The 72,089-nt window shown below is 43.4% G+C and overlaps 1 protein-coding gene across 2 annotated transcripts; it reads left to right on the top strand.

The window, feature by feature from the left end:
• The first annotated feature begins 18,565 nt into the window (after positions 1–18,565).
• EIF4G1 (eukaryotic translation initiation factor 4 gamma 1) lies at positions 18,566–64,718 on the top strand. Of its 2 annotated transcripts, XM_075268442.1 has the most exons (32): positions 18,566–18,630; positions 37,831–37,927; positions 38,416–38,502; positions 39,918–39,938; positions 41,191–41,361; positions 41,489–41,585; positions 42,709–42,815; positions 44,624–44,716; positions 45,153–45,222; positions 46,959–47,819; positions 48,942–49,030; positions 49,906–50,086; positions 50,424–50,557; positions 50,632–50,751; positions 50,845–51,018; positions 51,684–51,881; positions 52,745–52,891; positions 53,035–53,271; positions 54,393–54,497; positions 55,525–55,779; positions 56,140–56,239; positions 56,331–56,433; positions 57,560–57,807; positions 58,575–58,702; positions 58,795–58,967; positions 59,178–59,303; positions 59,417–59,498; positions 59,585–59,683; positions 59,804–59,938; positions 60,609–60,690; positions 60,766–60,906; positions 63,316–64,718. In XM_075268442.1, exons 2-32 carry the CDS (start codon positions 37,865–37,867, stop codon positions 63,504–63,506), a joined length of 4,818 nt encoding a protein of 1,605 aa, XP_075124543.1. In that variant the 5' UTR covers positions 18,566–18,630; positions 37,831–37,864; the 3' UTR covers positions 63,507–64,718. The 2 variants fall into 2 exon arrangements, with proteins under 2 accessions (XP_075124543.1, XP_075124544.1); XM_075268443.1 differs by lacking the exon at positions 39,918–39,938.
• The last annotated feature ends 7,371 nt before the right edge of the window (positions 64,719–72,089 follow it).

The raw sequence follows: 72,089 nt of genomic DNA, 5'->3' as shown, positions 1-72,089 counted from the left end.
GACGTCATCGCGCTCCACCTGAGGCCTAATCACAGGCCCCAGCAGTGACGTCTGGGGAGCAGGACCTCAGTCACAAGGCAGAAGAGGAGTGAGGATACCCAGGAGAGGTGAGGTAAGGTGAGTGCAATTGTTTGTTATTTTTAAAGGGATTCTACCATTAAAAAACTTTTTTTTCTAGGCAACACGTCGGAATAGCCTTTAGAAAGGCTATTCGTCTCCTACCTTTGGAAGTGATCTCCGCCGCGCCGTTCGTTCGAAATACCGGTTTGTACCGGTATGCTAATTAGTTCTCTTGCAGCGATGGGGGCAGGCCCCAGCGCAGGAGATGCGATGGGGGCGTCCCCATTGCTGCTCGAAAACCGACTCCAGCGCCGCCTCTTCTTCTGCATCTGCCCGTTCCTTCTTTGGCTTGACGTCGGACGCCTGCGCAGTACGCTTTGTTCGGCGAAGTTCGCCGAACGTACTGCGTATGCCTGCAGCCATAGTGCCGACACCGCAATTTCACGCATGTGCAGTACGTTCGGCGAACTTCGCCGAACAAAGCGTATTGCGCAGGCGTCCAACGTCAAGCCGAAGAAGGAAAGGGTGGATGCAGAAGACGACAGAGGCGGCGCTGGAGTCGGTTTTCGAGCAGCAATGGGGATTCCCCCATCGCATCTCCTGCGCTGGGGCCCGCCCCCATCGCTGCAAGAGAACTAATTAGCATACCGGTACAAACCGGTATTTCGAACGAACGGCGCGGCGGAGAGCACTTTCAAAGGTGGGAGACGACTAGCCTTTCTAAAGGCTATTCCGACATGTTACTTAGTAAAAAAAGTTTTTTAATGGTAGAATCCCTTTAAGCACTTCTCCTGGACCTCTGATTATTATACTCTGGGGTCTGAGGTGACCCAAGAGTATAATAATAGCACTAGCTCTAGGGTGGGAGGGCCATTGTGTAGTATACAATACTGTGTGAGGGCCACCGTAGAGCATATATCACTGTGTGGGCATGGCCACTGTATAGCATATAATTCTGTGTAGTGGCACGGGTGCAGCATATATTACTGTATGCGGGCACTGTGCAATATATAATAGTGTGTGGGCCACTACAGAGGATATAATACTGTGTGGGGGCCAATGAGGAGAGGCACTATAAACAGTATCAGGCCCTGTACACATGATGGAATCTGGCACTGATTTTGCACCTTAATCAGCAGCAGATTCCTTCCTAATTCTGCCTCTTATTGAAACTAATTGCAGTAGGAAGATGGAAAAAAAGAGTCCTGCTGGATCTTGCCATAGATTCTGCAGCTGATTTGGAGGCAGTGGCTTGAGGCTCTTTACTGGTTAGACTCATTTGTTTGGTCCTAATCAGTGGTGGAAAGTAGCAACAGGATGCTGATGTTCTGTACCGAGAGCCAGGGGCAGATAATAAAAAAGTATCTGGGACAGATGTCTGCCTCAAATTCCTCTTTACTTTCCGATGTCTGAACAGGTTGTATCTACTTATATGGAATGGACTGTATTACAGTCTACTCCAGTAGGTCTCCCTCAGGAAAAAAACACCCAACTTCAATAGTCTTTTTCTGCATGGTGCAAGAGTTACTCCAAAAGGAGCCCACTGAGGCAGTGTCGTCCAAAGGCCCACACAAACCTGGAGCTGGCCCTGGCAATAACCTTAAATCAAAAAATGGATGGAAACAAATTGTTGGAGCATTCTAAAGTGGCCAGCAATGTCTTCCGGATCTAAATCCCATTGAACACCTGTGGAGAGATATTAAAGGGGATCTATCATTGGGAAAAGTCATTTTTAACTAAGCATATCCTTGCATAGCCTTTAGGAAGGCTATTTCACACATACCGTTTGCATGTAAATCGCCTCAGTAGTTTTTGAATGAGACCGTTTTTACTCATGTGCTAATTAGGCTCCAGAGAGCACAGGAAGTTCTCAGTAATCACGCCTCTCTCTTTCTGCTGTGTGCTGTGTATGGGGGCGTTCACACTACCGTCGGTGTCCGACAGGTAGTGTCCGCTATTAATGTAATAGTACAAATAGTGCAAATAGTACAGAGAAAACTAAAAAAAGAGGCCTGAGTGCATTGAGACTCTACAGCGGCTGGATAGTGGCTACCAAGGGGGAAGAAAAAAAAGGAGTGAAAAGTGGGAGAGTAATAGAAGGTATTCCAGAGCAGCATATTTTTCGGTGAGTGCTGTCATTCTTTCGAAGTGTGTAGATGAGGTCTTCCATCTGGCGAATGTGTAGAATCTCCTATAACCAGTCCACTAGAGTTGAGGGGGAAGGTAGATTTCTAGAAACAGACCTTGCCGCTATCAGCTTAAAGCCAACCAGTTAGCCTATGTGTTGTTGGATCTTGTGATCGAAAATGTATAGAAGAATGGGGTCTGGTTCATCCTCCAATGCAACACCAGCCACATTCTTAACCCTACGAGCTTCGCGCCAGAAGGGGCAGAAGAAGGACAAGTCCGAGCAACACTATCATTCAGCACAGACTGCTGGAAAGATTTTGTGAAAGAACAATGTGACATAGTATCTTATAGTTAATTTCTTGTGTCCTGCAAGAGACCGAAAAAAACCCCAAAGGCAGAGAGCCACGCGTCTGGCAGAAAGGTAGACCCAATCTCTCTTTCCAAGCCGGCCGCAAAAGAAGGCAATGAATCATCTGAATCAGCAAAGGAGGGCACAGATGAGAAAGATAGGGTATAGTGGCATAGAAGAGCCAACACAAAGGCATTCAAAGGGAAGGAGCAGTCTATGGAGGTTGCTGTGTAAAACCAACTTTGCCGCTGTCTACTCGGGTAAATTTATATGAAGTGTGGACTCTACAATCAACCATTTTCCACTTACTGCAGAATTTTGATGTCACTATTATGTCCAGAGGATTCATCTGAATGGGACATGGTGGAGGAGCTGACAATGTTACAACTTCCAGCATCTCTTTCTGTACTGTGCGAGGAAGAGGGGTCATCACATTCCATCTCAATCTTCGTCAAATAAAAGTGTTCAACCAAAATTGAATCTGGCGACATTTGGATGGACAGTTCTGAAGCTTGGTTGTGTAGCAACTACCTTCCTGATCAAGCTCACTATTTTTCTGAGGGAAACCTCTCACCCAAGACTTCGACAAAGTGAGAGATCACTTTTTTCCACTTCTCTTTAGAAATGCCTTTTGTGAAGGCTGTTGTGTTTTAGGAAAAACCTAGCTCTTGTGGGCAGAAGGATCAACTTTTCTACGTCAACCACAAACCTGGTATTCCATTATAGATGAAGAATCTGGTCTCTCTAACCTACTAGGACTCTTACATCTGGATGAAACACCAGGATGTTGTTTAACTACATTATGCAGGTTACCCCTTATAACTTTACATGAGTTATTAGCACCTTTATCACCAACTAGAAGATATATGGGGCATTTGTTAGACCAAACACCATCACATTGGAATAGTTGTCCCCTCCATCTGAACTGAAGCAAATTTCTGTCTTTGGGTGTAATGGAAATAGCGTGAAAGGCATCCTTTAGGTCCCCTTTATGAGAGACATGTCTGTCTCTAGAAGGATTCTGGAATCCCTTCTAAGTGAAACTTTTTGGAATTAAGAAATGTTTCAAAGTCCTGATATTTAGCACTGGTGATACAGAGTCTTTTGACCTTTTTACAGGAAATATCTAGCTTATTTACCCCTTCTTTCCATCTTTTAATGGGGAAATCTTCCCCTGAGCCAGTGCTAAAACCAGGTTTGACATGCTGGCATCACATAATGCGGTACCCTCTTTTGAAAGGGAAAACATAATAGAGGAAGAGCAAGGCCCAGCTTCATCATATTTATGACCCAACATGCTGATGTCCTCCTAATGTTTTAAAACTAATTCAGGAAGGGGAAGGTCTCTTTTTCGGAACTGGCAAGATTTTTTTTTGCGGAGGAGGACCTGGATCCTCTGCTTGGTCAGAAAGGTCTTCTGAAATGTCCTTGGAAATACCAAGCGGGCCCCTGGACTTATGCAACCCTAAGAACAAGATGGCTTCTTATTTCTGCAAAGGACGTGCAAGTCCTATATCTGCCCTTGATCTCTTTAATATACTCTGAACCAAACAAATTGTTTGTCTCTAAATTAGGGTATTCATTGGATTTTGGAGTTAAATATGCCATCCCTGCCACAGTAAGCCAGCGAGCTCTGAAGTTGTTTGTAACATAATTAAATGCCTGGCCAACTGTCCTCCTAGCTGCCTTAAGGAGGACCTTTCGCCACCACCAATACAAGTTCTTAGCATCTGTTAATAAGGAAAATGTTTCCTTGAGAAAGTAGCCTAGAGTTCCGAAACGTTGTAATCTGTCATCATTATTAGTTAGCCACTAAAAAGGTATCAACTAGAGTTGAGCGAGTACTGTTCGGATCAGCGATCCGAACAGCACGCACGCATTGAAATGAATGGAAGCACCTGGTGCTTCCGGTTTGACGGCAGCCGGCCGCTTAACCCGCCGCGTGCCGGCTGCGTGCATTGATTTCAATGCGTGCGTGCTGTTCGGATCGGCTGACCTGAACAGTTCTCGCTCAACTCTAGTATCAACTACTGAAGACTATAAAGTTTTTTGGTTTTTTATATTTCCATCTGTTAATAGGCTCTGTAGTGTGAGAAGTGCAGTGTTAGGCAGGGGTGTGTAATTCAGCGCTCCAATCAGATGAGTTGCATACAATGATGAAGCAGAGAGACATCTGCTCCCTGCTTCTCCATTCATCCCCTCTCTTCTCCTGGAGCTGCAGGTGGGATGTGATGACGTCACTTACATCACTCCTGCACCTCCCTGAAGACTCCGGACCAGAACAGCAGGGGAACCAAAAGAGTTGAGTATTAAGTTGGTTTTTTTTATGTTTGGTAGGAGAGGATCATAATATTGTAGAGGCAGCTAGAGGGGGACATTAAACTGAAGGCAACTGGAGGAGGAAATTAAATTGTGGGGCAGTTGGAAGAGGACAATAAACTGTGGGTGCACTTGGAGGGGGGCATTATGCATTACGCCTCTGGAAGAAAAGCCACTCCTAGGAGGACTTCCTCAGGTATAAAGAGGCAGTACTCACATTCAAGAACGCACTCACCTCTGCAAAGAACCACACTCATAGCCCCCCTATCCTGCAACCCCAAACAGCTATTCACTACCTTCAACTCCCTTCTCCGTCCTCCTGTGCCCCCTCCAACGACACTTATCTCAGTTGATGACTTTGCCTCTTATTTTAAAAGTAAAATTGACACCATCAGAGACAGTCTCACCCTATACCCACGGCAACCTCTCTACCCAACTGCTCGGTGCTCTTCATCTTTAACCTGTTTCTCCACCGTCACTGATGAAAAGCTCTCCACCCTAATCTCTAAATCCCACCATACCTCCTGTGCGCTTGACCTGATCCAGTTACCTCTCATCCCCAAACTCACTGAAGTCATTACTCCTGTCCTAACCCATTTCTTCAACCTATCCCTAACCAATGGATCCTTCCCTTCTGCCTTCAAACATGCCACCGTCACAACTATACTTAAGAAACCGTCGCTCGACCCATCCTCTCCAGCCAACTATCGCCCCATCTCACAGCTCCCGTACACTTCAAAACTGCTTGAGCAACACGTCCACTCCAAACTATCCTCCTATATCTCGTCCAACTTACTCTTTGACAAACTACTGTCAGGCTTCAGATCCCGTCACTCCACTGAAACTGCCCTAACCAAAGTCACTAATGACCTTCTAACTGCCAAAGCCAATCGTCACTATTCTATCCACCTCCTCTGCCTTTGACACAGTCGACCACTCCCTCTTAATAGAAACAATCTCATCCTTTGGCATCTCAGAGCTGGCCCTATCCTGGATCTCCTCATGCCTCACCAACTGCACATTCAGTGGCTCCCACTCACTCAACACACCCTCTCTCCGTAGGTGTCCCCCAAGGCTCCATCTACACCCTCGGCCTTGGTGAACTCATAGAATCTCATGATTTTCAATACCACTGCTATGCTGATGATACTAAAATATATCTCCCTGGACCAGACATTACCTCACTGTTGGTCAGAGTTCCAAAGTGTCTAGCAGCTGTTAACCTCCTTTCTCTCCTTCCACTTTCTCAAACTCAACATGGAGAAATAGGAGTTCATCATCTTCACCATATATCTCTTACCAAATCTCCTGCTACCTGCCCACAAGCAACCTGCGATCCTCCAAAGACCTCCTACTCCGCTCTTATCTGCTCTTCACACAACCGTCTCTATACCTGCCCACAAGCAACCTGCGATCCTCCAAAGACCTCCTACTCCACTCTTCACACAACCGTCTCTAAGATTTCTCTCGTGCATCCCCATATGCTGGAACTCGTTAGCAAGACACATAAGACTGACCCCCACAATCACAAGCTTCAAGAAGGCCCTGAAGACTCCCCTATTCCGGAAGGCCTACAAGCACCAGTAACACTATTGCCACATCGGGGGGCGTGGCTAGCCGGCAAGGAGAGGAGACGTGTCTGCCAGAGCTCCTGGCTTCTCACGTTTAATCTCCTCGGCATCGGTGGTTTTTCCTGCCCGAATCCTCTCACCAGCACTTGGGGCTTCACCCTAGATCTCAGCGGACTGATTTGGGGTGCTATCTTTATTGTCTACTGGCCGGACGGATCCCTCGCTATCTGAGGCCTACCTATCGGGAAGCTCCGCCATCTTGCTTGAAGGGCCTGTCTCCTCCCTGTGGTCGGCTGCGGCTGGTATCCGGACCGGTCGCTTTTCTCCCTGGTGGGGTGAGTGGAGATTCCCTGATCCCCGTGTACTGCCTCCGGTGCGCTGCTCCGGTCTCCTGTCGGGTGGACGTGGAAGTGCAGCCTGCGGCCTGCTGCTGCACATACGGCGGCAGCCATCTTGTGAAAGGGCATGCGACGCCGCTTCTCCTCCTGCCCGACCTACCTGCTGCGTTGCCTGCCAGTGTCCTGCCGGAGAAGCTCTGCTGCCTGTGCCTCTGTGGTCTCTGGAGCTTGCTGCACATTCTCCTGTTGCCTGGAGCTGCTGTCTTCCATCTCTGCATTGGCAGTAAATGATCATCTGTCCCACCTAGAGCCTGTGTCTTCCTCTGGAGACTGCCATTTACTATACTCCTCTGCTCCTCTGACAATTTTTCCTGGCAGTGACTTCACTGATACTGATTGGGGAATTTAGGTGAGTGCTGAGCCCCTACACCACCATCAGGGGGGGCTCCTCACCTTTCTCCCGGACTGGACTTTGCATATTACCTGGCTTGCACCCTGCCTTTTTGGTTGAGCCCTTTGTGGGTGCCGAGCCCCTACTCCAACATCAGGGGGGGCTCCTCACACTGGGCTCCCATGGAACTGTAATTGCCTGTGTGTCTCCACTGCGGGACACTTCCTACACCATGCTTGATTAAACCGTCAACAGTGTCACCTCTGGCGGCTCTCAGCTGATTGTTGGGCTTCCTGCCGTACGGCCCCCATGGTCCTGCCGGAATTTGCTGCTGTCTGACCTGCTGCGCTGCTCCGTAAATTTTGTACCTGTCGCATTGATCTGCTCTCCTGTCCTATCATCCTAAGTTGCGTCCCTGACCTTTCCTGCTTTTGCTATTATGCCTCGAAAGAAACCATCCTCCTCCAAAACCCCCAGGAAGCTTTCTGACTTTTTTCGAGCAACATGTCGCACTCTTTGTCTTCCTCACCGTCAGGTTCCCGCTCCCCAGCGAAGTCGCCTCCACGGTCTGAATTGGTAGGCTCTTTACCTGAAGAAGGCTCTCTTTCAGCTGAGCGTCCTCCCCTGCTGGTCGATGGTGATAAGAGAAGTTTTGTTGTGTCCCCTCAGGGTTTCTCCAAATGGTAAGGAGCCGTTGTGTAAACGAGTCGCTGATGCCCTACCTGCCTCTGATACTCCCTGTATCTGTCTCCCTGGCCTCCCCTATCACCTTGCTTGAGGTTACGGAAGCTATAACCTCGCTGAAACCACTAAAGTCTCCTGGTCCTGACGGTTTTTCAGGGATCTATTACAAGAAATTTGCGGATATTTTATCCCCTCATCTCTTGGCAGTGTTTAGAAAGGCGGCGGAGGAACAATGTTTCCCAGAGGAAATGTTGTCCGCTACCATTGTGACCCTCCCGAAGCCTGGCAAATCTCCCACTGTTCCGGCTAATTTTAGACCCATTTCACTTCTTAATATTGATGTCAAACTGTATGCTAAAATTCTTGCTGAGCGATTACTCCATCTTCTCCCCCAGCTGATTAAACCTGACCAGGTGGGATTTGTGTTTGGTAGGCAGGCCCCGGATGGCACATGGAGGTTCATAGACCTCATCCAGAAAGCTGAAAAAGATGGTGCACCTTCTTTGCTTTTGGCTCTGGATGCCGAAAAGGCTTTCGATAGGGTCCACTGGAATTACCTTGATAGTCTCTTGGATAAGTTTTGTATGGGCCCTGTCTTTAAGTCTGCTATTTTGGCTCTTTACTCCCGGCCGTCGGCTCGTGTGCTGTCTTCGGGCTTTTTGTCTGAGTCTTTTCGGATCTCGAATGGAACCCGTCAGGGCTGCCCTCTATCTCCCATTATTGGGGCGTGGCTTGGCCATGGAGGAGTGAGGACGTGTGTTGCCTCTGCTCCGTCCCTGGCCCTCGGTGAAAAGCCGTCTTTCTGCTGACCTACACGGATTTCACTTACCTGGAGATGGGGAAGAACCGAAGGCCTTCCCAGCGGTCCTCTTCTACCCCTCCTGGACCCTCGACCCTTGCCCGCTTCCTCCGGGTGCCGCGCGGTGAAGAGTCTTCTTCCTCGGCCGAATCCAAAATGGCGCCCGTCACTGCAGCTGCTCCACACGGACGGCCCTCCGCATCGCCGACTCGCTCACCGGGTGCCTCTAATGCTGCTGGCGGCCGCTCCCCTGCCTCCTGTGCTGACATGGTCGCCTCGCCTCTGCCTGAGTCCAGCTCTCCGGTGCTTCTTCCCAGCGGCTCTACCCTCCTCTCCCCTGGAGTGTCTATTGTGGGTCAGGTAGGCCGTGTCTCTCCCCTACCCTCCCTCCTGCCTACACAAGGATCGGACAGCTCCTGGCCGTCTCTGCCGCCCTCTCCTACAGCTCCCCTGCCATCCCCCTCTCTGGAGCCTATGACAGTCGTCCCTGGGGCTCAGGCTTGGGGAGAAGTCAGGCCTGCTTGGCTTTCTGCTGGATCCTCCCCCCCGCATTTGGACCCTGCTTCCCTACTGGGCCCCGCTGCTGTGTCCCTGGACCCTGGGCCGGTACCCCTGCCTCATATGGCTCCTGATTGTGCACCTGTTAAGGACTGTGGACTATCCCCCCTGTTGGCTGAGCCTAGGGGTTCTGGCCCCTCTTCTGTTGCTCCCTCCCAGCCTCTCCAGGGTCAAGATATTCCTGGTGCCTCCGTGCCGGTCCCTCCTGGTTTGTCCTCTGCTGTGGTGGATTGTGGGCCCCGTTTTTGTATTGCTAATGACTTTGCTGGCGCTTCCTCTGCCTCCATTGCTGATACCCTTATTGAGCTACGCCGCCTTAGTACCCACTTGGCGGCAGTCCCCACTAAGTCGGATATGGAGGACTATGTGGTGCGTTTGGAGCAGTCTTACAAGTCGGAACTCTCCGCTGTCCGGTCTTCTGTGCAACAACTGGAAACTAAAGTGGATTCCCTTGAGGCGGCCTCTACCTCCCACGTTTCTCAGCTTTCCACTCATGAGGCGACCATTGCTTCTCACACTCGACAGCTGCGGTTCCTATCCGATATGCTGGATGATCTGGAGAACCGGAACCGGCGTAATAACATTCGAGTGCGGGGCCTTCCTGAATCCGTTGAGCCGCAGCACCTGGATGCTACCCTGCGCACCATCTTCAATTCCATTCTGGGGGCCCCCCCGGATTCACCCATTGAACTTGACCACGCACACCGCTCTTTGGGTGCGCGCCCTCCTGATGACAATAGGCCTCGAGATGTCATTTGCAGGGTCCACCGCTATCAGCTGAAGGAGGCAATCATGCGCAAAATACGGGAAGCCCCGAAGGTTCTGTTTCAGGACACTGAGATTCAGCTACTTCCGGACCTGTCTCGCCTCACTCTTGCTAAGCGGAGGGCGCTGAAGCCCCTCTTGGAAGTCCTCAACCAGCATCAAGTGCCGTATACCTGGGGCTTCCCTTTCCGTCTGCAGGTTCGCCATGGCGGCCGTGTCATTTCCATGTCTCATCCGGATGAACTCTACCATTTTGCTTCTGCTTTGGGCCTGCCGTCGGTTCCTGCTCTTTCTTGGCCTCCGTTTCCGGGTGATCTTCTGTCGGCTCCTTCTGCTCGTCCTCAACGGCGCCCTGGAAGGCGTCGTAAGATCCGCTCCCCGGAGGGGGCGGACCTGTCCCTGGCTGCTTCTGGCACCCCCGCCTGATTGCTGCAGTGTTCGCTGTCATTCCTGTTTACCTGTAGTGGACTCTCCCCCTTCTATTTTTTTTTTTTTGGGACATTTTTGGGAGGGTTCCGGGATGTGTTTCGCTTCTGGTTCCTACCCTCTCTGAGGTTTGGTTGTTTTTGTTTGGTCCGCCTGCATTTTTCTTTCCTTTTTGCTAGAATGCCCTGGGCGGCGTTGTGCGGACCCCTGATGTGATATTTTGTTGGTCAGCATTTTATTTCGTGTTAGATTGTTCATGGTATTGGTGTTTTCGCCTGGGGGCCCGGGATGGGGTGCCGGCTTCTTTATTTGGAAAAGCCCGTTTCCCACCGGGGTCTCCACGCTTTCTGTTTGCGTGGTCTTTGGCAACTCTTTTCTTTGCCGTTTCCCCACCCTTTTTATTGTGTGGAGTTCTTCCCTCCACCCCACTTAGTTGGTCTTGTTTGTCTATCTCTCGTTTATTTTCCTTCTCCTTTCTCTTTTCTCATTTGTTTCCCTTGCTTGTTCTTCGTTTGTCCCTTTGTTGTCTCGTTCTTTTTGTTCCTCTTCTTTTTTTTTCCTTGGCCATGTCCTCTGTTAACTTTTGTACCCTCAATGCTAGGGGTCTCAATGTCCCCCAAAAGCGTAATCAAATTTTGTATCAGTTGCATAAACAGCGCTCATATGTCCTTGTTTTGCAGGAAACCCATTTTAAGAAGGACCACGTCCCGGATATCCGCAGCCGTTACTTCCCTAAGTGGTTCCACAGTGTCAGCCCAGTTGCTAAGTCCAAGGGTGTCTCGATTGCTATCCACCGTTCACTGCAGCATGAGGTTCTGGACACCTGTATCGACCCCGAGGGTAGGTTCCTCTTCTTGAAATTGCGCACTGGTGGTACGATTCTCACCGTGGCGGGTTGCTACCTTCCAAATCAGGGTCAGTTGGCGTATTGTAGGTCCCTTATCCGCAGATTGGCAGACTTTAGTGAGGGGGTCGTGGTTTTGGGTGGTGATTTTAATTTTGTCCTGGACCCTCAGGTTGACTCCTCCCCCCCGCGCCCTTCCCACGCTCCCTCGCAATTGCGCCGCTTGCTGTCGGCTCTTCATAACTCCCAATTGGTCGATGTTTGGCGCATTCTAAATCCTCAGGGTCGAGATTATACTTATTTCTCCCCGGCTCATAACTCGCATAGTCGCATTGACTTTTTCCTGACTAGTCATCATGCCCTTTCATGGTCCCCGGTAGTTCGTATTGATTCGGTTCTTTGGTCGGACCATGCCCTGGTCCATTTGTCCCTGGACATTCCTGGCCTGTCACGGCGCCCCTCTAACTGGCGCTTGAACGAGGGCCTTTTGAAAGACATCCCCTGTAAGGAGGCTGTCGGGGAGACCATTCGGAATTTTTGGCTAGACCATGCTCTTGATCCCACTTCTCTCCCTATGTAATGGGAGGCTATGAAGTGCGTGGTGAGGGGGGTTCTCATCCAACACGGCGCTCGTCTTAAGAGAGAGCGAGCCGCTGGGGTTACCGCCCTTTTAGACCGTATTCATGGCCTGGAGCTGTCTCACAAACAGTCTAGCTCCCGTTCAACCTTTACGGAGCTTCTTAATGCGAGGGAGGAACTTCGCGCCCTCTTGGACGGGAAATATCTGCGCTTTAGGGACCGCGTTAAGAAACACTACTATGAGTTTGCTGATAAATGTGGTCGCTCGCTGGCTCGTCGTCTTCATCCGCGAGATTCCCCTGCGTATGTTCCGCGCCTGCGTACTGGGTCGGGTGGTCTTGTTCATAACCCCACTGATATTGCTGCGGAGTTCCGCTCGTTTTACTCAAACTTGTATGATATTCACGGTCATTACGCGGATTTGGACCCGTCGGTGCTTAGAGACAAGATCCGACAGTATGTAGCCGACACTGCTCTTCCCTCTCTTTCTAGCTCTGACGCGGAAGCCCTTGAGTCGCCATTTACGTTAGAAGACGTCGCCGCGGTAATCCAGTCTACACCCGCGGGTAAAGCGCCGGGTCCGGACGGGTTCTCTGCTCGCTTTTATAAATGTTTCAGTTCCCTCCTTTCCCCGGATCTGGCGCGGGTGTTTAATAGTGTGGGGGATTCGTCTCCGTTCTCTGCGCAATCCCTGTCTGCCCTGATCACTGTGCTTCCTAAGCCTGGTAAGGACCCTGTATGCCCGGGGAGTTACCGGCCTATTTCCTTAATCAATATTGATGTGAAATTATATGCGAAATTGTTGGCGAATCGCCTCTCTTCCTTCATGCCTGCTTTGGTTCATAGTGATCAGGTCGGCTTTATCCCGGGTCGGGAAGCGCGTGATAACGTTTGCAAAACTGTTCTGGCCATCTCTATAGCCCGCTCCTCCAAGGTTCCTCTTTGTTTGCTCTCAATCGATGCCGAGAAGGCGTTTGATCGCATTCATTGGGGTTTTCTTCGGGAGACCCTTGCTCAGATCGGGGTTGGCTCCGGTTTCCTGGGCAAAATTTTAGCTCTTTACGGGAATGCGTCGGCGCGTGTCCGGGTGAACGGAGTGATCTTGGATTTTTTTCCGGTCCGCAATGGTACCCGCCAAGGTTGCCCCCTCTCGCCTTTGCCTTGGTGATGGAGCATTTGGCGGTGGCGTTGCGTCGTTGCCCCGATGTCCACGGTATACAGTTGGGTTCCCGTATGGTCAAGGCGGCGCTATATGCGGATGATCTTCTGCTGTATGTCTCTGAACCACGGGTTACGTTTCCGGCTGTCTTACGTGAATTCTCTCGCTTTGGTGCCCTTAGCAATTTTAAGGTCAATTTATCTAAGAGCGAGGCTCTTAATGTCTCACTTCCCCCTTCTGAGGCTGAGTTCCTGTCTCGGTCTTTTCCGTTTCGGTGGCAACCCTCTTCCTTCAAATACTTGGGGATCCGTATTTCTCCTGATCCTGCTTCCCTGTTCAAACTTAATTATCTCCCGCTTTTGGATACTATTACCTCTGATCTACGTTCCTATGGAGCTCGTCTCCCCTCTTGGTTTAGTCGCATTCATGCCCTTAAGATGGATATCCTCCCTCAGTTCCTGTACCTATTCCAGGCCTTGCCCATCCCTCTTCCCCGCGCTTTTTTAGCCAGGGTTCAGTCGTTGTTCGGGAAGTTTGTGTGGGGTTCCTCTCGGAGCAGACTGGGGTTCAGTACTCTTGTCCGGCGTAAATATAGGGGTGGCGTTGGTCTCCCGGATGTGCGCCTTTACTATCGTGCCTCGGTTTTGCTTCGCCTGTTCGATTGGCAGTTCCGTCGCCATGATAAGCAGTGGGTTTCCATCGAATTTGATCTGATTTCATCTTCACTTTCCTCTTGGCCATGGATCCCTCCGCACTTTCGTCCTAAATCCCCTGGCCTCTACGTTCTCCCTTTGCATTTTCTGAAAGTATGGAATCTGGTCTGTTCTTCTGGCCGCTTGGCCCGTGTCCCGGGCCCTTTAACTCCCCTCTTCGACAACCCTATGTTCCCTCCTGGTTGCTCGGTTGACCGGTTCCTTTGCTGGGACCAAGCGAATTCTACTTGTCTTCAGGAGGTGGCGGGTGATTCTCCGCTCCTTCCGTTCGCCCAGCTGTGTAGTTCTCACCCTGACCTGCGCCTCTCGTGGTTGGAGTACGCCCAACTCCAGTCCTTTCTGAAGCAGTTTTCGCTCACTCCTCGCCTCTCTTCTCCTCCATTAGCCCTTGAATCCTATGTCGGGCGTCAGTCCTCCCCCTCTCGTGCCCTTTCGCTTCTGTATGATGTTCTCCTCTCGGATGTCACTGCGGAACTCCCTCCCTACGTCGCCGCTTGGAACGCCGACCTTCCTGTGGGTTTGTCATCTGCGGATTGGGACCGGTCCTTTTTGCTTTCTCACAAGCTGGCCCACCCTTGTAGTGCTCAGGAGAGGAATTATAAGATTCTGTCCCGGTGGTATAGGTGTCCAGTGCTTCTCCATAGGATTTTTTCCGCTGTTCCGGACTTGTGTTGGCGCTGTGGCTCCGCTAGGGGTACTATGTTGCACATATGGTGGGAATGTGACGTTCTGCGCCCCTTTTGGGACGCGGTGTTTTCTTTGTATTCCAGGGTCAGTGGGCGCTCGGTGACTGTCTCTCCCCAGCTGGCACTCCTGTCGGTTATCCCTGGTAAGCTGTCGGAGATTAAGAAGGACCTCCTGGGGCACTTTCTTGTGGCCGCCAGGACCGTCATCCCCAGACACTGGCGCAGCCCTACCCCTCCTTCCTTGATTGAGTTCCTCCAGGAGTTCCTTCTTATTCAGCGGATGGAGACCTTGGTGGCGGAAGATTCCCCTGACTATTCCAAGTTTGAACTTCGTTGGCGTCCCTGGGTTATGTTCCAGGAGTCGTCTGCCTTCTCTTCTGCCTTTGCTTGAGTGTGACATGGCCGTCTGTTTTCTTCTTTTCTTCTTTTGCTTCCGTTGTGGTTCTTTTAGTCTTCGTCTTGTGTTTGTTTGTTTGTTTCTTGTCTATTCCTTTTCCCTTTCTCGTTGGGCTATATTTGATTTGTGCGGAGGGGGGTCTTTTTGGCCTCCCTGTCCGCGGACTGTTATGTTTTTTCATCATTGCTCGACTTCATGTTTGTTGTTTGTTCTGTATTATTTTGAAAAATCTTTAATAAAACCCGTTTAAGCATATCTCCCATTATTTTTGCACTAGTAATGGAACCCCTGGCGGAGTCCATTCGGGTGGCTGAGGACATTGAGGGTATTACTGTGGGCCGCCGGCAACACAAAATTGGTCTATATGCTGATGATGTTATCCTGGCCTTGACCTCCCCCGACTCTTCTTTGAGTGCTGCTACTGCTGCCCTTACAATATTTGGTAGGGTTTCTTACTACAAAGTTAATTCTTCTAAGTCCCAGATCTTGCCCATTGTTGTTCCACCCTCATTGAAACATGATCTTAGTGTCAAATTCCCCTATCAATGGACTGATTCCCGTATTACGTACCTTGGCATTTCCCTAACGGCGCCTAGCTCTGATTTGTTTACTGCCAATTATGTCCCCCTTCTGGCTAAGATCTCCTCCCTCCTTTCTTCCTTTTCTCAGCCGATGTTGTCCTGGGTTAGTAGAATAGCCATTGTTAAAATGATGGCGTTACCCCTCATTCTGTATACATTCCGTACAGTTGCCATTCCCCTCCCGAACTCGTATTTTCCCAAATTACAGTCTATTCTGTCTAAATTTATTTGGGAGGGTAAGAGGTCCAGGGTCCGATTTAAAGTGATGACTAGGCCTTGGTCTCATGGTGGTGCGGGTGTCCCAGATGTTAGGAAATACTACATGGCATCTATCCTTGAACAACTCAAAGTTGGTTGGGACGAAACTTCTAAGTGGCGTTGGGCTGAGGTCGAGGAATGCCTGTTAGATGCCCCACTTATGAGTATTCTGCGTCCTAAGGACCTGACCCCCATTAAGGTACACCCCCCTTTATTAAGTCTTAGAGCATCCGTGACTGCCTGGCGTTATTACTTGTCACACACCTCCAGGGAAGATTTGGTTCCTTTGTCGAAATTGCCCTTACTATATGTGACCGCTTTCCTTCCACAGCTGAGACTTCGAGGGTGGAGCTCTAGAGGCCTCTATAAGATCGCTCATCTGTTTTCCGAAGAGGGGTTGAAATCGTTTTCTATGCTACAGGATGAGTTTCACCTTCCCAAAACCGACTTTTTTAAATATTTGCAATTACGTCACTTTTTTCACACTCATGACCCCTCGCGGTTGACCTTTCCCAGGCTAGCTTTGAGAATGTGGAGCTGATCCTCGCCTGCTAAGGGTGGGTTGTCCACATTTTATACTTTCCTCTCTGTCCCTGCTGAGCAGGTCAAACCTTTCCACCTGCTTCGTTGGGAATCAGACCTTGCCAGATCCATTTCTTTGTCGGATTGGTATGCTGCAAATGGGTTTGTCAAGCGTGTTTCTAAGGGTGCAGCCCACTGGGAAACGGCTTTGAAAGTAGCATTACGCTGATATAGGACTCCAAGCCAATTAGCGCACATAGACCCCTCCTGCTCGAATCTTTGCTGGCGGGGATGCGGTCACATAGGCTCCTTCATGCATTTATGGTGGGAGTGCCCTCCAATTCTAGCGTTTTGGACGGCAGTATTTCAATTTATGTCTAATGTAGCTGGCCTTATTATACACCCCTCCCCTGGTCTTGCTCTTTGTTTTTTGGATACTGATCTTTTCCCCTTGGGGTCACAGGTTGTACTGGGGCAGATAGTGCTGGCAGCTCGGGTTATGATCGCTCGTCAGTGGAAGTCTGCTCTTTGCCTAACCGTAGCTGAGTTAATCCACCATGTCGACTTAGCATTTACTATGGAACGTATGCTGGCCAACAAAAACCATACATATGCTAGCTTTCGTCTTAAGTGGTCCCTTTGGTCCTCTTATATGGACACTAGGAATGCACCTCCTCCCTTACAGTCTTAAGTAGGCCCCGTTGAGATCCCTTATTTACTCCCTGACTTCGGGTGGCTTCATTTTCGTACCTGCTGTATTTCTTTTGTGAAATCAGCATTATACTCAGGTATACTGTTCTTGAGCATGTTTTGTTTCTTTTGTTTTTTTTCTGTTTTTATTGTGTTACCCCTGTTCTCTCTCCTTTTTGTTTGTTCTCTTCTTGTGGTTCTCTTTTTTCCTCCCTCCCATTGTTCCTGTCCCTATTTGTTCTTCTAGCTACACCGTAGTTACTGGTGCCTTGTTCTTTTTGACGCTTTTATGTCCTGAGAATTGAATGGCGCATTGATCTTATAGGCTGATATGTAAATGTACGGTGCTCTGGTTGTTTCTTGTTTTGTTGTTTTATATATTGTAAAATCCTTTTTTCTCAATAAAAATCAAATTTAAAATAAAATAACACTATTGCCACATCACCATCTGTATAGCCTCTTCCCTCATAGATTGTAAGCCCTTGCGGGCAGGGCCCTCTATCCCACTGTGCCAGTCGGTCATTGTTAGTATTATATCTACCTGTACATTTTGTGTATTGTATGTAACCCCCAAATGTAAAGCACCATGGAATTAATGGTGCTATATAAATAAACAACAATAATAATAATAAAGCTGTGGGGGAAAGATGAGGGGACCATTAGGGCTAGTTCACACGTGAACTGCCCGCGCGGGTTTTGACACAGAGAGAGACGCAGCGAGCCGCGTCTCTCTCTTGTCAAAACCCGCCCGCCGCGACCATCGCTGTCGCGGATTAACCCTCTGCTGTCGGCTCAAATGAATGAGCCGACATAGGAGGGACCTGCCGGGGGCGGAAGCCGCGCGGCTGAGCCTGCGCGGCTTCCGCCTGAAGAAGGGACATGTCCTTTCTTTTCTCCGCTAGCAGCAGCCCGCCGCTAGCGGAGAAAAGAAGCCCGACGGTCTCCATAGACCACCATTATAAGGGGAGGTTTTGGACGCGAAATCCGCTGTCAAAAACCTCCCCTTATACTCACGTGTGAACTAGCCCTTAAACTGGGGATAGCCGGAGGAGAACATTATACACACTGGCTGGAGCTAGGTGGCTTGCTCACAGATAAACGGGTCAGGAATAGGACCCGTCTTGAATTATGCATCCGAACATACAGACCTGGGATAAAAAGTGTATCAGGGGGCACAGAAACAAGTGAACGATTGTAAGGCTAGGTTCACACCTGTGCTGAGTTCTGCAAGCATTATGGGGTCTATGGGTTTCCACAGGTAACCACTTTTTTAAGCAGGTTAGGTCTCCGCTTGGGGAACCCCGAACACAGGTGTGAACCTAGCATCAAGGCACTATCTGTCAAAAAAATAAACAAAAAGACAGCACACCAACCAAAGATAAAGTCATGTGCCACTATCTGCGCACAAAGTACACACTGAGAGTGCCACATGGCATCCAATAAGACTCCATTTTTCTTTTCTCAAATGGAAATTAGAAAATGAAAGCAGTGATGTGATTGGTCTTGTAAATATAACATGTATTATCATCTGCTCATACAGTCTCGTTCCTGCACCAGAAACACACGATCAGCAGTCCATGCGTCCTCCGGTTGCTAGTCATATGACATCAATCACGCCCTCTACACTCATCTGTCGCACAATCATCACGTGTCCAGCATGGAAGGCGACGCAGCGTTTCTGACATCCCACCTCTTCCGCTCATTTCTGTCACGTGGATATTGTGTGCGCCTGCGTACGGAGGCGCCGGGATCCGGAAATGGGCCATCTGGCTGGTGCGGCTGCGCCCGGCTGCGCGGACTGAGGAGAGCAGGTGAGACTTGGTGGGGCCCGGCTCGCAATCCATCACCATCCTCGGTGTCATAAGTCCCCACAGGTCCGAGGCACTTGTCCGCCTGGTACTGCTTGGCTTAGGTGCCCTGCTCAGCATGATATGTGTGTGTCTGTAATCGGTTATGGCAGCCTTGTATGATCCGGGCCCTCAGCCCTTCTAGCCTTGTCTGTGCCAGCCGGCATTTGTGTCGGACACGAGTGTAGTAACTGCGATGTTGCCCGTTTTGTGCCACGTGTGTACATAACCTGCGATGTGACCTTTGTGACAGGTTGGCCTTACCGTATGGCGGTGGCCGGCCATATTTGAAGCGAATGAATGACATCACGCGTCTGTAGTGACATCATATGTCACCGCTTTGATTCCAAGGCTCCAGATGTCCTCTATGACTGTTACGGGGGTGACAGGAGGGACAGTAATGGCAGCAGCCGGTGACTGTCTCCAGCATGCTTACCGTGCTCGCTACGTCACTGCTCCGGGGCCGGGGTGAGGCTCCCTGCCCTTCTGGCCAGCGGTGACTGCAGCCTGCAGTATATGGAGTGTGACAGGAGCCAGGCTACCTCTGCTGGGCACCGCCATTGTTCAGAGTAATGTGCTTGGCATATGCTTGTCATGTGTCTGCCAGCTGCCATGCTTGTGTGGGATCTGCTGCTGCTTGGTGTATGGGCACCATCATTACATTGTATGCTATGGCCAGTGACCTTCTTCACATGGCGACTGCGTATGTGATCATTGAGATTGAGTCCTAAAGAAAACTGCAAGTGTGAGTGAGCACTAAGCACTGTCATTTATGTCACTTTGCTTGGACCTTCTTGTCGATGTGTCATGGCTGAAGCTGGCACTAATTGTCAGTGTGACTCTGCTTTGATCTGCTGAAGCTGGTAGACTGGTGGTTGTGAATTCATTTGTAAACCCCCCCCCCCCATATATATATGTCCACCAGATTAACCCTTACTTCCCAAGGAGGTGTCCTGGGACTCTGACCACTATCTATGTTTAGTGTGTAAACATGAGAAGCTATTCTGCTGTGCTAGTTTCGTTCCTTGCGCAATGTCTGACTGTGTAACTGTGCTGTAAGTGACTGATAAGGTTGGGTTTGATGGGGATTGCAGTGACATGGCTGCCATGTGCTTTTGGATGAAGTGGTCATTTTGTGACATGCTTTGTGGGTGGATGTATGGTTAGTGGAGTGCGTCACAGAATCTGCTTGTTTGCTCTTCGTAGTGTTTTGTTGCATGGCGTTATTGAGCTTATTTGTGGGATCATCAGTATGCTTGCTGTATAGTTGGCTCTTTATTCTGTGACTGATGGGTTATATGACGTGGTATGCTGGAGTCGCTGGCATGTATCTAAGTTATTGTTGCGGAGTATATATTTATTTTTTTTACATACTGGACAGAATTACTACTAGATCGACATGCTTGTCCCATTCAAGTAAAGCAGAAAGCTGGCAAGAATGTTCGATCTGGTATTGGTGGATTATTTACTCCTGTGTATTTTCCATCCCTAGAGTTGGGCCCATGCATAAGAATGTAAAGAATAGTTGTTGTGGTGTTTTTTTTTTTTGTTAAACCTGTTTTTATAAAAATATATAAATCAATGGGGACATGTACTTTAAATGGACCGTTAACAAAAAAAAAAGGAAAAAAAATGTTATTTTTGTTTTCTCAGATGAACTGACCAATGAGGTCTGTTCTTAAAGTCTGTCGAAATGGATTTAATAACTGATGAGTGGGTTGGGTCAAAAAAAAAAACAAAAAAACCAATGAGGTTCATTCAATGACAGATAATTTTTTTTTTTTTTAAATGTAGATTGTGAGCCCACATAGAGCTCACGATGTACATTTTTCTTTATCAGTATGTCTTTGGAATATGGGCTGGAAATCCATGCAAACACGGGGAGAACATACAAACTCCTTGCAAATTGTTTTATGCTCTTGGCGGGATTTGAACACCAGGACCCAGCGCTGCAAGGCTGTAGTGTTAACTACTGAGCCACCGTGTGGCCCCTTATGACAGATAAAAATTGAAGACAAACTGATGCAAAACTGGCATTGGAATTGGCAGCCCGCCACAAAACTGATGATTTAGGCCTGGCTCACATCTGCGTTCGGTTTGGTATTCCGCGTGGGGATTGATTCCACCCACCCGAACAGAATACCGAACGCATTGACAAGTGATGAGCTTATGAAAGCACACGAACCCCTTAGGCTATAAAGAGGTCTGTGGGTTTTCCGTGTGGTGTCCGCACAGAACATACAGAAAAGTACATCATGAACTACTTTCCTCTCCGCATGACTCGTTCGGACACCCCGCAGAAAACACATGGACCCCATTATAGTCTATGGGGTCTGTGTGCTTTCATAAGCTCACCGCCTGCCTTTGCGTTCAGTACCCTGTTCGGGGTGTCCCCATGTGGACTCCCTGAACGGAATACCGAATGCAGGTGTGAACCGGGCCTAACTGAAACACTGATGGGAAACAGATGTTAACTGACAGTTTAATCTGTTTTTAATGTCCATTTTATTTTTGTCTTCACTGTCGTGTGCAAGAAGCCTTAGACCTTACAGTGGCTATCTCCATTGTATTGGACAGATGTATTTTATTTGTGTCTGCTATACTAGACTTTGGCTGTGTTGTTTATGCTAGATGGCTCTTCCCCAAATGACCTTTTAGTATGTAGTTATTGCTGCTGTTAATGTCTGTGAAACAGTAGGGCATAAGTATATGGTGCTGCGGCCTTGAAACATGGAAGTTGACTTGTTATTGAAAGCTCTACTGTCTGTTTCTGTCATTGCAGGCTTGATAACTATTGTTAAGTTTGTGTGCTGTGGGACTTTTATATTAAATTGCAAAAATAGCATCTTTTTGTAGAACACTCTCTATCTAGGTAAAACTAAAAACTTTTAATAATTGATGCTTTGATGTTGCAGTACCCTGAAGCACAACTACTAAGTATATGGCGTCCATGTACACTGCAGCCTCATGGAACAGCTAATGCGCAACTCTCGCAAACTGTCAGCGTTCCCACCAGGACTGAAGCAGCTCAACTCCTATTTAAGTAATGTAGGATTAGTCCTAGCTCTGGTACCTGGAAACAGGCACATTAGCTGATCGGTGCAGTGTCCAGATGTAGAACCCTCACACATCACAAATTAATGACCAAAAGAATCAGACACTTTAGGGCTCGAAAACCGCTTTAAAGGGATCCTATCCTTAAAAGTCAATTTTTTTGTCCCTAACGTAGGAATAGCCTTAAGAATGGCTATTTGTCTCCTACCTGTAGATTTCTTCGCCACCCCGCCGATCGGTATATAATCCGTTTTTTGTCGGTATGCAAATCCGTTCTCTCGCAGCACTGGGAGCGGTCCCCAGCGTTCAAACAGCATTGGGGGTGTCCCCAATGCTGCGAGAGAACTCTCCAGCGCCGCCTCCATCTTCTTCAGGAACGGGTCTTCACATCTTCTGGGGGTTGGCTTCAAACTTCTAGGCCTAGGACAAAGCTGGCTGCGCATCCCCGCCGGCCACAAGAAAATGGCCGCTTACAATACAGTGCGAGCAGCCATTTTTTTGTGGCCGGCGGGCCTGCGCAGTTGGCTTAAGTTTGAAAACAACCCCTGGAAGAAGACCCGTTCCTGAAGAAGATGGAGGCGACGCTGGAGAGTTCTCTCACAGCATTGGGGACGCCCCCAGTGCTGTCTAAGCGCTGGGGACCACCCCCAGTGCCGTGAGAGAACTTATTTGCATACTGACAAAAAACGGATTATATACTGAACGGCGGCCCGAAGAAGACCTCTAAAGGTAGAAGACGAAATGCCTTTCCTACGGGACAAAAATTTGACTTTTAATGATAGGATCCCTTTAAGCTAAGGCTCCATGTAGCAGACTGCAGTGAAAAAGCACTGTGAGAAAAAATGCGACTGAAACGCATTGCGGTTTTATCCACATTACTTCTGACAGAAAGTCTCCAAAGGTTCCCTCTGGGCTTTCTGCTTCCATTACACCTGTAGGAAAGCCGCCAGCATTTTCGGAGGTATAATTGCCATGCTGTGATTTTCAAAACTGCTTCTTATTTTTCTACAATGTGTAGAATTACGCCACATATCTTTAACGTAAAGAAATTTCCCAAAATTTGCAAGAAAAAAACGTGGTGCTTTTGCAAGGTGTGGTCTCGGGCATTAAGAGGGTTTTTTTTTAGGAGAGACTGTATGTTCACCTTCGCTTCTGACTCCAGTAATGACGTCACTGATCTTGCAAATATGACCACTATTATTTTAGTGATTGGTTACAGAAGCTGTACCGTTTCAACCCAGTCAGGACCAGAAGTGAAGAAAATGGGGATACCATGCTCCTGAAATAGATTGCCTGAAGGTAGGTGAGTATACCTTTTTTTTTTACACCTCCATGGCCACTAGTTGCTGGTTTGCCCAGAAAACACCTTTACATCAGGGCCCTGCATGGCGTAAACGCTGCAATTTGTCTGCGACAGAAAAAATTGTGGTGTTTTACAGTCAGAGCAAAGTGGATGGGATTCTAGTGAATCTCATGCCTAAATTGCAGTAAAAACCGATGCGGTTTTGGAAATCGCAGTATGTCAGTTATACCTATGGAAGTACCGGTGGTTTCCCCTTAGGCATAATTGAAAGAGAAACCTCTGCAAACTTTGTCTAAAGAGCTGCAAGAAGAAACACAATACGTTGCCGCTACGGTTTTTCCCACAGTGCTTTTTTGTGTGGGACGCCACATGGAGCCTTAGTCTTAAGGCTGAGGCCCCCCCGTTGCAGAAACACAGCTTTTTTTGTTGCAGGTTTTGCTGCAGTTTTTCGAGCCAAAACCAGGAGTGGATTGAGAAGATGGGAGAAGTATAAGAGCTTGCTATGTATTTCCCATACCTCTTGGAGCCATTCTTGGCTTTGGCTCAAAAAAATTGCAGCAAAATCTCCAGCGAAAAAAGCTGCATTTTTGCAACGTGGGGCCTTACCCTAAGGCTGAGGCCCAACATTGTGGAAACAGTGTTTTATGTTGCAGATTTTGAGCCAAAAGTGAGGAATGGATTGAAAAGCAATGGAAAATATAAAAGAAGCACTTTGATGTTTCCTTTCTGTTAAATCCACTCCTAACTTGACCAAAAAAAAATAAAAAAATCCCAAACAGCTAACTCTGCAACAAAAAACGCTGCGTTTCTGCAACATGGGGCCCCATGTAGCCTCCCGCAGCAAAAAATAAAAAAAATGCTGCTGGAAAAACCATGGCGGCAATGCATCACAGTTATTTCCCACAGTGCTTTTCAAGTCCGCAGAGGAAACCTGTTCATGCACAAAATACTGCAGAACTTGCATTGCAGGGAGAGAACTTGTTAATTAATTGCAAAATAATTTAAAGTCAGCCGATGTCTATTATTTTGCATTTATGTGATCCTGTCTAACACTGCCCTTGACCACAAGATATGTGAGAGATGTCACTAACTGTACACTATCCTATGACAATTGCTGATATGTGAATAACCAACCCCCCCCTCCCCCCCCAAAAAAAAAAAAAAAGAATGGGTACAGTAGCTCAGTGGTTAGCATTGTTGCCTTGCAGCGATGGGGTCCTGGATTTGAATCTGACCGGGGCAGCATCCCTGTGTTTTTGGTGCAATTTTTTCCACATGCCAAAAATTTACTGATAGGTGAATTGGCTCCTCAAACAAACAACTGACCCTTGGGGGTATTGGAGTTGAGCTCCTGTATGGCAGTCACTAACTCCCCTAGTCCACAATATACCCTGTGTTTTGAGTCCGTGAGAAAAGTGCATTACAAATGTTAGTGGTTGTCATAAAATGTTCAATTCATTGTGAGAATCTGATGAAAATAAATTACCACAAACTAGTTTCTGCTGTAGATTTTTTTTTTCCAGTAGTGCATGAATGAGATTTCTTGGAAATTTTAATCACTTTTTTCAATGTAGATTGCGAGCCCCATATAGGGATTGCAATGTACATTTATTTTCCTATCAGTATGTCTTTGTAGAATGGGAGGAAATCCATGCAAACACTGGGAGAACATACAAACTCCTTGCAGATGTTGTTCCAGGCAAGATTCGAACCCAGGATTCCAGGGCTGGAGTGCTAACCACTGAGCCACCATGTTGCTGGAAATTTTAATCACTTTTAAGGAGCAGTTTTTATTTTTCTCTGTAAGTGCTTCTCAGTGGCCACCCACCCAGTGTAATGCTCTCCCTGGTGTTCCCACCCTCTCATCAGTATAATACTCTCCCCAGTGGATAATATATATTTATATATATTATGTTTTACACACATACTGTTCCCAGTGGTAGCTATATATATTTATATTTATGATACAGATAGATACTACATGCCCAATAACGTTCCACAGTCCTCCGTGAAGCTCTCATCCTTCTCGTCTTGTCATGCAGTGGACATTAATAACAGCTGCTTTGAATGATGGAGCAGGAGGCCGAAGTCTTCCTGCGTCACCATTTACTTGGCTATCTGTGGATAGAGAGGACAGACATACATGGTGTTGAGTGTGCTGCAGCTGCCGGCTTTTCTCTTAAAGGGATAGCATGATGAAGGGGTTAGTCACAAATGGTGCCAAGACTAAAAATTCTTGCCACCATTTGTACATTTGTAATTACATTGTGACCATTCTGGCTGCCATCTGGAGCCCTGCTACTTATTTTCAAATTTTGTGTTGTCTGTGAAAAACTGACAACAAATGGGCATCATGGACTCCTAGACGTTACAGCCTTACATGCACTGTAAACCAGACCAAAATAGAGCACGTCTCTCTGTTCCTTTTCCATGAACCATTTGTCGCTGGGATAAAAAAGGAAAAAAAACAAACCAGTGCTTGCTTGTGTCAATTAAAATCAATGGGTTTGTATACAGTGCTTGATAAACACGAATACATTTTTGTATGAAACAGGCATGTGAATAACAATAGTATACATGTGCTGGGTCCATGGGTGAACAGCACAGACAGACGGCGCATAGATGATACCTGTCTTCCCTTTGGTGCAGAATGGACCGGAATAGACCAGAATAGGACCTCAGGCCCATGATAAAGACATGGGCAATAGTATAAATAAAAATAAAGTATCAAAGTCTGCAACAAAACAGTATCTACTGCAATGTGGTACCACAACCCTGGAAATTTTGTAAAACAGTTTACCAGCTGTCCAGCCACAGAACATTCTGCTGAAATTTGGTGTTACACATTAGGTTATTGCAATAATGGTGGATTCCTTTTTGTGCAGGCTTGTGTGTCTTATTTATCTTTTGAGCGCAGTATAGTAGCTCATGTCTGCTAATCTTTCCAAGGAGACTTGTGCAGAATCCCTGAGTGTGCACGGTCAGCATGCATGCTGGAGATCTTACTATGTAAGTCATTTAGTTATCATATTAGTCCTGCAGCATTTATTGTTTAAAATTTATATAATATACAGTGTTGGCCAAAAGTATTGGCACCCCTGCAATTCTGTCGGATAATACTCATTTTCTTCCAGAAAATGATTGCAAGCGCAAACTCTTTGGTATTAATATCTTCATTTAATTTGTCTTCAATGGAAAACCACAAAAAGAATTGTCAAAAAGCCAAATTGGATATAGTTCCACACCAAACATAAAAAAGGGGGTGGACATAATTATGACAGAATTGCAGGGGTGCCAATACTTTTGGCCAACACTGTATATGTGAAGGTATTTAAAGATTATGGTATATATCACTATGTATGGAGCCCATAAACTGCCAACGTGTTCATATGTTGCTGGGATTTCTTTAAAACTGGCCATACATATTAGGCCTTCCTCACATGTCTTTTTTTTTCCGTGTCAAAATGGACAAATATAAGGCATTTTTCATTTTTTTTTTTTTTATGTACAATTTTCAATCTGTTAAAAAAAAAAAAAAAAAAAAAAATTGGACATGGACATACACCTACAGACTTTCATAGATTTTAAAACGAATGTGTGATGGTTGTAAAATAATAAAAAAAAAAATAACAAAATAAACATCACATGGCCATTTTCTACATCAGTACGGACTTAGACTTCCAACATCTCCTATTTTGGCTGTTTCAACCAATAATCATTTAAAGAAACTAGCAGTCTTCTACACTAGAGGGTAAATTTATCAATAGGGTAAAATTCCCACCAATTCTGAGAACAAGGGGTGTTTCCCATTTCCCATTCATTTCAATACGATCTCTGGAAATAGCTGAAGTACAGCTCTTCGCCAGCGTTCCCATCAAAGTGAATATCGTGTCTGTATTCACAACAGGGGTCACCCTTCCCCATTTACAGAGTCAGTGGTGAGCTCTGCATTTGGACCCCCATTACAAAAAAAAAAAAAAATCAATCTAGTGAGACTACCATGTTAGGGAGCATTCACATATTCATGACTCTATGTACAATGCTGGGGGAAGCTACTTAAGTGTTAAAGGGGTTTCTGGTGACAAATTGAGTTTTCATGATGAAAAGACTTATCCACAGGGCAGACTGTATGGTGAGGTGTTTTTTGAAGGAGGAGTTTGAGCCAGCCTTATGCTGGGTTCACCCTAGCGCCTGGAGTCCGTTCTGAGCTTTCAGTCTTCTGCATGCAGAAGACCGAAAGCTGTCAGACCGGGTCTGGCCGTGAGTGTTTTATGCTCTCCGCCGCGAAACCGTTTTTTTTTTAAACCGGACACAGAGTACTGCATGTCCTACTCTGTGTCCGGTTGAAAAAAAACGGTTTTGCGGCGGAGAGCATAAAACACTCACGGCCAGACATATTTCAAACCCATTCAAATGAATGGGTATGAAAGAGTCCTGCAGCTTTCTGTCTCCTGCATCTGATTTGTGCAGGAAACAAAAACTTGTATGAACGGAGACCGGGCACAGATGTGAACGAGCCCTTGGGCCTACTAAATGACATCAGCAAGTAATGTAATAACTGAAATAACCGTTGTACACCCAATCATGTGAGTTATCCAGATTGATGGACATTTTTGGTTATGTTTTGATTACAGTAATTGCCCTAATTTTTCCCCTTTCTCTAGTGTAGCATGGATAAAATCTTATTGCTTCAGATAATGCTTTTGCAGGGGTTAAATCTGCTGTATGTGTTTCCTACCCTTGGGGTAAGTTCACATGGCGGATATTGCAGCAGGACTCACCATTCAAAATTTGCTGCGGAAATTTTCCAGTAATTTTTGCAACAAATCCACTGTGTAAACCTACCAGTGGCAAAAGTACTAAATCCCCAGTCTCTGGTGTCATGATTTCTGTTTTTAATAGAAGGATGACCCTATTAATGGCGTTATTACTTTGACAGCTAATGCAGTGCAGCGCGGTGTATTATTTTTGCTGTTGAAATTGATGGCATTCTCATCAGTATTTTCAGCCCATACGTGAGCAGAGTCTAATGGAGAAAAAGTATACTTGCCTGCCAGTGTGGATGAGCAGAGTATGGTTATAAAGAGAGCTAGATAGGAAATATAATATTGTAGAGAAAAGCTAACCTTGTGCAATATTTTGGGATATTTGCAGTAGCTCTCCTGGGGTTTTAGCTCTGCCTGCTGTATCCTCAAATAGATTTCTGTAAAAGAACCCATTCTGAAAATGCAGGGGAAATATTCTCTATGCATTCTACGGTTAAGGCAGCAAATGTAGAATTGTAGCAGTAGTAAGCCTGATGAAGGGACAAAGGGACAAGATGACCGCAAGTACTTAATAGCTAAACGTGCATGTTTATTGGGGAGATAAAGCCAAGTGCGTTGGGGGCGGGTCCTGATTTACCACATTTACTTACAGAAACCTGTGATGCAGTCAGAGACTAGAATTGTGAATCACTTCTAAAGGGGAGGAGCAATTCCATTGAAGAACCAGGCCCCGCCCCTGGTGCACTTGATGCTGATTTCTAAAGCCATAAAAAAGATGATTCTCTGCATTGCCTCCTGGGGTTATGGCAACAAAGGTATGTTCCTGCTCCTATGAATAGTTACTACACTGCAGCTTATTGGAAGGCATTTTACATCTGACAGAATTCCTTTAAAGGGATCCTATAATTGGATATCCTTTTTTTCCGACTAACACGGGAATAGCTTTAAGAGGCTATTCTTCTCCTACCTTTAGATGTCTTCTCCGCACCGCCGTTCGGTAGAAATCCGGGCTTTTATTATGCAAATGACTTCCCTCGCAGCATCGGGGGCGGTCCCCAAAGCTCAAACAGCACTGGGGGCGTCCCCAATGCTATGAGAGAAATCTCCAGCGACGCCTCCCTATCTAAAGGTAAGGGAAGAATAGCATTTCTTAAGGCTATTCCTACGCATTAGTCAGAAAAAAAAGGATATCCAATGATAGGGGATCCCTTTAATGTGGTTTTCAGAAAAAAAAAAATTTAAAGAAACTGTAGGAAATGTTGTTCTCATTTGTCCTGTTTGTCAAATACATCAGGCAAATAGCTCTTCCATTATTATTTCCAGGTGCTTTGTTGCCGATTTATTAGCTTTTGTACGATGTGACACACACTGACTCTGTATTCTGAAGCTTCTGCTGTGTGAACTAGAAGCAAGTATCTGTGCACGCCTATGGGATGCACTGTGTGAAAGCAATAAGTAAAAAAAGCCTCCCATTGAGTTCAATGGGTAGCGCGCGTAAGCCGGCACCCATTGAAGTCAATAGGATCTGTTTTGAAGCACCTCACTCTGACACATGTTTATGTGTCAGAATGAGCGGCGCGTTACTCCGTGGGAACGGAGCCTTACTATGCAACTTCTTCACTCGCCCCCTCCCTGTCTCTCTAGTTATCCTGCCGTTTCCTACCTACTCAGCCCAACCCCTGACCCATAGTATATACTTAGCCTTCACGCTTCTTCCTGTGAAATGGCTCCTCCCGGTACCGTAGCGCTTTAGTGCCAGAAGGGCGTTTCTGACAGTTAGACAGTTAATTTTCTACAATGTGTGGATTGGGAATAGCCAAAACCCCATCCACTATGCAGGCTCGGTCATACTTGGAGTGTGTTGTTTGGTTTTTTGTTTTGTTTTTGTTTTTTTGCTGCCGCCAAACCGACACATATTTGCAACGTGGGGCCCCAACCTTATAGCATCTGTTTTGTACACTGAAGTGTCTCAAAGAATTTTTATATTTGAAATTAAACGTATATATTAAGACACTAAAGATATAACTTTGGTATCACTGTAATTGTACTGGACCCCCTTCTTCCTCCGGCTTCCCAGTGCACTGTACATAATAATTGGACCGAGGGCTGGGTGATTATGAGCTAAATCAAAATCTCGATTAAAGAGGAACTTTCATGGTCCGGGGCACAGGCAGTTCCATATATTGCTGGAAAGCCGAGAGTGCACTGAATTCAGGGTAATGTTGGCTTTCCCGATCTGCGCCCCGGGGTAAAGAGCTATCGGTCCCGGTACCGTAGCACTTTACTGTCAGAAGGGCGTTCCTGACAGTAAGTCAGGTACGTCCTTCTTCAAAGCAGCGCCTATAGTGCTGTACAGTGTGAGTGGGGAGGAACGCCCCCTCCCCTCCTGATAATCATCTATGGACGAGCACTGTGAGCAGAGGCAGGGGGTGTTCCTCGCCGCTCACACTGTACAGCACGATAGGCGCTGCTGTGGAGAAGGATGTACCTGACAGACTCAGGTACGCCCTTCTGACTGTAAAGAGCTACGGTACCGGGACGGATAGCTCTTTACCTGGGGCACAGATCAGGAAAGTCGATAGTGCGCTGAATTCAGCTCACTCTCGGCTTTCCAGCAGTATATAGAACTGCCTGTGCCCTGGACCATGAAAGGTCCTCTTTAATTAGGCATTTTAATGTGATTATTTATGTCACTCCCCTTTTTACAGTATGACTAGGTGTTGGGCGAACCTCGTGAGATTAGTCTTACAAAGTTTAACTGGCGGTTTAGTTGGGACTGACCAGAAGACACCAGAGTATAATAAGTAGAGACACCGGGGGAAGTGAACAAACATTAAAAATATTGTTGGGCGCTAAGGACCACTTATTGGGCAGCGACATGGCGTCGTGACTTCTAGGCGCAAGTGTCATGTCGCTGAGGCCCAATCACATGCTTTGGCGGTCCCTGATTTCAGCCAGAAGCACCACAGACGCAGACAGTTACGCTGCAGAGGTAAGTAACAATGGTTTTTATATATGATCATTTCCCTGGGCCTGCACTTATTACACTTTGTAGTCTGAAGAGACCCCAGAGTATAATAGCCAAAAAACAAACAAAAACGCCTTGTCCTAAAGGGATTAATGTAACAAATGGTGCCAGGACACAAAAGCGATATAAAGGCTTAGGTTCTGCATTTATGGTCAATGTGCAAAACAGGCTGTGAAATTGGACAAACAACCAACTTGGATTGCTCCATTTTAGATAGTCCTTCGTTCACAAAAGGCTAGAAATCATGGTCAGGCAGAAGCGGTAAAGATTCTCTAATTCATTTCAATGCATAGTACATGGCAGTCTTTAAGAGGCTCTGGCCTCTTCATAAACCAGTTACACTCTCATGCGCCAGAACGGAGAACTGGAGTGCGTTATAATTAATTTCAGACCGAGGTATCGCAGCCGTGCTCTGCCCACATTTGAGCAGTGTTTGTGGCACAAGAAAGGGCATGGAGAGACTGATAAATTTGCATGTGTTGTGTGTCACAACATTTAGGGCCCCTTCACACAGAGTATACACTGGCTGATTCTGAACGTGTAAACGTTCCGAATCAGCAGCGTTTAAAACGGATCCCATTGCTTTCTATGGGAGCTGGCATACATGCGCTCCCCATAGAAATGAATGGGGAAAAAAGCATCCCATTCATTTCTATGGGGAGCGCACGTATGCCTGCTCCCATAGAAAGCAATGGGATCTATTTTAAATACCGCTGATTCGGAACATTTACACATTCAGAATCGGCCAGCGTATACTCCATGTGAAGAGGCCCTTACTACTTATCTTATTAGAGGTGTATGTATTTTAATTTTACTGCATGCCAGTACTTGAGAACAGGAAGGACTAGCTGGATTGGTAGATACTGCAACTACTCATCTATTCAGAGGAAATGCCTCTATAGTCAATATTCTGACAGTGTGCTACATAAAATACAATGTTTGTATGGTATGGTCCATATTATGTGTGGAGCAGTGCTCACATTATATAATAATGTCCAAAACTTTCTTTTCTAGCTGTTTAATGGTTACAAGGTTCCAGAAATACAATTTTAGCATCTTCATGCCACATGACAAGTATAAACCACATTTGGGTAGGTAGCTTCCCTCTGAATTATGAGCTCTATTGCAATTGCACTTTCTAGGTTACCTGGTTACAGGTATTAGACTTCATTCGCACACTTTTAAAAAAATATATATAATTTTTTTTTTTTTGCTATACTTGAAGCAGAGGCCTTATGTTGCGGAATCGCAGGGTTTTTTTAAAAGAATTTGCTGCTTTTTTTTTTTTTTTTTTTTTTTTTTTTTTTTTTTTTTGAGCCAAAGCTAGAAGTAGATTGAGAAGAAAATAGAAGTATGTCGTATAAGAGCTTCTGGCATATTCCCCATTGGCTTTGGCTTTCCCCTTCCCACTACTAGGCCGCAGCAGAAGCCTGACATGGCCTTGGCTATTAAGCAAACACTGGCATGTCACATAGTGAATACAACTGCCTGCCACAGTTGACAGCGATGGTATTTTCTGTGCCGTTTGCCAAGTATTGTATGCTCGTGCTGCACGGGGATCAAGCTGTCAAGGGACCAGTCAGACGTCAGCTGCGTCCTGTTAGAGGGAAATGAGATCTCCATACAGGAGACATTCACTGACTGCTTTTTGGGAGATGTTACAACATCACATAACAGATGACAGTAATTTTTATATATAAATGATCATTTTTTTGAGTTGGTTATTTATGATTATTACAGCTATATTGTTTGAATATATGGAGGGTGTCCATAAAAATAGGACCTGGCTTATATTTTGACCGTCTGTTAAAACGGACCACGAAAATAATGCTCATGTGCATCGCCCCTATTGACTTAAGTAGAATTTTTTGTTGTTGTGTGACAGATGTGCGCATATAACTTAAAGTAAAACTAAACTTTTGGACAGCTTTTGATTTTCTGGCAGTATTTGTGTTAATAAATTTTGTAATCTACTTTATTAGCACATTTTTGGCTCTTTACTGTGTAATCCTACTTTTTTTTTTCCCATTCTTTCCCTTGTATATATCTGCTTCTGTGCTGTTGTTTCTGTAACTTCCATATCTGTGAATGGAGAAAGTTTCACACTACATACGGTACTCCCTTTCACTGCCATCTTACTGGGTAGGTTGGGGGGGACACCTGTACTCCATTTATAACCTGTCCTGTGTGTGAGAATACCTTTTAGCTCATTTGTAGTGATAACCATCCATATTACACCATCTGTCCAGTGAAATACCTGGAGGGTAAAGCTGACCATAGAGTTTAGATAGCTGATGCCTGACTGCTCTCTCCCAACCCCCCTCCCTTATGTTCATGTACATTCAGCCCTCTGTGCATGTGTTCTGAATGGAGAGAGCATAGAAAATTACTGCCAGATACCACTGATGACTGCTTATATCCCTGAGAACAAAGAACTTGAACAGGTTGCGATCACTCTGCTCAACCTTTCTCTCATGACATCTGCTGTGGTAGAAAAGTTTGCAGGCCTTTATACACACAAGTCATGAGGCTTGACTGAACAGAAAATGTGTATGGTCAGCTTTAGGCCTCTTGCACATGGCTGAATATGAGCGAGAAACTTCTGGTCTAAACCCAGTCAGTGGGCCTAGGCTCCAAGCGTCCTAGTAATCTATACTGCTAGGGGTCTCTTCATCCTCACAACTGAAATGTTCCATGCTTCATGCACCCATGGGGGAGGCATTGACTCCCAGTATCATAGATCACATTCAGTACGGAAAAGGCAACTATTATATGGACTTGATTTTCCAGACCATATTTGCTTAGGTGTATGGGAGCTATGGTTGGATTTACATGGCTATAATATGTATGTATTATATGGGTCCATGTTCTGTCCCAGCTTCGGGTTCATTGACCAACATTACAGTATCCATGTCAGGACAGAATTTGCAGCCATATACAGTCCATATAATGCAGATATATTACAGCCACGTGACTCCAGTATTACAGTTTTGCAGGTACAGTTTCTGGTGGTAGAGGAATGCTTACTATCTGTCCATGAAATGTTTGTTTTTGGGTTGGGGGGTGGGAGCCATCTCTGCATATCCTGCTAGCCCTTTCATATGCAATGAACTACCTCTAGGAAGTCTCCTCCCAAACCTTATCTGGTGGGTGAAGGGGGCTGGTTGATGGACCTATACCCACCCTGTATCTCAGCTTACAGTATAAAAGTTACCTCCTAACCTCCATTTTATATATTGTGGAAGAGAATAGCACATCTGCACACTACAAATCTAAGTGTGGACATTATATAGTAAGTACTTGTGTTGGTTGCACATTGTATAATAAGTACTTGTGTTGGTTGGACATTGTATAGTGAGTACTTGTGTTGGTTGGACATTGTATAATAAGTACTTGTGTTGGTTGGACATTGTATAGTACAGGGGTCCTCAAACTGCGGCCCGAGGGCCACATGCGGCCCGCCAAGCACTTCTGTCTGGCCCCGCCGACAACGCCGGCAGGCGTGCATTTATAATGAAGTTCCTGGGGAGCTCGGGCCAGGCCATGGAGCGCACTTCACTTTTACCTATTGGAGGGCACCGCTCCCGATGTCTGTGCGATTTGCTCTGCCTCCGGCCCACTATTTAAAAAGTTTGAGGACCCCTGGTATAGTAAGTACTTGTGTTGGTTGGACATTGTATAGTGAGTACTTGTGTTGGTTGGACATTGTATAGTAAGTGCTTGAGTTGGTTTGCTAATAATGTGTTTTCTGCATTTGTTTGCCCTCTCCACATAGAACAGATCTCAGGTTACCTCTTTGTCTATATGTACTTTTAGGAAAATGCTGCCATGTTAGGATAGAGTTCCTGTGTTATTTTACTTATTTTGGATTTGAAGGGTATTAGTAGGTAAAGTTCTGGATTCTCCCTATATCTTTCCTACTGCCATTGACTGAGGAACAGGAGATTTCATTTTAACCATGTGCTTTAGTAGCTGTGGACAGACATGTTAATAGTATACAATTTCTAAGCAATGGAGTTGCTACAATTTGGGTTATTTATGGCTTCCTGTTAGTAATCCATGACCAGTAGTCTGGCTGCAATGGCTGCACACAGGGGAGAGACTGCAGTGAATTTACTGGATGAAAACTTTCCCATATTAACAAGCACACCACTTAAAGTACGTCTAACCTATAGGGACTTATTACAAACCGTGCTTTGTATTACTTGCACTGCATATGTGTTTCTTCATGTTCATCCAGCTCAGAAATTCCCAACAGGGGTTTCTTGGAAACCTAACCAGGGAGCTGGGAAACTTTGGTTGGGGAGATGACCACATGCAACATTATCTGTGCCCTTTTATGTGTTTTTTGGTAAAAATTATTTGGTAGGGGTGTCTCAAGAATTTCTGCCAGAAGAATACTGAATTTGAAAAGGTTGGGAAATGCTGATCTACTGGTTCACATAAAAAGGCAAATTTAGGTGTGTTTACTGTTAACAGAGCTATGCATTGTGGATGAGGACAGACAAGGCTACATCTACTTGTAGATATAAGAAGTTAATGATTCAACTGTTAACCACTATATGGAGTCTTAATGTGTTTAGTGAAGCAGCCACCATTCCCAGCAGGAGCCTCATTCTCCTGATAGGAGGGGTCCCATGGTCGGCCCTGCACTCATTGGCTGGTTACTTTTAAACCTTGGCTAACACATGTGGGATATTTTGGCTGTTGGTGACCTATCCAGAGGAAGTGAATGGGGCAGAGCTGCAGTTTCCTGGCACCCATGCTTCCAGCAGCCAGATCAGCTGATCCAAGCCTATAACTTGTATTGGTGGGTAAGTCATGAGTATCCCATATACATGGGGTCTTGGTTTTGTTAAGGTATCCAGACGTTTGTAAGGCTATAAGGAGTTCTATTTATTTTTTTTATCAATGCCTTTCTGTGAGTCTATTTACCTGCCCATTACAAATACGACATGTCTCCTTTTTTGACCGTTTTCAATGATCCCTCAATAGACGCAAGTCTGAGGGATCAATGAATGTGTCCCACTTGGATGCAGGTCAGCTGAGAAAAATGACTTCTTTTCGCAGCTTCAATATACAACATTTCATTTTTTGTTACATTTTGTAGTGGCTTTAATAAAAAAAAAATAATTGTGTATTTTTTTCCCTTAGGCATCTCTACAAAATAAAAAATATTATTCCCTGAGAACCGCTTGCTATGTGTGTGGTTTTTTTTTTTTTTTTTTTTTTTTTTTTTTGTTTGCATTCCATTTTAAATGCTGCAGGAGTGAAGGAGCAGTTTTCAGTAGTCTGATTTTCTTCTTTTCACCTTGTCCACATTGTTGCATTTGAGATTAAATTAAGTCCTCTTTACAAATGCAAACACTTGTCTTTGCACACTAGCACTGATGTCCTCACCATTTGTATGGACGGCTCCAGGTCGGTCCTGATGTGTAACAATAGTCTCTTAATGAGTCCCCCAGGGGGTTTGTATGCAAATCATGATCTAGTGATATGGTGTTTTCTATGTAAAAATCCTTTTTCCTTTGAAGTTGGCTGTAATTTTAGTTAGCCAATCTGATTCTTTCATACTGTTACATAGTTGTTTTTTGTTGTTTTTTTTACATTTTTGTGACTGTACACACTACAATAATACACATACATCTCCTTCATGATAGGATAGCATGACAACTATTTACACAAGACACATCCATAGGTGGTTTGTGGAAAGCCGCCTTCCATGTATGTAGACAGTTTTTATGTGAATTTTTAGCATATGAGTAGTTGAACCAGTTCCGAGAGTTTTTAGCATGCTTTTGGTGATGAAGTTTGGCTACAGGTTAATTGCCTTAAAAAAATGGCTAAAAAAAAACAAAGCAGGGAAAAAAAAAAAAACTGCTGGGCGGAAAATAGTGAAGGCCTGAGACAGTTTTGGGCATTAATAAATGCACTTCCGGGGATAAAGCCTGTATTAGGCAATGTACTGTAGATTTCTAGTTTGATTACTTTTTTCCTTTGATCTGTTAATACTGGAAATGCATGCGAGTTCCCAGTTTAGAGTTGAGGTCAATATGTGCTAAGTCCAGAGTCCTTGCTGTGCTGTTTGCATATGTAAGGGGCCGGTAATGAAGTAACACTTTTAGAATGTGAGGAGGTATTAAGGGTATCCTAGTTCTTGAGCCTTGTGAAAACCTGTATATGGATGGAAAGCTGCTAAATTATGGTACTGTACGTGCAATGCATTGTCATTCCTGGCAAATGGTGCTGAAAATCCTAGTGTAAATGTGAGATGCAATAATGATATTGATTCTTAATATCTCACAGGGTATTGAGTAACTTTGAGAAGACCACCCCCATACCCAGACTACAGTTTCTGTGAAGGATTTTCAGTTTTCCTTGTTAGCCATCTTCTTTGAGAAGATCAGCCTCAGGCAGTTTTGTGTGATTGTGTCAAAGGGGTTTCATTGTAATTTAATTTCTTTCCAAGGCTGCTCCTGGTGCCTGCATGCCAGTTTTTTTTTTTTTGTTTTTTTTTTTGTGCTTGCTTTTTTTCTTCGCCTTGTCTGTGGAACCTGTATTGACTTTATTTGGAGCTTGCTGGCTGACATCACAGTTGAGGAATGCCTGCACTCCATGGAATATTTGTAGAAGCGCAATGTCAGCAATGGGTTTGGTGCTTTTTAAAGTCAGTATGACTCCCAGCTCCACTACTTCTGTACGCTCTGCACTTGTTAAAGTTTAGGGTTTGTGGCCTACTCATATTAACCGAAAAAGTAATAGTTTTGGAAGCCTTTTATTTAATGAACTATTACATACCTGCTTTTGCGCATCTCAAATTTGTGTCCTCCTTAAGTATCATGTTAAAGAAACGGTAAAAAAAAAATGATAGAAGAAACCCAATGTATTTGTCAGTAAGTCTTCTGCAGCTTTAATATAGTGGTCTGGTCAGGATTGTGCATGCTGATCAGTTTTCAGCATGAGCGGATTGGATTTGCTGCTTTTATTTAACTCCACTTTTGTATTTTTAATAGACCTTGCAGGGGACCCTATGCAGCAACACATGAGATGAGTAAAACCACACAGCCTATAGGAGGACCCCCTACTGCCCCTTCCCCTGGACTACCACAGGTTTGTGCATTTCTATTTCTGTACACTCTTAGGGCTTCACACGGGGGGGCCGTGGGTCGGATTTTGGTACAGAGTGTGACTTGGGTCAAAACTCACCTGCCACGACTGTTGCGGTCACGGCTTCCCCCTCCGGAGTCGTCTCAAATGAATGGGCCGACTCCGGAGGTTGCTGCTGCCGGCGTACACCACGGCTCAACAAGCCGTGGAATCCGCCTGAAGAAAGGGCAGCTCGCTTCTTTTTTCTGCTAGCAGCAACATGCTGCTCACAGAAAAAAGAACGCTAGTGGTCTCCATAGACCACCATTGTGAGGGGGCGGATTATGACGTGGATTACGCACCATAATCTGTGCCCTTAGGGCGACGGAGTACAAACAGTCCAGCTGTAGTATGTAGTTCAATCATCCACCTATTTTTTATTTATTTTTTTTTATTTTGTGTATTGATACTTTGCAATTTTTCAACTTTCTTTTATTTCCTTTTGATTTCAGTCTGCATTCCCTACAGCTCCTACCGCCCCTGTGGTATTTGGACCCCCACAAACTCCACAAATGAATACGCAGTCTCAACCTAGGCAGGTAAGAAGCTTGAGATTCCAGTAATGGGACACAGGTATTTATGAATGGGGCAGAAATATGGTTCCGGAGTACTGTGAAAGCTCCTTGCTTCAATGCCAAGTCAGCTTATATCGAAACTGGAAAAACTGATATTTCATCATGGGAGAAATCCCACTACCCTGAGTATTATTTGTAAGCTGACTTTTCCCATGTGCAGGAGCATTACTGATGTCATTTATGTGCCATTTCTGAGCAATTCATGGTAGCCTGCTTTGGGGAAAGTGCAGAGGACAGCCTTCGTTGAACATTTAGGGGTCTCTGGATCGTTGTCAAGAGTATCAAATCTCAGGGATAAAGCTCAGGTTTAAAAGATTGGGTTAAAAAAAAAAAAAAAAACTACTCAGACTCCACTCTGCTTTTGCAAGTTCCAAGGAAATTCGGTTCAACTAGTCACTGAGTTCAGTGTTGGCCTTGGCTAGCCAGGCATTTCCTGTATGTTGAGACTAGTCCAGGAAGTAGAAACCAGCAGCAGTGGGAATTGATGGCGTAATAACGCTTTTAGTTTTGTAACCCATTTTGCTAATTATGGTACTTTTAAAGAAGAAAAAAACAAAAAAAACCTTTAATCTCAATGGATAACCCTTTTATATTTTACCTCTAGTAACTTCTAGTCAGAGTTGGTTTAAGTAGCAGTGCATGACTAGTAAAGAAGCATGTACTGTTAGGCTGTGCTCACAGCTGTATTGAAGGCTCTGTTGCATTCATTGTTTTTGAAGAGACAAATGACCCTGCAAGCAATGTCACCAGAAATGCTTTCAAATAAGTTATACCTGTATACGTCTCAGAGTTCTGTATCTAAGCGGTCATTGGTCAGGGAGGAATAGGCTTTTTTTTGGCCTTGACTCACCATAAACTGTCAGTGTGGCTGCCATGCTTTTGTTCTGCAATTGGCGTGGTTGCGTAAGTTATTGTTTTGGTTTTTTTGTTTTGTTTTGTTTTTTTCCCTCTTTCCAATGTGATTTGCATTACATGTTTTACCCACAATTGATGTGTTATTCCCCTTTCATAAAGTGATCACATGTTTGTGGGGTTTGTCATCATTTTTTGGGAGGTAGAAACTGACCTATGGGACTCTGAACTGTTCATGGGAAGAAGGGCTAGTTTAGCATGGCCAGCTAGCTAGTTGCAGTACCATCAACTTCAAGATTTGTGGGTTCTGATAGTATCAGTGTGTCATAACTTTATAAGATAGGGCTATTCCTTTAATCTGGACATTGAGATTTTACACTCCTGGCTGCATGCATTCTCATCCCTTGGCATCTCCTCCCTTCCTCATTTACTTATCTCTTCTGATCACCCCTTCTTGTGTAGATTTTCACGTTTGTCTCCTTCCACCCTCTGCTTCTTCCTTTTTTTTCCGCTGCTGCTTCTAACAGGCAGGATTCAGATCTATTCAGGTAATGCTATGACTTGTACTATCTATTGCTGTCCTCTGAAGCCAAGTAGTGGATATTGTATTAAAATAAACACTCTTATGCCTGTAATATTGGACACTATCACCACCACCAAATTATTAGTTTTTGGGGTTTTTTAAGTCGAAATCTTAATAGGAAGTTCCCTCAGCATTCTGCATTGTTGCCCTGCTTCCTCACCCAGTTTGACTCCAACACTTTTTGTAAGCTGTTCTAGACACGTGTAAATATATCCATGCTTGAAGACTGATAAAAGATGCACTTTCCTTAACATTTCACAGACCGTTCTAATAGCTTTCCATGGATCTGCTTGTCTTGACTAGCAATATTGCCTGTTATCTAACACAGACTATCTAGACCAGCAGTGGCATTACATAGATATTCCTATTGCACCTTCTTTTCTTACTATCTTGGAATCCATAGTAGAGAATAAACTAAAATAAATAGTAGTAGTAATAGCACGTTACAAAAGAGTTGCTCGGTCAAGTAAATAGGGCATTCGACTATCAAAGGTTTCTTGTCCAATACCATGGAGTCACATAGGTCTACATGAAACGCAAACATAAGTTTATATTGGGAACAATGGCACAGTTTGCTTAATTTTTCATTGTACCACAATTGGTACAGTTAAAAGAAAAAAAAAAAAGATGCAATGGAGGACTTTTTTAAAAAAAAAAACAAAAACAAATTCAATGCATGTGGATATGCTATGGGCTCATTTTCTGTACCTTGTGGGAATAAGGCAATAAAGGCTACAGGCTCTTCCCTGTGCTGATGGGTGAGATGATAAGCTGGCTGTCCTGGATCTACTAAGTTTTACCTCTACACCACAACTTTGAGTAAATACCCTGTCATTGAGAAGTCTACAGACTTATAAGGCTTGTGCATTTCTACACCCTGTCAAAAATTGTGCAATTTTGCAAATGGTTTTGACGACCAATAGGTTGGTACCAAGTAAGGGGACAAATTATGTACTCTGTAAGCAAGGAGATGCATAGGTCTGTTTGGGATCTGTAGACACAAAATTGAAAAATATGTATAATGCCGACCATTAAATTAAATTAAATGGCTGCAAAGTAGTACATGCCTACCAATGGTATGAGCTGTGGTAGTAGGGATTTGATTTAGGTTACAACCGAGTGTATGTTCCCAGGTTGAAAAAAAAATGGTGTGTATAAGTATGTAACAGTTAATGCATCTTTTTCCTTTTTCTGATCCTTCTACTCTTCCCCATCAGCATTATTATTCCAGCAGGACGCAACCGCCTAGCACTGCTGCAAGAGTTCAGAGTGGATCTACAGCTCGTGCCGTGCCTCCTGCCCATGTGTACCCTGCTGGATCCCAGGTGATGATGATTCCTTCACAGTTATCCTACGCAGCCTCCCAGGGCTACTATATTCAAGGGCAGGTTAGTCAACTGCAATTGAAGTGTTTTGGTTTTTGTTTTTTTTAGTTTTTTTTTTTTAATGAATTGTCTTCATATGCTTGATAGTTTTAAAGCATGTTTGTTAATTTTAAGCATACTATTTTTATAGGGTCGCTCTTATGTGATGCCCACTCAACAGTACCCTGTACAGCCAGGTGCCCCCGGGTTCTTTCCAAGTGCTAGCCCCACAGAGTATGGCACTTATGGTAAGCTTTGAAATGGAGAGTTAAATTTTACTTGTTATCCAGTTTGTGCTGCCTAAATTGGCATTAAATACAGGTAGGATTGGGTGATTATGACCTAAATCAAAATCGGGATTAAGCAGGCATTTTACATTGATTGTGAGTAATTGCAATTATTTAGGCCATGTCCCCTTTAAACAATACCCCTTTTACAGTACATGTTGTGCAAACTTGGCCGAACTGAAACTACTGTTAGGTCTTCAGACCCCAGAGTATAAATAACTGGAGGCCCAGAGGAGGTAACGAAACAGAAACAGTGTTACTTTCGTCTTCTGGGCTTCGGCAATATAGACTGACGTAGGGACCGCTGAGGCATGTGATTTAACTTGTGTCCATGCGTCACGTGACCTGCTGAGGCCTAATCACAGGCCTCATGGACGCTATTGTCAAACTGAAGTGCCGAAGAGAACACGCCGGAGCCCAGGTGAAGTGTGTAACATCGGTTGTTTTTCTTCACCTTCTCTGGATTTCTGCTTATTATACTTTGGGTTTTGACGACTCCAGATTATAATATCAGTTCTGATTCAGACGTGTTAGGTCTGATCAAAGCTGCAGGTAGAACTTCGCATATATTGTAATAACCAACGTGAATAAAATCACATCGGTTATCCAGGTTGATTGGTTATTTTTCAATTAATTGCGCTTCCCTACTACCAGGGATTCTTTATTCTGGCATGTATTAATGAAGGAATTTTACATAACTAGATAACATTTTCTGTTAAGACTTTATTTTGGGGCTTGCGCACACATTCTGTGTTTGTCATAGGTGCTTTAGCTTTGCAATCTCCTCAGCTGCTTTCTGCACCTCCCCCTTCATGATGTTTATATGATCAGGCATTGACTATATTTAGTTCAGTGTAGCTGGGATGTAGAAGGGAAGCTTGGAATGTTTAGTGGGGGAAACCGCACCATGTCGAGTAAGTTTTGACAGCTTTCAGATTGGTTTTTGGATCCTCTGATGGGTACTAGAAACTTGCGTGATCACAGATTAATAGAGTTTTATCAGATATGTGTAACTTTGTCCTCTTCTGTGTGGTTTTTCAAGTTGTTCAACTTTGTTCTTTTCGTTTCTATTCTTTTATTATAGCAGGGGCATACTACCCAGCTCAACAACAGTTTCCTCCTGGGGTCCCAGGAGCACAGATGATGATAAACCAGCCTCAAAGTATTCCTCCGAAAAGGGAACGCAAGACTGTGAGTGAAAAGGGCTTTATAAGACTATATATATATTGTATTTCTTCTGTTTTATCTCCATTGTTGGATCGTTTTAGTGAATTGTTTCAGCCTGTCAGTGACAGGTGAACTGCAGTCTGTTTTGCTCAGTTATCCATGATTTTTTATATTATAGATGTAACCCCTGAAAGCCATAATATTTGAGTTAAACTGTATTCACCGTACTGCTTTGTAGTAATCCAAGATTGGTGTATTAAAACGGCAGAAGAAGCACAGAATCTGTGCCAGTTGTCTGATTCTCCACTATTGGATGATCGTGGCAAATGCTGATTTATTTTTTCATGATTGCTCTTTTGTCATCAAGTGTCTGCTGTTTGCTTGTTGCAAATCTATGTTTGCAGTATTTTCATGGCCGATTGTCAGCCAAAGTAGTCTGACAAAAGTTTAATGTGTGTGGCCAGCTTTAGCAATAAGAACAGATGATGCTGCTGTTCATAATTATATATATATATATATATATATATATATATATATATATATATATATATATATATATATGTGTATGTATGTATATATATAAAAATTTTCCCTCTTGGTTGCTTTGAATGGCACTTGAATAACTGCTATGCAATGCTATATGTAATACGCCGCCTTTAGTATCGAAAGGGGCTTACATGTTCAACGGGCCCCTTTTTGACCTTTATGTTCTAGTCATTTTTGTACCATCATATTTCTGCTGCATTTCTGCACTGCAAGATTAATGTGTTAAGCAGTGAGAATTATGGTGACCCATCACGTGTATAGGTGCTATGAAAACGTCTGCCTGGACCATATAGATTTGGAAATAGCAGGCCCTTCTGAGTCATAGAGGTGTGTAGGCTGCTAGCAGATTCTCTTTCAGAAATTGGTTATGATGAAAATAATGCATTAGGTTAGACATGCAGCTTTTTGCTTTGGTCTGACATGTTGCAAAGATCACTTTACTTTAATATCGCTACAATTGTGTAGGTGTGAAAGCATCACAGATGTGAATGGTAGGGTTAATTATATACAATGGCATGGCCTGGGTAGAATTACATTATAGTGACACATTACCATTAGTTCAGACAAATATATTCTTTAAGATTAGCTAGCCGGGTGTGGCGCTGGCCAGCATTACTTCAACTTGTAAAGGTGACTTCAAACTAGCAACTCAGGATTGTGGAATTTACAAGGAAAAGCCATACTACTCCACCTCATAGCATCTCCGACACTGACTGCATAGACACATACCGTCTTCAGGTATCAGGTTAAAGTATATGCTTCTCTGCGCTTCTTCCTTCTGTCTCTTCTCTCTTTGTACTTCTTCCCTTAGCCTGTTTACAGATAGTTGAAATAGCTATATGTGTAGTGAGTGTGTTTGTGTCGGAATTGAGCGTATTGCTTTATGTAGCAGTATGAATGCTTAGAGTGACTGGGAAAAACAGCTTTATAACCTTGCAGCTTTGGTCGAGACTTGTGTTTGCCTTCAGCAAACTGTCCTGTGCTTGGATTTTGGCAGCTCTCCAGAGAAACTTGGCTTTCGTTCATTTCCCTTACAGCATGTTGCAGTGTTTTCTCTCCACGTGGCTGTTGCTGGGTCCCGGAAGTTTTTCTTATCTCTTCCGATGCTCGATTCTTAACACATCTTCTTAAAGCGAGTGCTCTAAAATAAGTTACACAGCAAAAAAAAAAAAATTCTCGCTCTATTAATGTGACGTTTATAGCAGATAGCTTTTTAGGAGTCTTGAAATAGGATATAGTATTGTAAAACTCATTTGACTTAATTTTACTTTTTATTTATGAATCAGATAAGGATCAGAGATCCTAACCAAGGAGGTAAAGATGTGACAGATGAAATTTTGTCCGGTGGAAGGTCCTCATCGACTCCAACACCTCCACAGGTAATCCTAATTGATATATACAAGGTTGTAAATCCAGCTCACCCTTTATCTTCATATAAACTGTTGGTACCAACGAGCACGGAACCTTGTGGATCCAGAAGGTATAGACGTACTTGATCTCAAATAAAATCCAGCTTCAGGTGAAGTCCGACAAATTCAGGCGTACGTGGTTAAAACATACGCCTGAATTTGTCGGACTTCACCTGAAGCTGGATTTTATTTGAGATCAAGTAATCCTAATCCTACCTTGGGAATGTTAGGTTTGCCTATACCTATTCGGAATACTGTTATCTTACATGCCACCTTTTTGACACTTTGGGAGTTAGTTATTTGGATAACATGCGTGCATATTGACATTCTAATGCACAATCATTCCATTAACTATTAATGGAGGTCCAAATAGTAATTACATATAAATTTCCTTTTGTTTTTTTAGTCTGTAGTTGGAGGCTCTGAGGTGCAGGCGAATGGAGAGAGTGTCCATGTGCCTATTGTCGTACGCCCAGGTAAGCAGAGGAGTTAAGTGGAACATGGTTCTTCCTTTGTGCTTGTATTTTATTTTTTATTTTTTTGGCCTATTGCCTATATTGTTGTCACTTTGCCATTTTAAAGGGAACCTGTTGCCATAAAAATGCAGGCAGTGTGTTATAGAGCAAGAGAGATCCAAAGATCCAAGCAGATTTATAGGTTTGTGGGACAAGATTCAGTATAACATATATATCTTTATATCACTTTGCTTTTAATTCTTAGGGTGCCGCCCTCTCTTCCTGATTATTACAGTTTCTGTCAGTCGTTGAGTTATCTTGGTCTGCCCCTGACTCAATTACTGTTTCCTAGCATGTAAAGAGCAGAGATGTAAATAAGTTATACTGAATCTCTTTGCAAAACTTTTGAGTCTGCTCATATTCTCCTCTGACGTGCTGCCTGTAGATTACACTGAAATTTTGTTGCAACATGTTCCCTTCTATTTTTATGCTCACAGCACTTCTTTACCTGATATCCAGCTTGCTACATGTTCCATTATAGCGTGTGTACATATACTAGGGAGAATTACTCAAGATTAGTGGTTCAAGATGGCTGATTCTGTGTTATGAAGTGAGTTTTTCCTAACTTAGTAACTATATATACACAGTCTGGTTAGAAGGGCCAGCTTTGTCCTGGGGAGCCCCCTTTATCCAGTACAGGTGATTGATGACAGAAGGACACTGTCCATGGTGAGATCCATGCTGGAAAAAAAAACAAACTCCCATCCCATGTATGAGACCTGGGCAGTACTGTCAATGACCGACTGCTTCACCCCAAGTGTGAGAAGGAGCGCTATTGAAAATCCTCCCTCCTAGCTGCAGTCAGGCTGTATAATGAACATCAGGCTAATCGGAGATCACTCTGCACGGAGAACTAAATGATCCTGAAGTCTGTCTTTTCTTAGTTGCTATGACTCCTAGTATCTTTTTCTATCTGCTATTCTGAGCTTATATGTGTTCTTTGTTGTAATATATTACTGTATTATCCATGCTGCTGTAACACACTGAATTTCCCCATGATGGGAAGTGTAGCTGTTATAACTTATGCAAGAAACTAGTGTAAATTAAAGTAATTTTGCTGTGCTTCCATTAAGACACACTGCCCAATAAAAATAATAAAATAATAAAAAAAAAAAGTGAGCGTTGTGCATAGACTGTTTATTAAAATCCCCTCTGCCTATTTTGAGACATCTGTAGATGATGGGGGGAGGGGGGGGGGCAATTACTAACCAAAATTTGCCATAATTTTCTCAAAATGCATCGTTTGCTTAGTATATGTTGTTTTATGCCTCAATATACAGTTTTGAAAAGTGGCCTGGGTGAAAGCAGTTGTAAAATACTCAGTTCTCTTTGAGAAAAAGTCGTTGGGAAGTTAAGCAGGCAAAAGGAAATGAGTACACATATGATTTATGTGAAGCCTCTTGTTAGACAGTGTGCACCAGTATGATACATCTGGCGTAGTTTCTGCCTAGTTTTCGTCTGTCTCACTGTAGAACAATATTGTTCAACTGCAGCCTGTACTAAAGGTAAGACAGGCTGTGAGGTCTCAGACACCATAGACATTGGAGCCAAACCTGTAGTCACATATTCAATAATCTGCCAGTGTGTTATTTTGTGACTAGCCTAGATTATGTGAAGGACAGTGCTGGATCTGCTGTGTCTATCTACTTGTGTTTTCATACTAATTTATACCATTCATTTGTTTTTTTTTAATGAAGACGAGGGGCCTAAAACCACCCAAGTGCTGAGAAAATCATCAGAGAGCCCCTCACCCTCTCCTCCTGCAGAAGCAAATTTGGACATGCCAGTTTGTGAGCAAGATTTAACACTTGATAACACTACACCTGAGCAGTCTATACCTTTACTAGGGACTCATAATTCACAGGAAGTGCCCTTGATAGAAAACCCTTCAACTCAGGTACCAATGCTGCCAGAGGCTCCTATAGCTATTCAGGAGACCACAAATCCAGTTGAAGTAAACGTTGTACAGACAGCTGCTCAGCCAATAGAGACCGAATCTGAAGAACTGGCCGTTGAACCCCAGCCAGAATTTTTAATTCCTACCCAGGCTGCTGTGTCTGATTCACAAGAATCTCCTTTGCCACAAGACGGATTGATTTCAGCTACCGAAGCAGACTTTCCCACTGATGCTGTACAATCGCACACATCACTACAGCCTTGTTCTGTAGAGGAAAATAAACCAGATATAGATTGTACACAAGAACAAATTCCTCTGGAGCATTTGCCTGTTGTAGAGCTTCAGACTGCTAATGGCCTCTCTGAAGAAGTGACTGAGCCTCCTGCACAGACAGAGCCCTCTAGTTGCCATAGTGAACCCTCCTTAGAATCTCCGATAGCTCAACCAGAGGAACTCCTAACAAATGGAGAGGGATTATCTGGTGTACAGGAAGCTGAGGCGCAAGACACACAGGAATCTCATGTTAGCCCTATAACCGAACCAGAAGAAAAGCCAGTTGAGCCTGCTCCAGAGGTTGAGGAGGTGCGAAAGGAAACTCTTGCTGAGCCAGAGTCAGTCTCTTCACTGACTGCAAAGTCGACTCCAGATGTCCCTGTGGCAGGTAATGGAATAATCTTATTGACTGATGTTAATGATTGAATAAGTGTACTGAGATTTATTATTTATATAACAGTACAGGGTTTTTTTTTTTTTTTTTTTTTTTTTTTTAAGGTTTATCTTTAGATCATCTTGTCCTGTCTGTTGTGTTTTCAGGTTAGCCGTCCTATGTATTCCTGCTTGTGGGTTGATTAGGATTTATCAAACTACTAGCTTAACTTAAGTAAACTTAATAGGATAGTTTTTAACAGCATCATACATTTTTCATACAGTTGCAGCCCTTGTTGGATTTCAGTTAAGGGCTCGTTCACATCTGCGTTCACTTTCCTTATTGCAGGTTTCCGTTTCCTGCATAAAACAGATGCAGGAGACGGAAGCCTGCAGGAGACTTTCTCACCCATTCATTTGAATGGGTGAGAGAGATGTCCGGCCGTGCGCGGCAGTGAGCGTTTTGCGCTCTCTGCCGCGAAACCGGGTTTTATAATCCGGACACAGTCGGACATGCACTACTCTGTGTCCGGATAAAAAAATCCGGTTTCGCGGCGGAGAGCCTAAAACGCTCACCGCCGCTCACAGCCGGACCCGGTCTATGGTTTCCGTCTTCTGCCATGCAGAAGACGGAAACCATAGAACGGAGACATGAACGCAGGTGTGAACCCAGCGTAAGTCCCAAGTTCAGCAAAGCAAGATTTGTGCAATAGTAGTGTGGCTCAGTGGTTATATGTTAGAGGACATTGTTAGGATATGTTCACACAGCAGAAAATGGATTCTGCATGTGAGCATACTGCACGGCTAGCCACGATGGAATGCCAATGTAGTGCACCGGCATCCCACTGCGGATTGTGCCCAGATGAATGGGCCTAATCGGGAGGGAGTCTCGAGCCGTGGTATCCGTGGCAAGATAGGTAATCTCGCTTATTTTTTCTGTTACTAGCTAGCGGAAAAAAGAAGAGTGGCTCCCATTGAAGTCAATGGGAGCAGTTTTGGCAGGCAGATTTTGAGGTGGATTCCGCATCAAAATCCGCTGCCAAAAAACTCAGTGTGAACATACCCTTAAACTCACAACAAGATTTTAAGATTTCTTTGTTACAGATTTTGTAGAATAACCTTATTTTTGACCCTCCAGTTGCTTTATCTGCTCCAAAGAAGAAAAGAAAAATAAAGGATTTAAACAAGAAGGAAGCGGTGGGAGATCTCTTAGAAGCATTTAAGGAGGTAAGAGAAGCTTACAGTAGCACCTATAGATTAAAGGACATGTCAGAAGAGACATGCCCATCTTAGTAACATCTCCATATTGTATTCCCCATGAAATAGCCATTCTTCTTTCTGAGTGATGGGTCCATACACAGTCGGCGCTCATTGGACAGGGTCAATGTGTTTGGAACACTTGCCGCTATTGGCAGTTGTTTTTTTTAGCAGTCTCCATTGTGGTCCGATCTTAGACTCCGCCTCCTCACAGACGAGCCTCCAGCAGAACCAGCGTTGATTGGCCGAATGCTGTACACTGGCCAATCAACGCTGGTCAATGCATTCCTATGAGAAAAAGTCAGCTCCCGCATAAATGCAAGCTGCCAGCTCTCCCGACTAGCAAGGACAAGCCTGCTGCAGAATCAGCGTTCGGCAAATCAACACTGGTTCTGAATCTTTACTGCGAATAGCGATCGTATTCGAATGAGTATTTTGAATACCGTAGTATTCGTTCGAATACTACTCGCTCATCTCTAATCTCTCCCTTTAGTGTCCATTTGATCTAAGCGAGGACTAAATAAACCACATGTGGCTCTATCTAAAGGGGTTATGTGGTTTCTAAGACTGCTGGCCTATCGGTAGATCTTCGGGGGATCTGACACCTGGGACACCCACAGATCATCGGTACTGAGGCAGCACGGGAGAGCATGCTCCATTTACTTCAAGGATAGGCCGTCAATCTTAGAAACCTGCTAACGCCTTTAAGCTTCTGCCAAAGTGCTACATCAGCAGGGAGAACAGTGGTCAGGTGTCACCTGTTCTCATAAAGAAGTAGGAGAAACACTGTTATCAGACATGAAAGTGCAAAGATAGAATGTGAATGTTCTCTGTTTCAACTTTAGCAAAGTGATGGCACTACTGAAGCAATGGAGACGACTCCTACCCCACCTGCTGCTGCTCCTGAAGTTGACCAGACCCCCAGTGTCCCAGTAGAGGAACAGGATGAAACATGGGAGGAAAAGGAAGATAAACTAGATGCTGAAAATATACAACCAGGAGATCTAAAATATAAATATAAAGAGGGTAAGACACATGCCATGACTTTTCTGATCAGTTAAGTGACCACAAATGTCATTGTTTGCTTGTGGGTTTTTTTTTTATTTTAGTATGAGGTATATGAATATATTTATTTATTTTATTTATTTATTTTTTTTAATATATATTGTGTCACAATAATGTAATACAACAAATATCAGATTTTTCAGTGGTATGCCTGCTGTACTAATAGCGCCATACCTACACCAATCGATGACATCTAGTGTAACAATCGGTGTTATGTTGGTTACACTTCTTGACTCATAAAGACAGTGACTTTTGGATTGTCAGACATTAGATTATATTCATGTCGTCTTTTCTACAGAGCAATGGAAACCTCTGAATCCTGAGGAAAAGAAAAGTTATGACCGTGAATTTTTACTGGGGTTCCAGTTTATCATGGCAAGCATGCAAAAGCCAGAGGGTCTCCCTCAGATCACTGATGTTGTATTGGAGAAGGTACGTTCCTTCATTTTGGAGTGCATATTTTCTGTATCTTCAGTTTTTAACTCCAGTTCTGTTTATTTCAACAGGCAAATAAAACTCCCCTTAGGCCATTAGATCCCACAAGATTAACTGGTATGAACTGTGGCCCTGATTTTACACCATCTTTCGCAAACTTAGGCAGACCTGCTATGGGAAACCGTGGTCCGGTAAGTTTCCTGTACACACTGTTGGAAAGTGTCCATTAACTGAATCTTCCTTTGTTATTTTTCTTATACTGTTTGCTCCATTAATTCTTGCAGCAAGCAAATCTTGGTCCTCGACGGTCTCAACAGGGACCCAGGAAAGAGCCGCGCAAGATAATTGCAGCTGTGTCTTTAAATGAAAATGTCCAGTTGAACAAAGCTGAGAAGGCATGGAAGCCAATCAACAAGAGAGCAAGTGAAGAAGAGGATCCGGAAAATATTAAGACCCAGGTGGGTTACTGGCGAAGTATTTCATGGATGTCCTACAGAGCTCAGATAATCTCTTCGGTGTACACTAGGAGGCTGTGTTCCTTCTGTATCTGTGGCTAATAGAACTCTATTGGGAGGCTTTTTTTTTAGGCGGATTCCTGACTGAAAAACGCTGTGTGAACTCAGCCTAAAGGTGTTTTGTGTGCCAAAATGCAAGGGGGGGGGGGGGGGGGAATACTGCTGAAATGCTGTTTTTGAAAAAAGCTGCATGTAAATGTTTACTTGCAAAAACACATGAGTTTTCCCTATAGATGTAATAAGGGAAGAAAAAATGCAGGAAAAATGCAATAAAAACACTGCAGGAAATAAAGCTATGCTTTTCGGCGTGTGTCGTCCCCCCCCCCCCACACAGCATTTTTAGCTGTGTTCAGCAATGTGGGTCCTTCGCCATAAGGAAAGATCATCAGTTTTAATCTTTTCATCTGTATTTCTAACGAATTATGGGGGCGATTCATGTTCAGCGGAGAGTGCTCTTTAATCACAGATTTGCCATTTACTTCTCTCTGTTGCATAGGTTTTGCATACTGTATTTTAGCAAACAAAGTAGATCATTGGAAAATAGTGAGGTTTATTTTTTTTAATCTGTACCTTTTTTTTTTTTCTTTTCTTTGTGTGTCTTTTTACAGGAATTGTTTCGTAGAGTCCGCAGTATTCTGAATAAGTTAACTCCGCAAATGTTTCAGCAACTTATGAAGCAAGTTCAGGATCTTGCAATTGACACGGAAGATAGACTGAAGGGTGTTATTGACTTAATATTTGAGAAGGCCATCTCTGAGCCAAATTTCTCCGTTGCATATGCCAATATGTGCCGCTGCCTTATGGGGGTAAGTCTGCAGGGTTCTCCATTTACAATATCGGATGCATTGACACAAAGTACAAGGGATTTAAGTCCTAAGCCTTGATCAGTTCAGATTTTGTGATCAGTAGGTCTCAAGTTTGGCTGGGTAAATTTGCCACACAAAGAAAATTTGAAGTTGATGGGGTACATTACTTGTGTTGGCCCCATAGAGTAAATGGGTTCCCATCAATGGTCACTCCTATCACTGCCCTTTTACAGAGGTGATTATTAGTACATTTCTTCCTTCATTGCTCCCTGCCCATGTTCTTCCACTTTATCGGGCACACTGCTATGGCATGTCATGTCTTCACCAGAGTAGGGGGGATGGAGTGCTTGGTGAGCAAAAAAATGCGATCATTCTGCATTTTTAACTACTGGATCAGCAAAACCTAGGAGGACTGACTGCATCCCACCCCTGCCCATGTGCTGCTGATGACAGACTCAGGGACTGCATATTTGAGATGCCTGATCTATATACTAGATCATAAGTGACATTAGTGAGGGTTCTTTCTCTGTTTAGTGATCTCAGATTTGGAACGCCACCAATCTGATACTGATAGAATATATTAATCTTAGATCAATAGTATTTGGTATACTGTAAAACTCCTGGCTGATTTTTACTTTGCAGGAAGCTACTTCACGTCACGTTGGTCACATGGTCATGCTGCAGCTCAGTCCTATGAGTATAACTGAGCTGTAGCATTGCCATGTGACCAATGTACGGGATTATTTTCTGAGAAAAAGAGAGCATCTATGTTTTTAATCCTGCACAAAACATTTAACACTTCGGGTGTCTGTACTTCATACTAGACTGAGTTTTTCTCCTTTTCCCTCTTTTTGCCTTTACAGCTTAAGGTCCCAACTACAGATAAACCAGGAGTGACTGTCAATTTCCGCAAGCTGCTACTGAACCGCTGCCAGAAGGAATTTGAAAAAGATAAAGATGATGATGAGGTGTTTGAAAAAAAACAAAAAGAAATGGATGCGGCTGCAACGGTATTTGTTTAGCTTCTTTGTTTTCTTATGCTGTCAAGGTTCTATATTGACATTGTTTGGAAGTCTCTGTACAGTTATGTGCGGTGTTCTATCCTATGTTTTTTCAAAACCTTTATCTTTTATTTTTTCCCTGTCTCTTGAAGCCCGAAGAAAAAGCACGGCTTAATGAAGAGCTAATAGAAGCCAGGGATAGTGCTAGGCGCAGATCCCTTGGAAATATTAAATTTATTGGTGAACTTTTCAAATTAAAAATGTTGACTGAAGCCATTATGCACGATTGTGTAGTAAAATTATTGAAGAACCATGATGAGGAGTCTTTGGAGTGTCTTTGTCGGTTGTTGTCCACAATTGGGAAGGACTTGGACTTTGAACGAGCTAAGGTAAGACTGTTTGGTGTCTCATTAAAAGAGGATATTTCCTCCCTCTTTCTCCATATATCAACACTTCACCACCATGCTGGTCCTTGCCAGGCCTGAAGCTGTGTTGTGTCTGCAGTCTGACAATGGCCAGGCTTTTAGTAAAATATTTATTTATTTTTTAAATGTATTTTTAAACCACTTCTGGATCACCCATTGGGTTTTTACATCTGGAAGATGGTTGCTTTGTTCTGCAAGGACTTATCAGGATGCTGGCTGTAACTTCAGCCAGAGCTCCTACAGAGAAGGCAAGTAGGGTTTATTACCTTCCCTGCCTTCCTGATCGCTGTGTGTGAGAGTTGCTGGATCCTACAGGACCCAGATCAGCTCTACAGATTATTATTAAATAATAATAAAAAATTAATAGAAAAGTAAAAAAAAGTCAATCAAATGCCCTTATTAAAGGTTCTAGCCCCACCCATTGCGACACCATACAAAATAAAAATTACTGTAGTGAAGAGTAAAAACTATTTTAAAAAGTTCTTTAATAGCACTTTGTGTTATTAAATTAAAAAAAATGACAAGTGAAAAACACGTTTTCCCTCCTCTTTGAGATATATTTATAATTTTATTTTTTTTTCTGTATCCAGGAAGACATGCAAAAGTAAAAACCCAAAAATAAAGCCCTAAGTGTCACCAAAAAAATTCACAAAAATTAGTTGAATAATAAAAATGTTACAGCCCTCAAAACCGCATATACAAAAAACCTGAAAATGTATCTGGTTCTGGACCACAAATGGGCCCTGTACTGAAGTGGTTAAATAAGGGTTATGGTTTGATAAAAAAGTGCACTAAGTTACCAATGTGTAAGGTGTTGCGTATCATTTGCACACTGTGGCAAGTGTCTTTCAGACAAGTTGGGTACTTGGAGTATAATATGTACCAATGGACTTCTGTTCATCCGAACATCAGTCCAGCAGAGCTGCATTATGCCAGTAAATCTGGCCAATACTTAACCCTTCTTCCCAAACCAAACACTGTGGTGTAAAATGGGCCTTACTTTTTGTTAGTATTGTTACCCTTCATTTAAATCTACAATGGTTTCTCTGTAACATTAATTGATGCAAATGTTTAACATTCAACAGCCCCGAATGGATCAGTATTTTAACCAGATGGATAAAATCATAAAAGAAAGGAAAACATCTTCTCGTATCCGCTTCATGCTTCAAGATGTCATAGATTTACGACTGGTAAGAGTTTTTGGGGGTTTTTTTAATTCCTGAATTCTATAAGTATGTAAAGATGTTTTTTTTTGTTTTTCTTAAACTGATTTTTTATTGCTTGACTCGAGTATAAGCCAAGGGGGGCTTTTTCAGCACAAAAACTGTGCTGAAAAATTCGGCTTATACTCGAGTATATACGGTAGTCAGTAGAGATGAGCAAACAGTGAAATATTCAAATCCCATTATAGTCTATGGGGAAAAAAATGCTCGTTTCAGGGGAATCCACTATTTGACTAAAGGAGAGTCACCAAGTCCACGTGTAGCAGGAGGAGAGTGTTTAGGAGTAGAGATGAGAGAGTACTGTTCGGATCAGCCAATCCGAACAGCACGCTTGATAGAAATGAATGGATGCACCTGGTACTTCCGCTTTGACTGCGGCCGGCCGCTTAACCACCCGCGTGCCGGCTATGTCCATTCATTTCTATGCGAGCGTGCTATTCGGATTGGCTGATCCGAACAGTACTCGCTCATCTCTATTTAGGAAGAGCACTGTGCAGTTAAATTGCACAGACCCCATTATAGTCTATGGGGTCCATGCACTTTAACTGCACAGCACTTGCAGTTGCGCTGATAAAAAATAAGATCCCTCGAAACCGCAAGCTGCCAGCTCTCCCGACTAGCAAAGATGAGCCTGCGGCAAATCAACGCTGGTTCTGCAGCAGGCTCGTCCTTGCTGGTCGGGAGAGCTGGCAGCTTGCAGTTACAAGGGAGCTGACTTTTTTGTCATAGGAATGCATTGACCAGCGTTGATTGGCCAGTGTACAGCATATATACAATGTATAGCATTCAGCCAATCAATGCTGGTTCTGAATCGAATATTTACTGTGAATAGCTAGTCGTATTTGATCGAGTACGAATATTTTGAATACTGTAGTATTCGATTGAATACCTACTTGCTCGAATACCACTCGCTCATCTCTAATAGTCGGTCATTGTGCATCTTGCTCTAATTTATTTGTATTTTCATTTCATATGTGCTTAATTCCTTCTGTAGTGCAATTGGGTACCTCGTCGGGCAGATCAGGGCCCTAAGACTATAGATCAGATCCATAAAGAGGCAGAAATGGAAAAACAACGTGAGCAAGTTAAAGTACAGCAGCTAATGTCTAAGCAAGACAAAAGACGAGAGCCACCAGGACGCCCTACAGGTGGTCGTGGCAGTCAGCCAACTGATGATGGCTGGAATACAGTGCCCATCAGTAAAGGAAGCCGACCCATTGACACAAGTAGGATCACCAAGATAACTAAGGTAAGCGTGTGACTGATATGTTATCCACATATACTGATTAGTTAACTTCCACTTCCTTAAAGAATTCCACAGTTCTTAGCCAGACTTTTAATCTGAGAGATTGTTTGGGTAACTTTGATCACATCTGCATTTTGGGTGTCTGTTGTTCAGATCCATCAGAGGACCAGAACAATGGGCACATGAATCACTAAAACAGTAGGCACCATGCCCAACAGACCCCATTGTCCATGATGAAATCTGCCAAGTGTAACTGCTGGATGAAAAAGTCAGACCCATAGCACAAATGTCAACCCCAGCCTAAGCAAGAACTAGTGTTTTTCTATAAATTTTCTATAACTATTTATTTTTTCCCCCCATTAGCTTGGAGCTATTGATTCCAACCAATTGCTGGCACCAGGAGGCCGTTTGAGTTGGGGTAAAGGGAGCAGTGGAGGAACTGGAGCAAAGCCTGCTGAATCGAGTAAGACAATGTTTATGCTGTACTGTATAAGAATTAAGAATCCTTTTTATCAATGACGTATTTAATCTAAAACTACTTTTTTCCATTTCAGCACCAGAATCCGGCCGCCCGGCAACAAGCACGCTTAATAGATTTTCTGCCCTACAGCAGTCTGCACCTGCGGAGAGTCAGGATTCCAGAAGATCAGTTCAAAGGTGAGCGGGGTTTTTTGTTTTTATGATTTGCAGCATCCTGTGGTAAGTAGGCTGGTATATTTTATATTTGTTGCTGTAGAAAAGGGGTTATTCAGCTGCCAAAAATTATCTACAAGTACATCCACAGCAGTGTTTGAACACTCCCTGTTCCCATGTGCAGCGATTTCTTGACTTTATTTTACTTGAGACACTCAGTTACATGCAGTGACTCTGTGAACAAACTACTTGATTCTCCTGCCATTTCTCGCTCTATGTGCCACTGCCTTCTCCACTCCCCTGCATTGCAATCACAGGTACTACATTGCTTCAACATCATGCTGCGATGTTTCATTTGCAAGCTCATTCTGCCACAAGCCACCTCCACCCTTTCACCTGTGAGCAGGAAACACAAAAAGAGGGAGAACAAGGAGAAGAGTCGTGGGAAATATAGTTTGTCCACAGATTTACTGCACGTAGATAAGTGATCTCAAGTAAAATAAAGCCAAGAAAGGCTGCACAAAGTAACAGTGAGAAATTAGCACTGCTGTAGGTGTATTTGCAGATCATTTTGTGGAAGCTGAATAACCCCTTTAAGGCCAGGTTCACACTTAGTTTTTTGGCCCGGATTCTGCATCAAAATCCGGGTAAAAAAAACTGTCCCCCATTGAATTCAATGGGAGTCAGTCATTTCCTTTTTCTGCTCGCAGAAAAAAAGAAGCGACCTATCAACACCGTGGTGGATTTTGGTCTGGATTCTGATGCGGTTTCTCACGTTAACATCCGGACCAAAAAACTACGTGTGAACTTACCCTAACTCTGAGGCTCCATGTTGCGGAAATGTACCTTTTTTTTTTTTATTATTATTATTTTTTTATTTAATATTATTAATTATTCAGCAGAAGTATAAGAGTTTCGTATATATTTCCCATTACTTTTCTTATCATTTAAAGCCATTCTTGGCTTTGACTCAAAAATCTGCAGCTAAAATCTATTTCCACAATGTGGGGCCTAAGGCTGGAATGATATTGTTTATTTGGAAATGTTGAACATAAAATAATTTAGCAGTGACTATAAATGGTCATTGCAGTGAGTGCTGTAATATTTGCAGTATGTTGAAAATAACTTTCTCCTGTCTCCTCTGTTGCAGGGGGAGTTCAAGCCGAGAGCGCTCTGAAAAAGACAGAGGAGATAGGTTTGACAGAGGTGAAAGGTATGATAAAGCAGACCTATTTGAACGCTCTGGCCGATCGGATCGGGCGCGGGCTGTTATCTCTAAGAGGAGTTACAGTAAGGAAACTGATGATCACAGCAGAGAGCGGGAGAGACAAATTCCACTTGAGGCAGTGAGGAAAGTAGCAAGTATGACCGAGCCAAGAGATCGAAGCAAAGAGAGCGGTAAGTGTTGGTGTTTGTGTCGCTCTTTAATGTTTTGTCCCCCCCCCCTCCCCTTCTTTCCTTGCTAAGGCTATTTGGCGACTTTCTCTAGTGCTATTTATTGACTTTAAAGGAATCCTATAAGTCAGACACAATTTTTTTGTAGGTATCACATCGGAATAGCCTTAAGAAAAGCTATTCGTCTCCTACCTTTCGTCGTCTTCTCCGCGCCGCTGTTCGCCAACAATCCCGGTTCTTGTCGGTATGTAGCCCCAATGCTGCGAGAGAACTCTCTTCAGCGCTGCCTCCTCTTCTTCAGCAGCGTCATCTTCATCCTCCTCTTCCAGTGATGGCTTGTAATTCCTAGGCCTTGGGCAGAGCAGACTGCGCATGCCTACAGGCCACGAGAAAATGGCCGCTTACAATACTGTGCAAGAACTCATTCACATACCGACAAGAACCGAGATTGTAGGAGAACGGCGGCGCAGAGAAGTCGATGAAAGATAGGAGACGAATAGCCTTTCTTTAGGCTATCCCGACGTGGTACCTACAAAAAAATTGTGTCTGACTGATAAGATCCCTTTAATTATGAAGCTGCAGTTGTACTTATTTGCAGTAGAGTCTGTAGTTAAAATCTATGGTTTGGACTGCAGAAGTCTGTGGGTGAGATTTATTAACACTGGAGTTTCCTATGGCAGTCTTAATATGAAGTGGCTGGAGTGGAATGTGCCTGATCCTCTAACATTGTGTGCATTACATCTATTCATAGTTTACTCCTTACTTTTCAGTTAAGCGTGAGCCTCCAGCACCAACCGCTGCTGCAATTCCAACCTCTAAACCTGCCATGTCAGAGGATGAGATCGAAAAGAAATCCAAATCTATAATTGAAGAATATTTGCATATTAACGATATGAAGGTGAGAGCCTTTCTTCAAGAGTTGTATCTTTGTGAGTTATTCATTATTCCTGACTTTATAAAAAAAAAAAAAATTTCCCCCTTCTTCTGCAGGAGGCACTTCAATGTGTGCAAGAGCTTAATAGCCCTTCTCTACTCTTCATCTTCGTACGAAACGGTATTGAGTCCACGTTAGAGAGGAGCACCATTGCTCGGGAACATATGGGCCTTCTTTTATACTCGCTGGTGAAGGCTGGCACACTACTTAAAGAACAGTATTACAAGGGGTATGTGTGGTGGGGTTTGTGTGTTCTATTTATATTGCTTTATAGGAGACGTGAGGTTTTCTGCGACAGGTCCTAGGGCTGGGCAGAAATTATATCCTGTGGCTATGCCATAAATGTGTTTTATGGGCAAACCCTTTTAAGGCGGTTGCTCCGTTTTTACCAATCATTACTGAAATACATGATACTCAATTTGAATTGTTCTGTTTTCAGAGTCTTGGAAGTACTTGAAGTGGCTGAGGATATGGAAATAGATATCCCTCATATTTGGCTGTATTTAGCTGAACTTATCAGCCCAGTCTTAGCAGAAGGAGGAATTCTCATGGGAGAGCTGTTCAGGTAAGCTGGAGCCTTATTTTGTTGGAACGTGGTAGATAGAATTGTTGAAGAATTTCAGGCTGGTTTAGATATTACAGTACTAATTTCTACGTTATTTTTATTTGTCTTTTCAGAGAGTTGACGAAACCTTTGATTCCCATTGGGAAGGCTGGTATACTGATGGCAGAAGTACTAGGCTTATTATGTAAAGAAATGGTGAGTTTTGTGCTGTTCTAGTTAGAACATTGTTAGATCTTTTCAAACCAGTCTCTAACTACTCTCAATCCTTGTTTCTGATGTAGTCACAGAAAAAAGTAGGTGTCCAGTGGCAAGAATCTGGACTCTGCTGGAAAGAGTTCCTGTCGAAAGATCAGGATCTGAACAAATTCATCAGTGATCATGTAAGCCTATGGATAATGAACATTTCTATGCCTGCCGTTTGTGGTGTTCTTATGTATCTTTGCATTTGTAAGCCGCAGGCTAAGGGACTGGCGTCTTTACCTTGTTGCTTCTTTTTACAGAAACTTGAGTATACATCGGGAGATGAATCAGAGACGCCAAGCAAAAAAGACCTCTCCCCAGCCGAGCTAGAGAAAATGCTCACCAAACTACTAAAAGAACACACTAGTAACCAGAGGATATTTGACTGGATTGAAGTAAGTGAACAGGATGGTGAAAGCCTTTTGCTGTCATTTTTCAATTGTGAAACATTGAAATGTAGAGCAAAAGTCCATTAATTTGTGACAATTATAATTTTTAAGAGGACCTGCCCTTTCTGACACATCTAAGTTAGTAAATTCTAGAATTTCCCCTGAAATAATTCTTGATCAATGGCTTAGTGCTGTTCTTCATTATTCCTATAAACTTAAGAATAAAGTGACAGCTGGCATTTCCATTTCCCTTGTGAAATGGGTTGTGTTCCTTCAAAGTCTGGCACTGATAAATGGACACATATATAGCTGGTAACACCCAGTTGTCAATCTGTTCATAAATTTCTAGGAGGGATGGCACAAAAATACCACCCTTCTATTAAATGATGTTTTTCCTGTCTGATGATGCCTGTTGCTAACCGTAATAGTATGGACTCCGTATGACCTTGCCATATGCAGTAGGCTGGGAGATGAACCACTAACCAAGTCTTCAAATGTAACAATAGTGGTGTAGCCACAACCAAATGACTACACTTAAATGGGAGCTGAACTGTAATAATCGGAAGCGCTCGCTGTGATAGCAGTTGATAGTGGCTTCTAGTGCTAAGAAGACCACCTCAATATATTTTCCCTGAAAACCCCATTTAAATACTGATTAACTCTTCTTTTCCCATAGGCCAACTTGACTGACCAGCTGTTATCGTCAAATACATTCGTCAGAACGCTCATGAGTTCTGTGTGCAACTCTGCTATTATCTGTAAGTATACTTCCTCTAATGTTCGCTTCATTTTCTTTTATTGGTAGATTTTAACACTGATTTTTTATTTTGTAGTTGAGAGTCCTTGTAGAGTTGATGTTACTGTCATCCACAATAGAGCCAAGCTACTTCAAAAATACCTAAATTCTGAAACCAAGGAACTACAAGCCCTGTATGCTTTACAGAGTCTTGTTGTGAAACTTGACCAGCCTCCAAGTAAGTTTACTTTAGGTTCACTAAATGGCTAGTGGTATACATTTTTATATTAAAATTTCTCTTAGTTTTCAATTTCAACATGCCTGATCCTTTGTTCCCATAAGAGATAATCCACTGACGAAAACAATGCATGTGTATGGAATGGTTGGGAGGAATAGTTGTCATATGATAGTAACTGATTGTGTATGGGAAACCTTAGGGCTAGTTCACACGTGAGTATAAGGGGAGGTTTTTGACAGCGGATTTCGCGTCCAAAACCTCCCCTTATAATGGTGGTCTATGGAGACCGCCGGGCTTCTTTTCGCTGCTAGCGGAGAAAAGAAAGGACATGTCCTTTCATCAGGCGGAAGCCGCGCAGGCTCAGCCGCGCGGCTTCCGCCCCCGGCAGCTCTCTCCTATGTCAGCTCATTCATTTGAGCCGACAGCAGAGGGTTAAGCCGCGACAGCGATGGTCGCGGTGGGCGGGTTTTGACAAGAGAGAGACGCGGCTCGTCGTGTCTCTCTCTGTGTCAAAACCCGCGCGGGCAGTTCACGTGTGAACTAGCCCTAAACATAATTACATACAGAATTTCTTAAAAAGCAAGGAACTGTAAAATGTTGGGACTGCTTGTGGATGGTATGAATGAGGATCAGTTGGGAAGTGGTAACAAGGGCATCTTACTGTTGGGGGGAAGAAATGTGTATATATAATTTATTTATTTTCTCTTTTTATAGGTTTCTATTAGAGGCGTTTTCAATGGCTTGCCTATTATTGACCTACCCTTATACATGACTGCTGTATGCAAGTAGCCTTTAAGATAGATCATGAACATGTGATCAGTAAATTCAGACACCGAGTACTCCCACCAGTCAGTTGTATCAAGAAGCCAGGGTGTTCAAAGGGGCTCTATCATTGGAAAAAGTGATTTTTAACTAATGACATCCTTGCATAGCCTTTAGATATGCTATTCCACACCTACCTTTAGTATGTAGATTGCCTCAGTAGTGTTTGAATAAGTCAGTTTTTATTCATATGCTCATTAGCGTCTCTATGTATACAGCACATGCTGCTGCTGACTCCTCCTCCCTGCTCTCATACATAGCACACAGAATAGAGAGGAGAGCTGGCTGACAACTTCCTGTGCAGGGAGAAGCTAATTAGCATATGAATATAAACTGACTTATTCAAACACTACTGAGGAGATTTACATACAAAAGGTAGGTGTGGAATAGCATTTCTAAAGGCTGTGCAAGGGTGTGATTAAAAATGACTTTTCCCAATGATAGAGCCCCTATCAAGAGTGTTGCTGTCTCACATGTATGCCGATGACCTCATGCTCACTGTATTCACATGGCCTGTCCTCATCTCAGTCTTATTCAAGAGAAAGTGGCAGAGCTCCAATACGAAACACAACCCCCACACAATGCATGGCACTGTGCTTAGTATAAAGTGAAGAGGCTGCAGCACTCACCCAAAAACTGCAGCCTTTTCAATCTACTGATCTGTGGGAGTACCTGGTTGGGATCCAACACCCAATCGCATATTGATGACCTATGGTTAGGGTAGGTAGTCGGTATGTAGCACTCATGACACCTCTTTGAGAGGTGGAATTTGTGTTGTACTTGACACGTGCCAGGAGTTAAGACGCTCTAAAATACTTTCTGCTTCCAGCATCTGTAAGATTAAATATGCAGCATTTCTATCTGAAAACATTGGGCACGCAACAATAGGTCCTTGACATCACACACAACTGATATCTTCAGACTTCTCCTGGACTTTTTCTCCAGGGTTAAAGTCTTAAAGGGATTCTATCATTAGAATCCTGTTTTTAGCTAAACCTGCGTCGAAATAACCCTGTGCTGCGATAAAACTCTCCAGCGCTGCCACCTTCTTGTTCTCCACCTCTTCTTTCCCATTCAGCCACGGGAAAATGGCCAACAGACATGTGTTGTCGGCCATTTTCCTGTGGCCAATCAGGAGAGAAGAGGCGGAGAACAAGAAGGCGGGGTCGCCGGAGAGTTTTCTCACAGCACAGGGGACACCCCCAGTGCTGCGAGAAAACTTGTTACCATAATGAAGAAACCGGGAATATATACCGAATGGTGGCGCGGAGAAGACTTCTAAAGGTAGAGGAAGAATAGGCCTTTCTTAAGGCTATTGCGATGTGGGTTTAGCTAAAAACTGGATTCTAATGATAGAATCCCTTTAAATAAGTCTCTTTGTGTTGAATTGTCAGGAGGGAATGGAGAGTTAGATTCAGAGTGCTGTAGATTTCCAAATACGTTCTGCACTGTCTTATAAGACACACATGAGTAGGTTTTTATTGGTATAAAATAAGCAGATGCTGTTTAAGTATAGGAAGATGCTACAATAATCTGGTGATTTAAGTTTGTGAAACCTGTAGTAACTGGTCTTATGTTTTCTCATAGACCTATTAAGAATGTTCTTTGATGCGCTATATGATGAAGATGTGATAAAGGAAGAACCATTTTACAAATGGGAATCCAGCAAAGACCCTGCAGAGCAGCAAGGAAAGGGTGTTGCTCTAAAATCGGTCACAGCTTTCTTCACATGGTTGCGGGAAGCAGAAGATGAATCAGATACTGATCACAAGGACTAAAAATTCGCCTTTATGCTTGCTCTTGTTTTCTTTGGGGCTTCCAGTTTTTGTTTTTTCTTTTCTGTTTTCTTTTTGTTCCCCTTCCCCTGCAGACTTTTTAACAAAGAAACACATGAACCCCAATGATTTTGCATTTGAGAGAATGTATTGACTCTTCCTAAATGATGAAGCCTAACAGAGGGTGGGAGGTAGCCTGGCACAAACACATTGATGGTCAAAACACCTGGTATTTGGAGAAAATTGCTAGGAAGAAGCCTTGGCACATGGGCAGACGGCAATGGTTGTTGGGTTTTTGTTTTGTTTTTTTTTTTATTTTATTTTTCTTTTGTTATGCAACAGTCTCTTGGGTTTCACTTAATTAGAAGTACTTTGGGACTGCTGAAAGAAGGGTGGAAAGCTGGGACCCTCTTTCTTCACCTCTTCATCACTTAAGTGGGGCACATGCAGACCTTTCACTTTTGCAGATGTGGGGTTTTGTGCTTTTTTTTTTTTTTTTTTTTCCTTTTTTTTTTTTTCCAGAGAGCAGTGGTAGCCTACATGCTTCAGTGGGATGGAGCACTTCAGCTTCTTTATTGCTCTTTATGGCTGAAATATAGATATATAAATATATATAAATATATATATATATATAATTATTACAAATTGTTTTTGATTTAAAGATGGTAGCAAGCGCAGGCCATTTTTGAATATTGTGTTTGCTCCTCGGCACGTATCTGGAGTTCAGGACACTGTTTTGTTTGGGTTTTTTTGGTTTTTTTTTTTGTTAAAAAAAAAAAAAAATTCAGACAAACACAATGAATTTCTAATGGATCCGTGATTCATGTTGTTGGGTGCTCTACCAGCAGCTGAATTCCCTCCTGGTTATTTTTTTTTTTTATTTTTTTTTTCATTCATTTCTTTTTTTTTTTTTTTTTTTTGTGACAGATCTCCCTTCTCAGTGGAGTAGAGAATTTTATTTCTAATTCATTCTAATTCAGTTCACCATGTGTTGGAAAGAGGCGTCTCTCAACCCTAGCAAATTCTGTATTTATAGAGAAAGCAAAGCCTTTTGGTTATTTGTCCTTCCAAAATGTTTGGAGGTTCTTGTAATTATTAAACCACGTAAGAATTAAATTTGTAAATACTTTTTGCTTTCTTTATTAAGTATTTAATGATTCTGACATATAAAATTTCCCCAAAACCTCTTTTCACAGAAACTGGAAATAAATGAGAACCTTACATAATGTGTCTTGTTTTTCTGTGTACACTAAAAAGGCGTCAGCCTCCAATGTATTCAGAACTCAAACTTTGCTTCAGTTGTTGGGGGGGGGGGGGGGGGGGGGATATGATATTTCTCATTTTTGTTTTAGTGGAGCCATTGTTTTAGGAGAAATGAATAAGTATAGTTTGACAGTTTTATTAAAATGTCTACAGTATGTTAGAATGTATGTGGAATTAAAAGGGCTCTATCATTGGTAAAAGTCATTTTTAACTTAGCACATCCTTGCATTGCCTCTAGAAAAGCTATTCCACACATGTAAATTGCCTCAGTGGTTTTTGAATGAGCCCGTTTTTATTCATATGCGAATTAGGCTCATCGTGCACCCTCTGCTATTCTTTCCTATGCATGTGTACAGCACAGGCTGCTGCTGCTGGTGGCTTCCTGTTTGCACACACAGATAAGAAAGAATAGTGCTGCTGGGAACTTCCTGTGCTGGAAGTTAATTAGCATATGAATAAAAACAGGCTCATTCAAAAGCCACTGAGACAATTTACATACAAAAGGTACCTGTGAAATAGCATTTCTAAAGGCTATGCAAGTATATGATTAGTTAAATAACCAAAACCAAATATCACCAAGGATAGCCATCATGATTTTGTTCACATTGGTTATTTCGGTTTGGTTATTACAATATTACCAGTTTTGTTCGATCAAACCAAAACTGTTATAATCTGGAGTCTAAAGAGGTCCTACAGTATAATAATAAGTAGAGGGCCAGGAGAGGGGAGGAAACTTAATAAACAGTGTAACTCACCTCCCCTGGGCTCCGGCACGACTCCCTGCTGTCTCAGCCCATCTAGCTGATGTCATGCGGTTATTGACATCAGCCAGAAGCACCAAGGACAACAGGGAGTCACGCTGGAGCCCAGGAGCGCTAACGCTGCTTTGTTTTTCCTTTCCTCCCCTGGTCTTCCATTTTTTATATTCTGGTTTATGAAGAGACCCCACAATATATTAGTTTCAATCTGGCTGTCTTTGGTCCAACTGTAGCCACTGTGGTGAATCTTGTGAAACGAATTGCACAACACTTAATAATACTGTAAAAGGTATGTGGTTTAAAAGGAGAGTGACTTAAATAATTGACTAATCATAGTCTAGATGAAATGTTAGATTTGGGCTAGGTTCACAGCAGATTCTGCCATAAATCAATGAACAGAAGTGTCTGCAATTTCAGTACAAAAATGGCAGAAACCTGACAGTCCCCATTATAGTCTGTGGGAAACCGTTGCTTTAGTGGACTGGTTCTCCATCTTATGGGTCCCCCAGCGGATCCGAACTGAGCCCAGTTCAAGTATGAATCTAGCCTTAATCATGATTTGGGTCATGATCTCGCCCAGCTGTAGTGTGTGTGTGTGTGTGTGTGCCCCACATATATAATATACCAAGAACGCTGCATACAGATAGTGAGGGCAACTATATTGCTTATTTCTGTCATTTCTAGGTTTAGAATTCTCTTAACAATCTATCCTTTGGACACAAACTACTATTCACTATGGTCCAACCTTAATTTGATGACTGTTATTCTTCCTGGTGGTGTCACTGAGAATGTATGGGGGAGAGGTAAACATTACTCTAACTCAGGGGTGGGCAATTAATTTTCCCATGGGGCCGCATAAGAAATTGAAACTATGCTAGAGGGCCGCGCCATGGCAAATTTAGCTCCACCCACTTCTACGTTGACTCCGCCCATTCCCAATCATCTTTCCATGTGCCCCCACAAAGTATAATCCTCCTACAGTCACCCGTACATTATATGCCCCCACAGTATAATGTTCCCTTCCAACTGCCCCACAGTATTAGGTCCCTCTCCTGGTGTCCCAGTATAAACTGGTGGAAACTAGAGGGGACACAAAACTGGAGCAGCTGCAGGGGGACATTAAACAGTGGGGGTAGTTGGAGGCGGGCAATAAATTGACAGCTGGAGCGGGACATGAAACTGGGGGCAACTAGAGGGGGACATTAGAATTGGGAAGCTGGAAGCAGACAATAAACCGTAGCGGTAGCTGGAGGGTGACATTAAACTGGGGGCAACTAGAGGCAGACAGGTCCCCCTACAGCTTCCTCCACGATTTAATGCCCCCTCCAGTTGTCCCCAGTTTAATGTCTCCCCAGTTTAAGTGCCCTCTTCATCTACCCCCAGTTTCATGTCCCCTCCTCCATTTCTCCCTCAGTTTCATATCCCCCTTTATTTGCCCCATTTCATGCCCCTCTCCATCTCTCCCCCAGTTTCATGTCCCCCCCTCCATCTCCCATCTCTGCCCCCAGATTCATGTCCTCTTCATCTCTGCCCCCAGATTCATGTCCTCTCCATCTCTGCCCCCACATTCATGTCCCCTCCATCTCTGCCCCCAGTTTCATGTCCCCACATCTCTGCCCCCAGATTCGTGTCCCCACATCTCTGCCCCCAGATTCGTGTCCCCTCCATCTCTGCCCCCAGATTCGTGTTCCCTCCATCTCTGCCCCCAGATTCGTGTTCCCTCCATCTCTGCCCCCAGATTCATGTCCCCACATCTCTGCCCCCAGATTCATGTCCTCTCCATCTCTGCCCCCAGATTCATGTCCTCTCCATCTCTCCCCCAGTTTCATGTCCTCCCTCCATCTCTCCCCCAGTCTCATGTCCCCCCCCCTCCATCTGCCATCTCTGCCCCAGTATAACATTCCCCTTCCATCTCTGCCCCCAGGTTACTGAGACACACAGACAGACAGACGCATATAGACACACACACACATACTCTCCAGCCTGCACCTCACCTTACATCTCTCAATACCTTATGACACACACCACGTCTCCATCTTCCTGCCGGCACTAAGACACGCGCCCCCCCCCCAAGCTGTGTGGGCCGGACTGCTCTAACTGGTAATTGAATTTCTCTTCAACTTTAACAGCAACACCAGGGATTTTTCCACCATTTTGCTATAGTTTTCTTCATGGATGTGTTCACTTTGGTGGTGTGGGTTAGTTATGAGGTACACCTGTTTTTTTTTTAAATTACTGAGGCCTGATGGATGGAGCGACTTTTTAAAATGCTGGCTTCCTGTTGTTTCTTGTCCCTGAGGAGCGTGAATATCCTCCCGCCACTGTGAAGGTTAAAGGGGAATCCAAACACCGGAGTTTTCAACGGAATACTGAATGCAGATGTGAACCAGGCCTAAGTTTGTATTATACTAGTAATGCTTCTTCACAACAGGAGATGTCACTACAAGTCTTCAGATGAAGAAATATCATAACTGACTGATGAGCAGCATGGCTATACCAGGTTGACTTCATACTGCATTGAACATGATCTGTTATTTTAACCCACAGACAGTTTTGGACTTTCACAGCTCCATTTTTCAAATATGACGTGTCACTTTATGTGGTCATAACTTTGGAATGCTTTAATTTTTCCAGGTGATTTTAAGTGTTTTTGTGACATTTATATTTGTTGGAAATTTGGGTCAATATGTTTTGTTTATTTTCAAAGTTTGAAATGATCGGGAGCCTTCACACGGAGTAAACGCGCGTGTATTTTTGCAAAATACACGTGTAAAAATAAGACTCCCATTGACTTCAATTACATTTTTTTTACACGTGTAAAAATACGCCTGTAAAATATAATTGAAGTCAATGGGAGTCTTAATTTTACACGTGTACTTTGCAAAAATACACGTGCGTTTATTCCGTGTGAAGGCTTCCATTCTTTGTTCATATAAAGAGTTATACCACTCAGGTTAGTTAATAAACATAATCTACCCTATCTCTGCTTTATGTTGACATCAAATTATAAGCGTTCATTTAATTTTTTTGGATGTTATATGGCTTACAGTCTAACAGGAATTCTCAAGAGAATTTACAAAACTAATACAGTTCTAAAAGGGCTTTGAAAGATCTTTCTATTAGATACTCCCATAAATCGCCTATTTTTCAAAAATGTGAGAAGCTTGGTAACCCTTTAAGCGCCTCACAGGGATTAAAACAAAATAAAGTTGAAAAATATACATTTCAATTCCTTTCAAAACTATGTTCATTTAAGCCTAAGGGTCAGTGCACACAGAGTTTTTTGGAGCTGATTTTGACGCTGAATCCGCCTCCAAAAAAAGCCTCCCAATAGGACTCTAAAATTTGCACATTCACAAGGGGTTGATGGAGAAAATACATCCCATAGTTTGTTGTACAATTTATCTCAACCTGCTGTTTGAGCACACAACTGGACGCAGAAAGGGAAAGAGCGACATTGAACTTTCGGAAGGAAGTTTTTTCTTGAATGATTTTCAGGTGCCATGTTGCATTTGCAGAGCACATGAGGTGCCAAAAAAAAAAAAAAAAAAACATTGAATTACCCCACTTAAGAAAATACACCCCTCAAGGAATTTATCAAGGGATATAGTGAGCATTTTGACGCTATGGATGTTTCACAGACTTTTATATGTTCAGCTCTAGAAATAATTGATATTACTATTATTTTATCGCGTAACGAATATCGCTAGAGAGGTAGTCGCATATTTTACTCTATAAAAATCAGGTATGGACAGGACGGGGACAGTGAAAAAGTGTAAACTTTATTAATGACTTTGTGTATGTGTTGTGTGTTTAGTGCAACCCTTTTGGCGCTGTGACCTGGACAATGCTAAACGTGTGACAATCAGAGAACAAAACTATATAGGAAAGTTGGGGCCACATGGAGGCTCAGTGGTTAGCACTGCAACCTTCCAGCGCTGGAGTCCTGTTGTTCAAATCCCGCCAAGGGCAGAAAAAAAAAAAACGCAAAACATCTGCAAGGAGTTTGTATGTTCTCCCCGTGTTTGCATGGATTTCCATCCCATATTCCAAATACATACTGATAGGGAAAAATGTACATTGTGAGCTCTATGTGGGGCTCACAATCTACATAAAAAAAAAAAAAAAAAAAAAAAAGTATATAGGAAAGTGGATAACATGTACAGAAGACCATGCAACCTCCTCTCCCGGGACACATACAGGTTATACACAGATAATGATGATTTATCATTGTCTCTGCAGTCCGCTCCTTCACACAGCTGGTAAGATGGTTGGAGCCCAAAATGTTCCACCCCCAGTACAAGTCTATGGATGAGTACTGTCAAGAAGGGCATTCCTCAAAGTCCATCTTGACTGTCAGGATCTCTTTTCTGATGGTGGGCAGAGATCGGTGCTGAAACTAATGGCACCAATATCTCCAGCTTGGGGGCGCATAACGGGAAAGCTGATAGTGTGTTGAATTCAGTCTATTAAACCGCATCTGCAGGAGGACATGAAAAGTCCTCTTTAAGAATGTCACATGGTTTTTCTCCAATTCCACGCTATTCGGAATTTTTTTTTTCCTAGTATGTCATGCGGGATATTAAATAATATCACTACAAAGTACAAATTGTCATGTGAAAATTAAGCCCTATCACAGCTCTGTGAATTGAAAAAATAAAAAAGATATGGGTTTTGAAAGGCAAGGAGTCCAAAATAAAAATCGAAAAGCTTCCAAGAAATTGAAATAGGACAAAAATGAGGACAAAATAACACTGCTAAAAAATAGGTCAATTATCATCTTTGCAAAGTGTAGCAGGCATATTTGTTCATTAACCCTTTCAGGACCAAGTGTCATTGATGCCCTAATGCTCAGGCCAAATTTGGCACTTTGGTTTGCATCACTTTACACAGCAATATCTTTTTAATGGCTTTGCATATGCCAACTATTTTTACCATGTTTTTTTTCAGGACACATAAGGCTTGCTATAACGAGCCTTATTTGTTAAATAAATTGAATCGTTTTTTTGCTAAAAGTAGAAGAGTGGTATAAAATGTGAAAAAAATGTAAATTTTGGTTTTTTTACCTAAAACAAAATAATTTTTTTATACTATTGCCCATAAACTTATTAAAATTTGCTTTCCTAGTTCTTCTGATCACAGCGGCTACACATTTATATAGTTTTTCAACAAAAAATTAGGTTTTTATACAGTTTTATATCCAGCATGGCTTATTTTCTGGGCCTCTAGTCCATGTGTAAATTAACCAGTAGTTTAGTATAGTAGAGGGCTGTAAACTGCTTGTGTTATCACTAGTTAGGCTCCCTGCTGAAACAGAGTAAACATCCAGGAAGTAGGAGATGGCAGGGAGAGGCAAGGAAGCAAGTTCAGCTACCACCAATGTGAACGGGAAATGTCTTTCACTTTACTATAATCACTATAAAGAATTAAATTTTGTAGATAAAAGTGATGCTAAAAGTCCTAAAATCTTCCCTTGTCACAGTGTAACTCCTGGACAGTAACTTCAGCATGGAGATACCGGCACTTATCACCACATGAGCAGCTATAAATCACAGGTGTGCGACTTTAATCATTGTGACTGTAGCACCGGGTATCACATAGAGCAACATAAATAGCCAAATTAGCAACATCTAGAGGTTAAAAGGTTCCCAATGAAAAAGGGGAATAATGTATAAAACTAAACAAAAAAACAAACAAATATGTAATAACGAAAAATGTAGTGGCTCATTGTACTAATTGTTCTAAAATATTTAATAATACACTGTTTTCTCCTGTTTCTTAATTCTTGGGTTGTCTGAAAGAGGTAGACCTTTGGACAAAGACAAATCAAGACATATACAGCAGATTTGTAATTTATATAATATTTTAGTTTCACACTGATCGGTTCCTGAGGATGGGTGAAACAAATTATCAAATTACATTCGCCACAAGGAAAGAGCCTTGCAAAGAAATGTCTCTAGGCACAATCGGATGTCAAAAATGGCTCTAAACCAATTTGTCTTTAAAGTTGGAGGTAAGTCTATTTGTCAATCAGGGTTTATAGATTGCTTTTTGAAAAGCTTCAGAAACTATATTTTTATGGTCACCTCTGTCTCTTAATCTTCTTGTAAATTCTCCAAAAGAGAGTTTTCTGAAAATGAACAACATTTGACCAAACCTGCCTTAAATCTCAAAACTGTCCTTTCTGCATCACTTTGCCTATGAAAACGTGTAAATCGCAGCAATTCAATTGAAAATCCATTGTCATGTGCAGCAACTGTACTTGCATGGCACACTACCACTCCACCTGGAGCCTGAGGGGGCCCAAAGGCCTCTCTATAACATAAGAAGACACCAGTATTATAGATAGAACTTGGTAAGTGGGGGCCCTGTCACGTATGGGCTGTTCTACCACGTGAAGTTTTATTCGGCTATCAGGGTGAACGCACTCCACTCACTCAGTCTTAGGTCTCGTTCCCACGAAGTAACGCGGCATTCATTCTTTTTTTTTATTTTTTTTATATGTAGATTGTGAGCCCCACATAGAGCTCACAATGTACATTTTTCCCTATCAGTATGTCTTTGG

Source organism: Leptodactylus fuscus, chromosome 3 (genome assembly GCF_031893055.1).
Source record: "Leptodactylus fuscus isolate aLepFus1 chromosome 3, aLepFus1.hap2, whole genome shotgun sequence".
In the NCBI taxonomy this organism is placed as follows: Eukaryota; Metazoa; Chordata; class Amphibia; order Anura; family Leptodactylidae; genus Leptodactylus; species Leptodactylus fuscus.
The sequence above is the reverse complement of the archived record's forward strand: the minus strand, read 5'-3'. Positions and strand labels throughout refer to the sequence as shown.

Coding starts and splice junctions, on each gene's coding strand:
- EIF4G1 (XM_075268442.1), top strand. CDS start 37,865: ATGAGTAAAACCACACAGCCTATAGGAGGACCCCCTACTGCCCCTTCC. Junction 41,362..41,488: donor GCTACTATATTCAAGGGCAG/GTTAGTCAACTG, acceptor CTATTTTTATAG/GGTCGCTCTTATGTGATGCC. Junction 59,304..59,416: donor CTCATGGGAGAGCTGTTCAG/GTAAGCTGGAGC, acceptor TTGTCTTTTCAG/AGAGTTGACGAAACCTTTGA.